The sequence below is a fragment of the Pezoporus flaviventris genome, unplaced genomic scaffold (assembly GCF_033815535.1).
Source record: "Pezoporus flaviventris isolate CSIRO_AGI_PZ_B2104156 unplaced genomic scaffold, CSIRO_AGI_Pfla_v1 ptg000023l, whole genome shotgun sequence".
Taxonomy (NCBI): Eukaryota; Metazoa; Chordata; class Aves; order Psittaciformes; family Psittacidae; genus Pezoporus; species Pezoporus flaviventris.
In genome coordinates this window covers 20192053-20263417 of record NW_026892571.1, presented here as the reverse complement: position 1 = coordinate 20263417, position 71365 = coordinate 20192053, and the positions used below count along the sequence as shown (strand labels likewise).

The following is a 71365-nucleotide window of genomic DNA, read 5'->3' as shown; positions in this document are numbered from 1 at the left end:
TGTCTGATTTCTATCGGTGTCACTTCAAATCCTACCGCTGCAATGGAAGTAAAAGAATTCTCTGGACTCCACCTCCAGAAGACAGACTCTTAAACGCCTGAAGCACACCTCCTCTGACCCCGAGACACATCCCTTCGTTGCGGGTGCCTCAGAGGGTTAGACAACATTTAAACCAGCCCAACAGTGGTGCACGGTTACACGCAGCAGGCCCTGTCTCCTCCATCTGAAACCAAGAAGCTGTGCAGAGGCAGAAGCAGAGGCAGAGGTTTCCCTCAGCCGTGGGGTGTTGGGAGGTTTGCACAGGGACAGGGGAACTGGCTTCAGGTCCCACAGATCTGACACAGCCTCAGAATCCAGACCCAGATCGTCAGGGATGACGCTTACGCTGCCTTGTGCCAGTCGGATTGTTTTAAACACGCTGCCCTTGTAAGAGAAAGCAGTGAAGCACTTGTGAAAACCACAAGTGATGACATTTGTGACGGTTCGTTCCACAGCCTCAGGTCAGCATCCAAGAAAATTCAGTGACCTGAATGTAAACACGTCTACAAAAGATGCACAGAGTTTTTCATCTCAGTTCTGGGGCCCTCAAGGAGGGGGCATACACAGACTGAGAGAGAAAAATGCCCCTCCTTATCTTCATCAGGACTTAGTTATTGCCTTCTGCTTCCCCACTGTGAAGGCTGAACACAGCTTAAAGCTTAAAACAGGATAGAAATGGCCATCAATTGTTCAGAAATAGCCAAAAAAGACTTAAAAAGCGTAACAAGCGGGCAAAAATAAGACAGAAGTGGCCATCAATTGTTTAGAAGCAGCCAAAAAAGACTTGAAATGGGTTATCAATGGGAAAAATGGGTTAAAAACAGCCAAAAGAGTCTTAAAACTGGTAAGAAATGGGAGAAAATAAGATGGGAATGAGCAGCAATTGTTCAGAAATAGCCAAAAAAGACTTGAAATGGGTTAGAAAGGGCCAAAAATGGTTTAAACCAAGTAGGGAAAGGGCAAAAAGGGGTTAGAAACAACAAGCGATTGGTCAGAACAGGACAAAACCACTTTGGAATCGGACAAAAGGGCTTAAAAAGAGTTAGAACTGGGCAGAAAAGTGTTAGAAATAGGCCAAGCCAGTTTAGAAAGAGCTAAGAAAAGCTTAAAACGGGCTAGAAATGGCAAGGAACTGTGCAGAAATACAGCAAAATGGCTTAAAACTAATAAGAAACAGGCAAAAGAAGATAGAAAGGATCATCAATTGTTTAGAAGCAGCCAAAAAAGACTTAAAAAGGGTTAGCAATGGGAAAAATGGGTTAGAAATAGCCAAAACAGTCTTAAAACTGGTAAAAAATGGGAGAAAATAAGATAGGACTGACCAGCAATTGTTCAGAAATAGCAAAAAAAAAAAAAAGACTTAAAATGGGTTAGAAAGGGATAAAAATGGTTTAAATGAAGATGGGAAAGGGCAAAACCAGGTTAGAAATGGCAAGAAGTTGGTAGGAACAGGACAAAAAGGGTTTGAAAATGGCCAAAAGGGCTTAAAAAGACTTAGAACTTGGCAAAAAAGGGTTAGAAATAGGCCAAGCCAGTTTAGAAAGAGCTAAGAAAAGCTTAAAACAGGCTAGAAATGGCAAGGAACTGTTCAGAAGTAGCAAAAAACTGTTCAGAAGTAGCAAAAAAAAAAGTAGCCCATTAGCTAATAAATGGGCAAAAATAAGATAGAGATGACTGTAAACTGTATAGAAATAGCACAAAGGAGTTAAACTGGGTTAGAAATGAATAACAATGTTTCAAAGGTAGTCAAGATAGGGCAAAAATGGGTTGGGTTAGAAGGGGCAAGAACTAGCCAAAATGGTTTGGGAATGGCCAAAATGGCTTAAAAAGAAATAGAACACGCCTAAAAAGGGTTAGAAATAGCTCAAGCCAGTTTAGAAATAGCTAAGAAAAACTTAAAACAGGCTAGAAATGGCCATCAATTGTTCAGAAATAGCCAAAAAAGACCTAAAAAGGGTAAGAAGTGGGCAAAAATAAGATAGAAGTGGCCATCAATTGTTTAGAAGCAGCCAAAAAAGACTTGAAATGGGTTATCAATGGGAAAAATGGGTTCAAAACAGCCAAATAGTCTTAAAACTGGTAAGAAAAAATAAGATAGGAATGAGCAGCAATTGTTCAGAAATAGCCAAAAAAGACTTGAAATGGGTTAGAAAGGGCCCAAAATGGTTTAAACCAAGTTGGGAAAGGGAAAAAAAAGGGGTTAGAAATGGCAAAAAATTGGTAAGAACAGGACAAAACCAGTTTGGAAACGGCCAAAAGGGCTTAAAAAGACTTAGAACTTGGTAAAAAAGGCTTAGAAGTCGGCCAAGCCACTTTAGAAAGAGCTAAGAAAAGCTTAAAACAGGCTAGAAACGGGCCAAAATAAGATAGGAATGACAGGCAATTTTTTTAGAAATAGAACAAAGGAGATAAAAGGGGTTAGAAATGGATAAAAATGTTTCAAAGGTAGTCAGGATAGGGCAAAAATGGGTTAGAAGTGGCAAGAACAGCAGAGAAACGGTTTGGGAATGGCCAAAGTGGCTTAAAAAGACTTAAAACTTGCTAAAAAAGGGTTAGAAATAGGCCAAGCCAGTTTAGAAATAGCTGTCCACAGAGGCAAGGGCAAAAACGGGTTAGAAATGGCAAGAGATTGGTAAGAACAGGACAAAAATGGTTTGGAAACGGCCAAAAGGGCTTAAAAAAAAGTTAGAATTGGGCAGAAAAGGGTTAAAAACAGCTCAAGCCAGTTTAGAAAGAGTTAAGAAAAGCTTAAAACAGGCTAGAAATGGCCATCACTTGTTCAGAAATAGCCAAAAAAGACTTAAAAGCGTAACAAGTGGGCAAAAATAAGACAGAAGTGGCCATTGCTTAGAAATAGCCAAAAATATATAAAATGAGTTATCAATGGGAAAAATGGGTTAGAAACAGCCAAGAGTCTTAAAACTGGTAAGAAATGGGGAAAAAGAAGGTAGGAACGACCAGCAACTGTTCAGAAATAGCCAAAAGACTTCAAATAGATTAGAAAGGGCCAAAAATGGTTTAAAACAAATTGGGAAAGGCCAAAAAGAGGTTAGAAACGGCAAGAGATTGATAGGAACAGGGAAAAAAAAAACGGTTTGAAAATGGCCAAAAGGGCTTAAAAAGACTTAGAATTGGGCAAAAAAGGGTTAGAAACAGGCTACGCCAGTTTGGAAATAGCTAAGAAAATCTTAAAACAGGCTAGAAATGGCAAGGAAATGTTCAGGAAAAGCCAAAAAAGACTTAAAAAGGGTAAGAAGCGGGGGGGGGGGGAGTGGCCATCAATTGTTTAGAAATAGCCAAAAAAAAACCCTTAAAATGGGTTAGAAATTGGCAAAAAAGGGTTAGAAATGGCCAAAAACGGATTAAACCAAGTTAGGAAAAGGCAAAAATGGGTTAGAAATAGCAAGAAATTGCTACAGAGCAAGCAGATTGCTAGTAACACCAGCCTTTTTCACTCTCATCACTACTGCGACCGCATTATGGCCCCTTACACAGACACTGGTAGCCTTGCAGAAAAAGCATAAAGAGAATTGTGCTTCCTTCTGTGAGCAGCATATGCAGAGGAGGAGATTTACCAAGGCAGAAACTGGAGCAAGACAGCGACTGAACCTCCTGAATATCTATTAACAGATACCAAGTTGAAAGGGCACTTACTCACTGCGACCCACGTTTGCCTCGGCTGCAGGTACACTCTGAAGTCTCTCTGGAATCCAGCATCAGAAACAGTGAGGTCAGACCCAAGGTATTCCTTCGAGATGCTCGTAACAACGCCACACGCCTGTTAAGAAACAGTCAAGCTCCAATGAGTGCTTCTGAAGAGTGCAAAGACCATGCTGGGGTTGTTTGAAACCTTGACGAGTGAAGCGTTTTGCCCTCAGCACCTCAGGTAAGCGAAACCCAAACACGCATTACTGCCAGACTAGGCAGCTACAACATCACATCTATAGAAAAGCAAGATCGGTACAAGTGCATGCGGACTAAGCACACCCTGATTGGATAGTTCAGGGTGCTACATGTGGTGCCAAGTTTCAGCACAGCTGGATTCTTACTAAATTTCGCTGCCATTTAAGTCCTTCTCCCTTAACTGGGTCTAAACCCAGGCACTAGTTCTCCCAGCTACAGCATCTAACTCATGTAATCACTTACTTTCCGTGCCCCAAATTAAGCAGTACCTAACTCAGCACGTAACTCATTAAGCACGTAACTCAGGAGCCTTAAGAACTGGTTTGAGACACTCCCCTCTACTGCTGTGGAGTACTTAAGTCCTAAAGGATACTTGCCACAATACCACAACCACATGGAAGCATTCCATCACCTCCTGATACATACAGACCTTGCGAGGACTGTTAACACCAGGCTTGCACAACTGTTTGAAGTAATTCCACTGATTTGCTCTCTATCTGTAGGAAGCCTGAACATCAGTGTAGGTCACAAATCTGCCCGGGCTTTTTGAGACAGAAAGCTGCAAGAAAAGAAGGGTTTGAAATACCCTCACTTCAACAAGCACACTCTGTGCTTAAAGACAATGTCATCTTTGGGTGACAGTGTTGTGGTTTAGACCCAGTCAGACATAAATCAGCCATGCAGACTCTCTCTCACTGCCCCCCTTTTGTTCCCCCTGCTCCCAGAGGGATGGGAAGAAGAATAGAAAGCATGTAACTCTCATGGGTTGAGATAACAACAGTTTATTAACTAAGGTATAACACAAACCACTGCTGCTACCACCTATAACAATGATAAAGGAAATAAGGAAGAGAATACAACACCTCACCACCCACTGACTCACCCCACCCTGCCCGCCCTAGCACCAACCAATACCCAGTCCAACCCCGCAGTGAACTAGCCCTTCCACGTAACTCTCAGCTGCACGCTGGGCATGACGTGCTGTGGTATGGAATACCTCTTTGGTCAGTTTGGGTCAGGTGTCCTGTCTCTGCTTCCTCCCGGCTTCCCCTCCTCCCTGGCAGAGCATGAGGCTCACAAAGTCCTTGGTCAGACCAAACATTTGAGCAGTAACTAAAAACATCGGTGTTATCAGTGCTGTTCCCAAGCTGAAAGTCAGAAAGTCAGCACTGCACCACTACCAAGAAGGAGAAAAATGACTGCTACTGCTGAACCCAGGGCAGACAGACACGCTCTGTGGTTAAAAAGAATGCTACCTTTGTACAACCTATAAAACTAAGCCGCCATAGTTAAACAGTAAGTTGGGGTACCATGTGCCTGCCAGAAAGTTCTGAAATTGAACCCTAAAAGGATGTAAGTAAAGAAGAGGAAGGCTCCTGCTGGACACCTGCACAGACAGCACACAGCCAGGAGCCTGTCCACAGAGCACCAGGACAGTCGAGAAACGGGAGACTTCCCCAGAAACAAGCCCCGAGACATTTTCAGTTCACCCTCAAATAAGCAGTGGCAAGGCGCAGGATGCCGGGCCAGGAGCCTCCGAGGCGCCTGAGATTCACCAAGGGAGATGAAGGCAGAATGAAGCGCACTGGGGGCGGCTGAGCCGGCTCGTCCCCGGCAGACCGCAACCGGACCGCACCGGGCGCTGTGAGGCTTCCCGCGCCGGGCTCCCAGCGGGCAGGAGACGTCCCTCTGCGCCCGCCCAAGGCCTCCCCGCTCGCCCCGGACCCCCGGTGGGCTCGGATCTCACCCGCTGCCGCCGCTGCCGGGACCCGGACCCTGCCCGCCGCCATGCTGCTCCCGGGCGCTGCGCATGCGGCACCGACACGGCGCCGGGGGGACCGAAGCCGGCGCGCGAACACCGGGCTGCGGCCACGAGCACCCCAACGCGCGGCCCCGCCGGCCATTGCTCACCGGAAGCCAGCAGCCACCACGTGACACCGGCCACTTCCGGGGACAGCTGCGGGGACAAAGAGAGCAGCACGGCTCATGCGCGGAGCCCGGGCTGCAGTACCCAGCTCTGGACACAGGATGGCAGCAGCGAGAGCGCCGGCGCCACACCGCCCCCCCACTCCCCCCTTCCCCGCTGCACCGAGTTTCGGGCGTGTCATGGAAAGGTCTTTGTGAGGGATTCAGCCCCAAATCCAGCTGTGACCCCCTTTCTTCAGAGGACCCCCTCAGTCCTCTACTCACCTGCTCCTCTGCGGAATCATCGCAGATAAATAAAAATGCGTAAAGAGAATAAAAAGCGCAAGAGCAGGATGTGATTATAAACTGCTACAAAGCAAACGCAAAGCGAGAAAAGCGAACAAGCCTGGAAGAACCGCCAATAAGAGTTCCCTTTGCAACTTAGCCCAGCCCCAATACTGCAGAGCCTCTTCCTGAATGCGCAAACCCAACAGCGTTTCCCCCGCAGGCACCACCTGCACACACGGAGCTCCTGCCCCAGCTTGGCCGCCTAAAACTCCGTCTGCCCGCGGCCGCTCCGGTGCCCGCTCTCCAGCATCCAGGGCTGGGGACGTGCTCCTGCAGAAAGCACCCTCGGGTCTGCTCTAGGGAAGGGCCCTCTTCTCTCTTGGGCGGGAGGGAGGGGCGGGGGGGGTGGGGGGGTGAGAGGAGGGAGAGGGAGGGAGGGGATGGGGGGGGCTCTGTGCAATGTGATCCTATTTGGACCTGTAAGTTTTTCGTTCTGAACAGCAAAGTGCCTGAGGATGTCTTCTCACAAGGGCACTGAAAAAAGCCAGAAGGGAAAGCGTGGCCGGAATGCTGTGTTGGTGGAACCGCTCACGAGATCCCCAGCTGGAGGTGATGGGCAACAACCACCAGGCATGCTGCTCCCTTCACCGAGCTACTGACATTTAAAACACGACTCCTGCTTCCCCCTCCTCCTCACTGCTCTGCTTTGGGTCTCCCAGCAGTGAAGATTTCAACTGACAACCCAACACAGCACACAAGAGGTAAAAAGCAACCTCAAAACTCTGCTTCCAGGAAAGGAAACGTTCAGAACCCAATGACAAAAATGGCAAACCGGACCAAGAAGGAACCTTAGGGAACCTAAACCATTCCTATAAATATAACACCTCCGAAAAGAAAGCCTTACAGAAACACTTACTGATGCTGGGGAGCGGGCACCAGAGAGGCTGTGCACAGACGGAGTTCTAGGCAGCCAAGCGAGGGCAGGAGCTCTGTGTGTGCAGGTGATGACGGCAAAGCTTTGTCAAGTCGCCTACGTCGCCTAGACAGAAGGCATCGTAAACAAGGACAACACACTGTGAGTTCTGTGGTGGACTCCCATTGGGTTGGAGAGACTGCATGGGTACTAATTCAACAAAGACAACACCAAGAGCCTTAAACTCTGCGGGTAGTACCCAAATGTCAAGAGGAAACCGGGGACCTGCATCGTTACAACATCCAACAGCACGATTAGAAAAATAGTGGGAATTCCCCCTAGAGCTGCTGCAAAACAGCCTGCAAGCAAAGCAATTGCTGTTTAGGAAAAAGCAACGCAATGATCTCAAACCAGGAAAGCAAATCAAGCTGAGATTTCCTGTGACAACGTTTTCGATCCCACGAATGTAATTGACTGGAAGGGAAAAAACTTCTTGAATTAAGCACGTAAACAAGTTGAACAAAACAACCTCTTCCTTGATCAAGCAGAGGATGTGCTTCTGCTCTGATTTACTGGCCCCGGGTATTTCTACAGGAGGATCTAGATCTGTCCAGCTGTTCAAGTGTCACTCCGCATGCATGCCAGCGTAAGAGGAAACAAAGTCCTGCATCCAGATCTTGAGTCCCAACTCAAGAGGGATGTGGATGTGGAGGCAGGCAGAGAGAGGTGGGCTTGTTCAGCCTGGAGAAGAGAAGGCTCCTTAAGGGGAGACCTTAGAGCAGCTCCAGTGCCTAAAGGGGCTCCAAGAAACCTGGAGAGGGGCTCTTTGGACAAGGGCCTGTAGGGACAGGCCAAGGGGGAATGGCTTTAACCTGACAGAGGGGGGACTGAGACGAGCTCTCAGTCGGAAGCTCTTCCCTGCGAGGATGCTGAGGCGCTGGCACAGGGTGCCCAGAGAGGCTGTGGCTGCCCCATCCCTGGCAGTGTTCAAGGCCAGGTGGGACACAGGGGCTTGGAGCAAGCTGCTCTAGTGTGATGTTGTCTCCGCCCGCCCGTGGCAGGGGTTGGACGTGGATGAGCTTTAAGGTCCCTTCCAACATGAACCGTTCCATGATTCTATAAAATGCAGAAATGGGGAGGATAACTACAGGCAAATTACAGACCAATTGGTGAAAGCAGAGGGTGGATAAATCCATCCCTTGCAGACCCAAACTTGCTAAAGGAAAAGAGCGGGGTGGAAGGAGGTAGGCAAGAGGGATGAAAAACAGCAACCAAGACAGGAAAAGGCAAAAATGGGTTAGAAATGGCAAGAAATTGGGAAGAACTGGACAAAAAGGGTTTGGAAATGGCCAAAATGGTTTAAAAATAATTAGAACTGGGCAAAAAAGGGTTAGAAATAGCCCAAACCAATTTAGAAACAGCTAAGAAAAACATGAAACAGGCTAGAAACGGCCATAAATTTTTTTAGCAAGAGGCACACAGGAGTTAAAATGGGTTACCAAAGGGCAAAAAAGGCTTAAAACAGGTAAGAAATGGGCAAAAATAAGACAGAATCGGCCATAAATTGTTTAGAAATAGCCAAAAAAGACTTGCAAAGGGTTAGCAACAGCAGAAAATACGTTATCAATGGGCAAAAATGAGTTAAACCAAGGTAGGAAAGGGCAAAAATGAATTGGAAAGGGCAAAGATGAGTTAGAAATGGCAAGAAATTGGTAAGAACTGGACAAAAGTGGTTCGGAGTCAGACAAAATGGCTTAAAAACTGTTAGAATTGGGCAAAAAAGGGTTAGAAATAGCTCAAACCAGTTTAGAAACAGCTAAGAAAAGCTTTAAACAAGCTAGAAATGGCCACAAATAGTTCAGAAATAGCCAAAAATGGCTTAAAACTTGTAAAAATGGGCAAAAATAAGATAGAAATGGTCATAAATTGTTTAGAAAGAGTAAAAAATGCTTAAAATGGGGTACAAATGGGCAAGAATGGATTAGAAATAGCCAAAAAAGGCTTAAAACTGGTAAGAACTTGGCAAAAATAGAATAGAAAGGGCCATTAATATTTTAGAAATAGCCAAAAAAGACTTAAAATGGGATAGAAATGGGAAAAAATTGGCCTTCCATGGAGGAGGATGGCTACTGCCCAGTTCTCCCCAGTCTATGATGGGGGAAAGCAGGACACACGCCACAGTACTGCTGACCTCATACGTTGAGGCCCAGACTGTTCCTGGTCCTCCAGCAGCGGCAAGATGCTGTTATACAGCCATCTCCATCCTTTTCTCACAGCTGCACGCTGCTGCCTAGCTCCTCTGATGCTGCAGCCACCTTATCTACCCCACTGTAAAGCATTTCCAGCAGCCACAGGATATGCCAGCTTGTCAGACTGCATCTCTTTAAAGATATTTTGTGCTCAGCCATACCCCATCTGTGCTACATGGCCTGCTTTAAAACTCTCTGCTCATTTCCTCCTTCCTCCCACCAGTCTCTGATCTGCCTGGAGCACTTCTGAGCCCCGATGCTGGGAACTGCATTCGGGCCACATCTCCAGCTCTAAGGGTGGTGTCAGCCACAGCCCTTTCATGCAGCACAGCACTCCAGCCCGGTTTGCCTGCCTTGTACTCCAGCACAGAGGCTGCTGCTGGCATTGCAGACCAGAGCTGATGAAAGCAATCTGGGCATCAGCCACGCCAGCAAAGATGTCTGCCTGATGCAGTTAATGAGCATAACAATGCGGCAGCTTCAGCCTTTGATGTAAGCTATTTCCCTACTGCTACTTACTGTAGTGCAGAGAGGTTTTCCTCAGGTGACAGCAAACAGCTTCCTTCCAGGGTGCAGGCAGCGAGCAGCAAGCCTCTGTTGGGAAACCCAGGGCTGAGCACACAAGAACTGGAGAGAGCTCTGTGCACGACCCACGTTAGTGCCTGTGAGTGCCTAAGACATTTACATATCACCCAGCAATTGAGTTATTTGTGTGTTTATCAGTCACTGAAATCTGATTTTGCAGCAAGTGCTCTCACCAACTGACCACAAGGAGGTCTGAGTTGCTTGCAGAGGCAAATAACTGCTTCACCAAGCCTGTTCGGTCATGGTGTTCCTTCCTAAATCTCTGAAAGCTGTAGGGTTTCACCATTTCAGTCTCTTGTAGGAATGGCAAAAAACCATAATTCAAATTCAGAAGTTAAATTCCTTCCAAAGTGCATTTAGGTGCAAGCAGAAATTCAGTGACGTATATACAGAATCACCAGTTCAGAGAACTGCTCCTTCTGCAGGCCACATACACCAACTGTGCACAGGATAGGCTCTGACAAAAGCTGATTTTCATCAGCCCATGAACTCACACTCTTCCCATAACCAGTTTTCTTGCAGAACATCCTGCAGCCAGTGTGACACAGACTCAGTAGCTACTACTTACATCTGACGTACTTGGCAGGGTGGCAGAATGCTTGCCTTGAGCAGGAGCCATCTCATGCAGCCCTTAATGGCAAGTTCCTTGGTTTTGCACTGGTGTTCCCTCTTTCAGGCGTGTCTGTCTGCTTTACATCCACAGAATGGAACTCTCTCCTGGAATGCACAGGCTTACAAACAGGTTAATCCTTGCACCCCCTCATTGCCCTCACAAGGAGTGGACGGCTACATGCCTCACTCACTCAGAGTTTCAAGCATGCCTTTGGGATGCAGGAACTCAGATTGATCTCTCTTCTCCAGCTTTGAGCAGGAGCTCCAGGTTTGCAAGGCAGCCCGAAGGCTCAGAAACCTGCCCAGTTAGAGCCAGAGCACGAGCATGTCCACCAAGTGACATCTGCTATGCCCCTCCAGGCCTTCACACCGCTCCTCTGTCTCCCAAGCCAGCAGATCTGCTACAAGAGCTTTTGCTCATGGGTTGTGCTGGGCTTTAGGTTTGCTGCAATCCCTGCCTAGCTCATAACCAAGCTAAGGGTAACCTTAGCTCATTTGCACAGTCTGGCCTAAGGAATCCCACCGTCACAGGATGCCCTCGCTGTCTATAGGGGCTCTTCTCACTGCTATTCCGCCCCTCCATTCAAGATGCCACTATTTAATACAGACTGTCTGCCATGTCCTATTGGAAGCGTACTTGGAAATATTTACTCCTAAACTGAGTAAATGTACACAAAGCGTGACAAAGGATGCATCCCAGTTAGAGGCTGACTGAGGCGGCCAGCTTTGTAGACTCAAATGCACATTTGTGATGGGCAAAGTAAATAGGTACTTAAATACCTTATTTTCTATGGGATATGCATCTATCAAGAGGCAGGAGGAAAGTCTTACCATGTCTTTTCCTATTTCAGGTCTCAGAACATCACACAATTTCTGCACAACAGGACAATGAATGTGTCCAGCAACTGCAGTATCACAAGTCCAGAACTTTATCACCGCTTCTGTCTCTTTGAACTTGCTCTGTATAAGGTCATTTTCTCTTCTGGAACTCAATTTAATGCCCTTGCCCTCTGGGTGCTCTTCTGCAAGATAAAGAAGTGGACAGAAACAAGGGTGTATGTAATCAACTTAGTCTTTACAGACTGCTTTGTCATCTGCACCTTCCCTTCAGGGCTTATTTGCTCTGGAATAAGTCAGCCCGGGATGTACTTTGCCAGTTTACAGAGACAACGTATTTCATCAACATCTTAGTGAGTACCTACGCAATTACATTTATCTCCACTGACCGATACATTGCCATAAAACACCCCTTGAAAGCCAGGGCCTTTGGGTCTCCATCAAAGGCAGCCCTTCTCTGTGGGCTTCTGTGGGTTTCTGGGATAATCGGTGCCACTGCACAGATTCGGCAGAGCCAGTCCACCCTGTGCTTCCAGAAGGATTCCACCGTGCCTGCTGCTCTGAGCCTGCTTTCCATGCTCTTCATCTTTATTCTTCCATTGGCAACCTTGACTTTTTGCTCCACAGAAGCGATCAGGAGCCTTAAGAGATGCCTGAACACCAATTCACCAGAGGAGAAACCAATCCAGAAAGCTGTTCACATTCTTTATGCAAACCTGACTGTATTTCTAGTATGTGTTCTGCCAGTCTTCTTTGGGTTACTTGCCAGGTTCATAGCAGATAGCGTTGGAGCTACCTGTTTCATGTTCCACGTTATGAAGAACATCTCCCCCGTGACAAGGTGTGTTGCCACATCTAACTGCTGCCTGGAGAATGTATGCTACTACTTTGTGACCAAGGAGTTCCATGAAGCCCTTCTACCGCCCAAAACCAGCAGTGAAAAAAACAGATCAAATCCATCCCTTGCAGACACACACTTGCTAAAGGAAAGTGCAGGGTGGAAGGAGGGAGGCAAGAGGGATGAAAAACAGCAACCCCTGCAAAAAAAACATCTCTGCAACATCAGGATAAGACATCTTCAGTGCTACTGGGCTAACTGTCGCTCTTTCTTTCTGGAGAGACCACAGAGTCAGAGAATAGTCTGTGTTGGAAAGAGCCTACAAAGCTCATCTAGCCCGCCATCCCAGCCACCAGATCAAGTCACGACATAAACAAGGTGTTGCAGTGTAGGTGTTAAGAGCCACCAGCGCTGCTGAAGTTCTGAGGCAGAGGAAATGGGACCTTCTACAGTACTTGCAATGATCGTAGGTGCAGGTGTACCTGCTAAAAAGGGGCAACCCTCTCCAAAGGGTCTGATATTAACTTGAATTTTGTCCTTCTGTCCTCAGTGACTTGACTCCAGCTTTGACTATGGTCTTAGATCATTGTATCGCAGCTTCGAGAGGAAGAGCCATGTGGGATGGAGAATAGATGCTAAGGCCACTGTTTCCACCATGCACTTATTGGTACATAACATGCAATTAAACACAGGAAACTGAGCACCCACACAGCAGTACACAAATCCACTTCTGGTGCTGCTATACAGAGGGTCACTTAAAACAAAGAAAAAAACCCATGCACTACAATGTCAAACCTAATACATCTGTGCTGCTCACACCAAACCATACACTGGTAGCTTCCTGCCAGCCTGCATCATTTCAAAGCTTGCAGCTATTACCAGGACACAGCTATTGTTGTGCATGGAGTAAAGACAGTGGCCTGAAACTATTGCCCCATTCCCGCCCATTAACACTTGTATCAAGTTGTGGCAACACCCTGGCATTTGTCAGACTAAAACCATTGTGGGTATAAATAAAGCCATTACTGCATGGAAAAACAGAGCCCTGCAAAGCACTGTAGACCCCAGAACAGAATTTTTCCTTGTGCCTATCAGACATAAATCTGGGCAGATCTGATCTTCCTAGCTGGATCCCGGACCACGCATCGATGTACACGGCTGGCTTTCCGATTACAAATCTCCTCTATAATACCTGTGCTTGCTGACTATGCACCATGTATCCTCCAACCCCACAGGGAAGTGACAGCAGAGCAGCTCAAAACAGTTAAGCCACAAATGGAAATCTTGGGCACTAGAAGGAAGTGCCCCATGGAGTCAGCATGGGAAACATTAAGAGAGTTGTTGAAATGCATGTGATAGCTGTATCTCCTTTGGCTTCATGGGCCTTGACTCTGAGCCTCTTCTGACTTGTCAACACCTAAAACATTCTTCCAGGGAATGCAAATCCATATTGTGCTCATTTAAACCTACAGACAACTAACTTTCTTGGTGACAGCTTACAAACAGTTCCCCTAAAAGTGTCCTGTCGCCTTCTAGTGTCTGCAGGCCACACGCTGAAGCCACTGTCTAGACACCAGCCAAACAACATAGGAAACAACCACTCCCATCACAGAAAACACTCCTCACCTGAACATTAGATCTGACTGCTTTGTGTCAATACCCTGGTACAGGACCCAGCATGATGGAAGCTCAGCAGAGAAATGGATGAAACCATTCAGGTCACTCGGTTGATCACTTCTGTCCCTGTTTTCTTCGACGGGTTATTTAACGCTCTGACATTAATGGTCTTTCACTTCAAGCAGAGCACAAGTCACCAACTTAATCACAGCACACACTGCTTGGTCCTCATTCTGCCTTTTAAAGTCTCTTTTCAAAGAGAGCGAAAGAAACCGGACACAAATTGGGCCTGAACTTAAAAATCATCCATTGCTTAAGGCGGTGCGTGAGCGTTGTCGCCCTCGTAGCTGTCAGCAAACACACTGCTCTTAACTACCCTTGGAAAGCAAAAGGCTTAGGGTCCCTCTTAGCCGGTTCTCCTTTATGGTGTGCTGTCAATGCTCATGATATGCATCACTTATGTGTCCAGGCAAGAGGTGGTCAGCAAGGAAGACATCTTCTGCTTTCACAAACAGCACAGAGGGCCTTCAAAAATGCTCTTTCCTGTAGGATCCCCTTCTGGGCTTCTGCATCTCATTGGTTACAATGAATGCCTATCCCAAACAGATGACCATGAAAATGTTCATTACTTTGAAGAGAGATGAAGGTTGAGCCATATCAACCTGCTCTCCTACTGTTAACCCAGAAAGGAAACAACTTAACCTGTTCTGCAACTCCTGTCACGTTCCTGGTTTCTGCCTGTTGACGTGGGGCACCTTCTCCAGTTTCCAATGAGCTCCAATGAAGCTGTCTGCTCTGAAATACAAAACGGTAATGTGTTTGTGTCTGTGGCCTCCTGGATAGGCCTCATAGGATGGCACAGAAAAACTGCTGTTGAGATACCATTTGCTACTGGTTTATAACTGGAGACTTTCAGAGCAATTTCTTCTTCCCCAAGCACAGAGTTTTCAAATCCAGGAAGGATCACAGACAAGGCACTCTATCAAATAAACTAAACAGCTTCCATGCTGTCAGCCCAGCCAGCAGCTAAGCACCACACAAGCCGCCCCGTTACTCCCTGTCGATGCCCAAACCAGTACAAACGTGCTAAAGCATTTAGAGTTCGCATTTCTACACATAGCCAAGCTTGCTGCGTATACAGCTGTATGGAGTGAGCGTTTTTATCTTGTAGGAAGCAAACTGAGGCCTCCCACTGTTATTGTTCTACATTAAAAAAATTAGAGTGTTTCTTTTCTCCTTGTAAACTAGAAATTTGTTGACTTCACAGTCCCAGTCATCATGAAGTAATGGTTTTTGTTGTTTGCACTGACTGCTAGGAAAACAAAAAAGGAAGCACTTTTAGCAAGTGATAATAAAGCTATTTCATAGTATTATATCTATAAATAAATATTCATTCATCACCATTATACATCAGAGTCCTCTATTATTAATGCTAAACTTAGATCAGAGATCGCCAAAAGAGGCTTAGCTAACATGATAGAAAAGCTGCCTTACAACTGGGTTACACTGTAAGTAGCCTAAGATGAGCAACCAACTTCTCAATTACCTGAAGATGCAAACACTACCTGGGACAAACATGATTGTCTGCTTTACATGCCAAGTTATAATGATGTTAATGGTGGGTTTCTGACACCTGTCTTCAGTCAGAACAAAACCTCAGCTCTGTGAGCGCTCCCAGTAAATGGAACAGCACCTTTGCCACAACAAACCATGGACCCTGGCCCGCAACAAACTGGCAGGCATCGCACAGCACTGGAATAGCAAACCATGAGGACAGCGACACTGCGATCCACACATCTTTCTGATTTCCTTGCACAAGAGCCTCGTTCACAATAGGAGGGAGCAGAGCTCCAGCAAGCAGGGCTGGACCACTGCATTCTGCTAATGCTTCAGCAAGACAGTATCTCTCTGTCCCTTGGAAGTAAAAGATGCTGGCAATGACCTAAACTTTAGATGAGAAAATTGATGCTGCAGTAAAAACTTAGGCTGTGGGGAGCAGGGGGGACATAAATAAGATGCAAAAACAGCACACAAGGAAAGTAATCCAGATTTTTGCTTCTATGTGAGCAGCCACCAGATTCAGCAGTTTTGGCCCTTCTAAGCAGAAAAGGCAGGGGCTGGCATGAGGCATTATTTCACTGTGTTGATGCTGTGGGAGTATGGAGAGGGCTAGAGTACAGAAAGCCCTGCAAGGCGGACAAGGCCAAGATCTTCCCCCAAAGAAAAAGGAGGCAGGAAGCCCACCAAACCCGTCTATTAGCAAACCATACCAGGAGCACAGGAAAACCTCACAAGAAGGGCTTTCTTTGACTGAGAAACAACCTCAAGCAGGACATCAGGCAGAGCTTACAAGGGAAGGAAAAAGGACTGTACGAAACACAGTTAAATCTTAGAGATCAAGAAGGACAAAGATCAAACAGGTCTCAGCAACTTCTTCCCTTAGACATGAAAAACTACCTATAAATTACAAGCAAAGAAGTGAGATCACCTAGTACTGCTGCTGCTGCTAAAACCAGCAAACTTGTCCAGGTATGGCCTGAAAACCACCCTATTGCTTTGTCACAGCTTTCAGTAAGGATGAAGAACCCAGAAAGTCCAGAATTTTAAAGGAATTGGCACAGGAAATCTCACACCAGCAACAAGGCTTTTAAATAAGGCAGACAAAAGAGGGTCAGGGGGCAAAGACCACCAAACAGAGCCCCTGCTCTTCGGACAGGCACTGGTTCCCAGTAGTGCCCCCAGACCACCCTGATGGAGAGCTGCCAGCAAGGAAGGGAGAAAACAGCACACGTCACCTGCACTGTGCCACACGGTGACAGCGCTCCCAGGGCTGAGACAGGCTGAGAACTGCTGGGGTAGGGGACAACACCAAGTGAACAACACTGCTCCAAGGCAGAGGTGATAAAACCTGCAACTGGATGGAAGAAAGGGGCCAGAAGGAGCTGCAAGAGCCTAGAGGGTAGCTGGTACAGAGCCGAGGTGGAGAAAAGCATGAGGATCCTGACCCAGTGCTGTCCAGGAATCACACAGAGACCCAACAGCCACACCAGGAGACCCGCAAGGCCTCTGCAGCTAACCCTTCATCCTAGCTTGGCCTACTCGTAGCTGGTGTTGAGTTGCTCTGACATATCCTGGTGAACCTGATGATCCCAACCAGCTGGTTTGTGCCTGGTAACATGATTTGTCCCCGCCTTGAAGCCTCACCAGGCTCATGGGAGACACAGCTGCCCGGGTCAGGTGACCACAGCACCAAGCTGCGCATGGGAAGCATCACACCAAAGAGATGTTTTGAGCTCCCTTCAGGCTTCATTTTGCCTGCTCATGGTTAATACTGCTAGTGATTGCCTTGATAGAGACAATAGGAATGTGTGGACAACATCTGAGGATGATGCAAAGTGAAGTGTTTTCTGTACAGTGCTGAAACTATCACAACCCAGGAGCTGGGTGACTTGGAAAACTCAAATACTAACAAGGACCATGACATGAAAATGACAGTGGTTGGGGATCAGCGAGCTGGGCATACTAAGTCAGTAACTGATTTATAAGCTTCCAGCAACAAGCAGCCTAAGAAAGGCAAAATCAGTCCCTGAAAACACAAGAGAAGCATTTAAACCAAGCTCTATGTTGAGTATACTCTAATAACAAGAAATTAATCTCAAAGGCTGGTTTGTAATGCACAGAGAGACAATGCAGAATCACTTCCGAAGCTGCTTTAAGACAACCTGGAAAGTGGGAAGGGGAAATGCACTTGCCCAAGACAGCAGTTCAGGGTACTGCAACCACAGATCAGTCACAACGTCACCAGGTACAGGGGCACAGTGCCATGTATTCTCAGCATTGCTTGTGGAATAGAAGCATGTAACATGAGAGAATTACTATGATTCAGACTGAAAACCTGTTATAACAATCACAAAACTGTCCGGAAACCACAGCACTCTCTGCTCTGTGAATGGGACTGTGGGCCCATTCAGGCGGCAGTCCCCACACCAGCTCCAGCAGCAGCAGTGGTCTAGAAGGCAGAAAGAAGACCTCAGGATGCTTTAAACCCCCCCAGTAGGTCCCATCCAAGAAATGTGCACAGCCTGTTGGCCAAGGAAGATCAGCGGGCTTTGCCCAGTGAGCTATCAGGCACTGGGAAGTAATTCAAACAAAAAACCCAAAACCATTGCCAGAGGAACTGTGCAGGGCTGCACAGCAGATGAGCGTTTCACCTCACTATTGCAGCCTCCTCAGCCATGCCGCTGGGGGCAGAGGAAGCTCAACTCTAGGGAAATGCATTGAGGAGTGGCAGGAGTGCTTCCTTGACCAGCATCACTGCTCTCACAGTCACCAGCAAATGGACATTGCAGGACACCTCACTGGTCATGTACCAGGACCACTGCTTAGAAGGGCTCAGGGTGCCTGCACATCACAGCACAGCTGCTGAGACAAGGCAGGGCACAAAATTACAAAATGAAATATATAAACCTTTAGAATCAGTTTTAAGTAATGTTAAGTTTGATGGCTTTGTAACAGTAGCAATAGAAAATTACTGAGGTGCATGATACACAGAAAAAAAAAAAGCAGAGTAAAGCTAGAGAACATACTGAGAATTCTTGTACAAGATAAACCATTGTAGTTGGCATAGCTTTAGGCCCTATAACTTTAGTACAAAATGAATGTAAGAAAAACAGGCTAGAAGAACAGGATGCAAGGCTAAGGAGTATCTGGGAATGCCAGGTGTCCAGGATGGGCTGCAGTTAAACTAACTGGTAAGTAGAAGGACAGGAGGATTCTTATGCCTGTGGTGCTAACAAACCGATTAAGCTGGTATAAGCATCTACTGCGTGTGCTTCAGAGGCTGCCAGAAGTGATGAAGATTGCTGGAAGAAGTAAACGACCCTCAGAGGCCACCACCACAATTCTGTACGCATGGGGGGAACTTCCTGGAAAATAATGTAATCCATATGTAGCCTCATGTATATGTATGTATGCCCAGAGACTATATAAGGACAGCTTGTGTAGCAATACGGGGACACACGTTAGGAGGAGCTATCCCCCGTGTCTCCCGGCACCGCAATAAACAATACCTGCTTGTCAACTTGAAAACTTTGTTGGCAAGTTTGTTCCTGGAGTTTTCTCCAAATCCAGAGGGATCTGGACACATATGGGGAAGAAAAAGGGACAGATGAAAAGAGACAGAGTGACAGGGCACAGGGCATAGAAAATAAAATCAGGGTGGCAGCAGGATGGAGATGAAGAGAGAAAGGTATTAGGAGCCCTCCTAATGGAGGATGGAGGATGAAAAAAAGGGGGCAGGGAACAGCAGGGAGGGACAGAGAGAATAAGAGATTAACACAAAGGAGGTCAGGGGCAATGAGATACAGAATAAATAAAAAACGGTGACAGGAAGCAAGATAGAGAGAAGGAGCAAGGGAGAGAGGTAGGAAGGCAGGGACACAGAGCAGAATGTACAGGCACAGAGAGGAAAAGAATGCCAGGGAACAGGCCAGAGAAACTGAAACTGGGGGCAGGGGGAGAAGGAAGAGGAAGAAAGATGCAGATAAAGACAAAGAGATGGAAAAAAAAACAGCTATGGGCTCAGGACAAAGAAAGAGGATGGAAAAAAAAAGGCGGGAGGGGGTGGGAAGAGGGAGCAAGACACAAGAATAGACAGGAGAAGTACAGGGGAGGAAAAAAATCATGGCAGCGTGGGAAAGACAGAGTCCCAGGGGATGGGCAGGGAGGGACCAGGACACAGAAGAGAGAGTGGGGCAACAGTACACCAGGGGCCTGCGACTCACCACAGCTCTGTGGCACTTCCGGTAGAAGTTGACAGTTCAGAAGCTTCTTTCTCCTCTTTGCCTCTTCTATAACTCTGGTCACTTGGATGTTCTTCACCTAGGAGAATACACAGATGTCTCAGCTCTTGCAAGATGAGGCTTTCTAGGCACGTAGTCTCACTCACTTATACAGTACATAGCAGTACCACACTGCTGGTGACGCACACATGCACCCTGCCTCCCACAGATACACACCATCTTCTCTCATCACATATGCTCCAGGTTCTGCTACATGCCTACACAGTAGAGGAATTCTATACAGATGTAACCTATAAGCATCCCTCTATAGTCCCCCAAGGCTCTAGGGACAACGAAGTGCCCTGCAAGCATTCTCGAAAAGTGCCAAGCTATTCTGCACCCTGAGAAAGGCAACTCCTTATGTGCCAGCCACTTGCTCAGTATGCAAAGAAACTTCAGGTGCAAAAGTAGAGATCATGCTCATCCTGACCCCTACTATGTCCTGCAACAGAAGATGGTACCTTCCACATTATAGTTCCATAAATTATAATCTACATTTAACAAAACTGCAGCTGCAGACTTAGGAGCCACCTCCCCATCCCAGAACACCCCATTTAGAATCCCAGACTGGTCTGGGTTGGAAGAGACCTTAAAGCTCATCCAGTTCCAACCCCTGCCACGGGCAGGGACACCTTCCACTACAGCAGGTTGCTCCAAGCTCATCCAACCTGACCTCGAATACTGCCAGGGATGGGGCAGCCATCACCTTGTGCCAGCACCTCACCACCTTCCCAGGGAAGAACTTCTGCCTAAGAGCTCATCTCAATCTCCCCTCTGGCAGGTTAAAGCCATTCCCCCTTGTCCTGTCACTGCAGGCCATTTCATTTCTTTTATAGGAGTTGTGTTAGAGTATTTTAAACTATAGTGTCTGTAGGATAGATTACAGAAGGGATTAAGCCATCAAAATGAATAACAAGTCATCAGCCCATGCTGTTATTCCCTTCCACATTGATGGTATCCCTTCAAATGCTCAACTTAAGGATTAAATAGCAAGTGTAATAGCTGTGCTGCTCTCCCTTGGTACCAGGGGACTGGATGATACCATACCTAAAATTTTTTTAAAAGGTTTCAGCTAGCTTCAGGCTTATAAATCCTGTGTCCATTCCAGGCATGCCAGTAGAAGCATACTAGTAGAATCTAGCTAGAAGAATTAGCAGGTACAAGAGTGAGTACTAAATTTAGATAAAACATCAGCAGAGTTTTTGTAAAGGAAATTCATGCCTGACAAATCCTTCAGAATTATTTGGAATAATCAATGAGCACATGGACATGAGAAACTCATCTTACGTATGTATTCTGTTTTGATTTCCAGAAACCACCCAGTATAGGGCCTCGCAAAAGGCATGGGAGAACAGGAACAGTTCTCCCCAGAGAAGCAATTTATTAAAAGGCTGAAGGAACTGGAATAAATGGTCAGTTCATAGGCAAAAACTGACAGAAGACTCATGCATTGATTCCTGCTTAGCCCTAGAAACCACACCTATGGAGGATTTGAAAAAGCCAGGTGAACAGTTAGGTGGCAGAGATTTCTAACAATGATGTCCTTCGGTGTAATTAAAAATATGCCCCGACAGAGTTGTTGCAGCCAAAAATATTGTGGGAACAGACTGTAAGGCCGCAGATGATTTTCAGTGTGGATAATGCAGAAAAACCCCAAACAGGCACATGGGATGTGGATTATCGTTCCAAACATCCTTGGCAGTGTTCAGGGCCAGGCTGGACAGAGCCTTGAGCGACATGGTCTAGTGTGAGGTGTCCCTGCCCACGGCAGGGAGGTTGGAACTGGATGATTTGAAGGTCCTTTCCAACCCTAACTATTCTGTGATTCTGTATAATGGTCTCTGAGAAAACTGTTATGACCCAAAGAAGGTCCTGATAATTATTAGATTAATCATAGTTCAAAAATCATAGTTCAAAAGCCAGGTAGATGGTTTGGAAATACAGCTTAAAAAACAAACAAAAAAATACAAACAAACATGGTGGGAGGGGGCGAAATTACAATTAATCCACATCATTCCTCCATCTTGAATATGGTGTACAGTGCAGGCCTCTACCTCTGAGAAATGAGAGAGCAGTAAGACAAAAGATATATAAAAAGGATACAAGATACAGATCACCTGCTGTACAAAACAGACTCAGCTACTTCAACCAGAAAGAGGGCAAACTGGGAAAAACTGGGAAAGGAGTGAAAGAGTTTTGTGATATCACCCAGAAGTGGTATTATTCACCATCTTCTGTAATAGAAGTCTTAAGAGGTATCAAACAAAGTAACGAGTTTAAGCACACACACACCCCCTTCATGCACCACCTAGATATGCTAAAATTCATTTTTTCATCATATTGTGAATGCTAGAACTTTGTATAGCTTAAAAAAAAAAATCACCTGGACAAAGTACGATGAAATGTGCAAAGACACGGGCTTTAGGTCATGAAATTTGTCAGCCACAGGTTACAATCACCAGAGCAATACTCCACTTTTATCCTGGACAATGGATGAGAAACTGATCTTCATTCAATTCAGTATGCCAGTTTCTTTAACAAATGTCATCAATGTTTCCTTTATTAACCACTGTATTTTAAGGTAGATGTATTTAAAAAAAAAAAAAAAAGGAAAGAAAAGGATACTAAAAAAAATAGTAACATGATGCATTCACTTTATGACCCCAGAGATCTCTGGCGTAGTACAACCACACTTGACACCTCTGATGGTGCTGGCCTGGTTTTGTTCACAAAAGACCCTACTCCTTAAGGAAAAACCTGAGATGCGGGGACAGCTTCTGCCACAGCTAGTGCTTCATAGCTGTTGTCTTTTGAATGCATTGGGTTTCTCACAATTCTCAAGCTTATTTACACAAAGAGAAGTTAAGAATCATGTCCAAGACCTTTGATCACAAGTATCTTCAGGTCAAAATACTGCTGTTGTACATTTCCTTCAACTTTTGTGTCAGATTTACAACTATATGTAAAAGTATTTCTACAGCCAGTTCACCAGTTAATTAGGAAGAAACCTTTTAAACAGTTTTCTAAGAATCACTGTTGACATTTTGTGCTAGGAAATTTGTAATAGGATTTGGTTATTGAATCTATCCCTTCATTTCCTTACACTTGAGTATTCTTTCAGGTATTCCAAAGATAAACTTCAATAAAACTATTACAAGTGGTAAAATTAAACTCATTCACTCCAGAGCATTCACTTTCCGGGACTTCCTCACAGTTCTGTACTGATGTTTTAAGCCCTACCAAGGTACGTTTACAGTACTTTGAGGGTTCCTCAAGGCTCCTGTGACTAGAATTGCTGCATATGCAGACACACCTGGAAGCACTGTTCCACTTCATACTCACAGCCCACAGCATTCCCCACACTGGAATGCACCAGGCAGCTCAGTGACTTCTTACACAGCTAGTCACATTCATGCAGACAACCTGAGGACTACCCCACCTGCGCAAAGGAATGCAGTAGTTGGCATAAACACATTTTAGATATTCATTATGTAACATGCTTTCAAGAGCTTCCAAAGCCATCCCCAACTAAAGTTGTCAGACTGAAGAGTAGCCACTGCTACACTACAAGAACAAGTAATGTTCTGTTTGCTTAAGTTTAAACTGCATCTTTGCAAAAGGCTGAAGGTGTTCACCACCTTTTAAAGATCTAATCAAACTTTTTATCCCTGTGCCTCCAATTCTGATTTTAGCAAATTTATTTGCAATCAATAGTTTTATTGTTACAGGGGAAGCCCATTATCACAGTAGTCAGGGTAACAGAATTCAGGCTATATTACTTAGGTCAACTTTGCAGAGGACACTGGATAGCAGAACTTTTAGCTATTGACATTTTTTCTGGTAGTGTCATTGTGCATCATTTGCATTTGGAGATACAAAATAGTAGTATGAAAAGCTTACAAAACAAAAATGCAAGTCTATATGCTTATTAAAAAATAATAATAAAGTCCAAGAAGCATACTTTAATAATGCTTTTTGTAGTTAAGAAAGTGAAATATCATGTTGAAAATACTTCTGTGTAACCATCCATCATTTTCATTATGGTAGTGCCAAAGAATGATCAGAAATTGAAGCCTGCAAAGTGCTAGACACCTTGTATAAGCATCAGCCTCTGTTATTTAAGAGGAGAGAGTTTCATTAATCAAGTCAAGACCATAAATCATTAAAGTCTATCAGTCAAGGTTGGATCTTTTAAAACAAAATCGCTTTGATTAAAGCAGAACAACTTAACTATTTTAAAGTTCTTGTTCTTTGGCTATAGCTCATATTTCATCCTAGAGTCTTAATATACTTTAAAACATTTAAGCTTCCTTCTAGATCTAACTGCTACTACTTATTTGGACTACATTCAGATAATGCACACAGGTAAAAATCTGGAATGCTTAGCTCAAGAGTCACATAGTCAAACCCTCTTCATACATATATTATCTCCATGCATAAATCCCAAGAATCCTGTGGGCCACAAATAAAGAAAATTTGAAAGGCACAGATATTTGCACAAAAAAGTCAGCAAATTCTCTAGCCTTAGTTAAGAGTCTGCTTTAGGAGACATTTTTCAAGAGTCAGCCTTCAACCACTCAGTTAAACTCAACAATGTGGAGGATGTGCTTGGAGCCAGTTCTTCTAAGGACATATACTGCAGCTCCGATCACTTTCACTTCCCAGCTGCCATTTCAGAGTCTACAAAGTTATTTTTTCTTGGGATTACTTGAGGTCTTGCTCAAATGCACAAAATCAGTCCCTGTGGTCCAGACGTATACCAGTAAAAGCCCCAGAGGAAAGAAAAGCCCATGATCACTTAGCTCTTTGCTTCAAAACCTGTCTATAGCCCTCTGTTCTTCTTGTTAAGTCTCATGTCTTCAGTCAGTCAGGGCCCACGACTTACTTGAAATTCACAGTCGCAAGAGAAATAGGTTTAACAGCTGCATTTCGCTAGTTTTATATGGATTCTCTAATGGCATTTCCAAAACACAACAGGACACAGTGCAACACAGCATACGACAGCGACACAGATCCCCTGAAGTATGCCTAATTTTTATCTTATTTCTGAAGTGAAAGAAAAATTAGGATTTTTTTTTTTTCCTAGTGTAATTGAAGCACAAACCAGACACCTCGGCAAGGACTGCCAGTGCTTCCCTACGCAAGCAGCAGCTTATGGAAAGGCTCCACAGAGGAAAAGTCTGGGCGGACAAAGTCATTGGTTTCCTTAGCACTCCCGCGGTTAAGCTCCGTCCTACCTATTTCGTAGGCGTGTAGACACAGCGGCTCAATCTCTACTAAAGAAACCGCAGCCAGCAGCGAGAAAGCGCTGGAGGCCGGCCGGGCTGCCCTCCGCGGTCCTCGGGCGCTCCGGCTCTCACACGGCAGAGCCCGAGCCCGAGCCCGAGCCCGAGCCCGAGCCCGAGCCCGAGCCCGAGCCCGAGCCCGAGCCCGAGCCCGGCCCCGGCTGCCCGGCCCCGCGCACAGGCCTCCGGGAACCGCCGAGGGACCCAAGGGAGGGGAGACGGCGGTCTCCGTGGCGCAACCTCGGCACCGCATCAGCAGGAAACGCCTTTTTTGGGCCTCGGAAGTGCTATAAAAGGCGCGGAGGAAACACCAAATATGGTCGGCACAATTCCGGCCGCCGCGGGAGCGGCGTTTCCGCTCGGCCTTGTCCGTCTCGCGGCCGCGCCACGGAGCCCCTCCCGCTAGCGCGCTCCCGACGCTGACGCGGTGACGAGAGGGCTCGCGAGAGCAGCGGGGCTGCCGCGAGCGGGCGGGGGCGATTCCGGGCGGGAAATGGTTCCCGGCGCAAGCCCGGCCCGGCCCGGCTCGGCCTGGGCAGGTGGATTTGGTGCTTGCGGCTGGAGCAGCTGGGGGCCTGCGCTTCCTCCTCCCCAGCGCCCTTTCTGCGGGGCTTCGGGCCCGTACTTGCGCAAGGCGAGGGGTTTCCTCGGCCCGTGGCAACACCTGCTGTTTCCCTGGAAGCAGCCTCCTTGAGACCAGCTTTCCCTCCCAGTTAGACTAGGACCAAACATTTTAGAAATAAGGGATCCTTTCTTTTTCAGACTAACAGCAAGAGAAAAGGTCTTGCAGAAAATATACAGTGTTTTCTGAACCATGAAATGTTTCATTTTATGGGATGAAGGTCATGAAAAAAAAGTGGGAGCGAAAACCCCCATGCATTTTCTTTAGTTTATGTTAGGGACATCAAATGCAAAGCATAACTCATTGCAACCAAATGCCAACGCTTAAATTATGAGTGCTTTCTAGAAAGTTACACCGAAGTGTATCTGTCTTAAAGTGGCCCTGGTAGGCATATCAACAGTTTTAACAATGGTATCCACCCCACCCCCACCCCCCCATGGATGGATTTTTAGCAAAGAATGGCCACATTCCCAAGTCAGGAAGTGCCTATGTGGAGCTCGACGTGAACCGAGGATGAAGGAGGATGCGGGTAAAGAAGCAAAAGTAGCAGTAGCAAAAGTAGCAGTGCAAGCAAGATAAGAAGAAACTGGACTGTGCTAAGATACAAAATAGTGGACTGTTAACAAATTTTAACGGTTAAGTTCTCATACGCTTATTGTTACTAGTTGCTGTGTGCTGCAGGAATATGTACCAAAGCATAGTATACTGAGCTATTGTATATGTATTCAATCATCATACAACAAGCTATTGAACATGTATCTAATTATACTACAGCGAGCTATTGATGATGTATCCAAATATTATACAGCGAGCTATTGTAAATGTAACTGCAGTTGTGGTGTATTACAAGAAAATATATCCAATTGTAATACAGCAAGCTATTGTAAGCTGAGGCAGAGAAACAGTATAAAAAGGATTGATACTCTATAATAAATGGCTTTGGTCTGATCATATTGATCTCTAACTGAGTCCATAATTTTTCTGCAGCACCCCCGCCCCCCCCCCCCCCCCCCCCCAAACTAGAGGTACCAGGGTATGGGGAGCTTCCTGCAGTGAGATGCAATTCAGATTCCCCAGCTGATGGGAAGTGTCATTTGGCAGCTTGCAGGCCATCACAGACAGGCTACAGTGCACAAGCGCTGAGCCCTTCCCTCAGAGCACTGCTGGTTTGCACTACTCAGCTGTATAGCTTTTTGAGTCACAGTTAACATGGGGCCAACAATAACCCTACATTTCTGGAGGCCTCCACAATTTGAGAGGATTTACCATCACATAGTGGAGAAAGCATGGAGCAAGTAGGACCAGCATTTCTTTGAGTCAGAGAAGCTTCACAGATCATGTCACCTCCTTTGCACTGCTGCCTTGATATCCACAGGCCAGTCTTGAGGGCAGAGATGCCTAGCCAGACGTCAGAGACATGCCCTGCTGCTAGAAAGGGTGCTCTGGCCTTCATTCCTTACAGCCCTTCAACACTGCCTGACTTGGTCCGCTTTGTACACATGCATCAGAGAACACCTATCTTCTATCTTCTTTGCAGCTTCTCTAAGTGTGGTAGTTACCATCACTGCTAATTTCTGTACAAAGTGCTCTGGAGAACCTGAGTCACCTTCAGGCATTGCTTGAGAGGCCACTTGGTCAGTTTTTAGCACAACCACAATTCCAGAAGGCTAGACCAGGAGTCAGCAGAGACTAGCTTGAAAAGAAGCAACATCTACAGCTTCCTGAGGAGGAGAAATGGAGAGGAGGGGGGGGTGATCTCTTCTCCCTGGTATCCAGTGACAGGACACATGGGAATGGTTCAGAGCTGCATCAGTGGATGCTCAGGCTTGAAATTAAGAAATGTTCTTTACTGACAGGGTGGTCAAACGCAATAGGCTTCCTAGAGAGTTGGTCAACACCACATGCCTGTCAGTGTTTGAGATATCTGTACAATGTCCTTAATAGTATGCTTTAACTTTTGATCAGTCCTGAAGTTGTCAGGCAGTTGGATTAGATGAGCATTGTAGGCCCTAGGTCCCATCCAACTGAACTATTCTAGTCTGGTCTAGTCTAGTCTGTATGTTCTGTTCTATTATAAACATCCAAACAGAGCAGTGCCCACAGATCAGAATGGGCTTGGGCTGTCTAAAATTGCTTATTTTGCTGTTGACTTTGCGAACCAGAGGTAAGGGGGGAAAAAAAAAAAAAAGTTAGCTTTACATAATGTTATTTGCTTCTTTCTTTGAAGCATCACACTTGAAGGACCTTCTTCAGTGTCTTGTCTCCCATAAGTGGATTTCTGTGGCTTATGACGTGGCTCAGACAGTGTGAAGCCACGTATTTGGCTTGCCCAGTCAGTCTGCCTTGGCCAGAGGCTGAAGCCCTTGGGATGAAAAGATCTAGTGCTTTCCTCTGAAACAGCCCAGCAGGGCCAGGGCCAAGTCACTGCGAGTAGCTTGTGGAGTACTCAGCACTGCAGGCACAAACCAGCACAGAGACAAAGCAGCACAAGCTTTTCCCCACAGCTTGTTGCAACCCACTGAGGACAGTCCTACCTGAGAGACAGCAGACTGGGATTTACCAACAGTTTCACTCTTGGGTATCTTCCAGAATCGCTGCCATTTGCCAGGGTTGGGCTGCATCCCCAAGAAGAGGGTCTAGCCCACAGACTTTTGCAGGTTGCCCTTCCTAGTGAGTGGGGTTGATTTTGGCAAGCAATAGGGGATACTGTGTCTGACAGAGACTGCTTGCTAGTTTCACTGTGCCAGGTGCTCACAAGTATGTATCTGCATCTCAGCTCCTCACAACTCTAAACATTAGTGATTTGTAGAGAGCCCACCTGAAAGGACTGACACCAGAACCCTCCTCTGTACCTGCACTACCAGTTCTCGTGGATGCAAACTCCTCTGAATTCGATCTGCAGAGGGGTCACATGCCTCCTGAAGTGTATTTCAAGCCACTACATAAGGAACGGCAGTCCTCTAAATGCTGAAACATCTGTATTCAAGGCAATCAGGCCCACACACTTATATACCCTATGTTGTCTCAAGGAGGAAGTTACGATAGTCCTCAGCTGAGTAGGGCTACTTTCTATCAACCAGCCACTTGGACTGAGCTTATTGTATTTCCAGCCTAGAAACTGCTCTATTATCTTGCCATCCAGTAAGATTTCTGACTACCTATGAACACACAGTTGAGATTCTAATTTTCAAACCTCATTTTCAGCACTGGGAGAATTGTTTTTCTTCCTAAGATTAGCTCACATGCTTCTTGAGAAGCCAGAAAACAGGAATCGTGCCCACTTCAAAAGAGCAGGCAGTGCACCTAATGCAAGGACATCTGTGCTCCATCCATGTCTTTGTAAGCAACAGGACGTAGAGTGATTGGTCTCCCCTCCTTTCTTTATGTAGGTATTTCCCCATGAGACAAGCAGCACTTGTTACTTCTCAGCTACTCAAGGAGTCAGGGCTGCTGCATCACAGTCCTCCTATGTAGCAACTTAAAAGAAAATGTGTAAGTCCACACAATTTTATATTTTATTTTATTTTTATTTTTTCTGAAGGGTATTGTACACCAAATATCCCATTGGCAAGAAAGCGCATTCAATGTGTTTAGAAGCCAAACAATCACTTTCATTTTAACAAACACAATTACAAAGTAAAAATAAACCACAAAATAATGAACTGCATGTTCATAACATACAAAAAATGCTGCCTACTCAGTAGGTAACTACAACATTCCAACTCCTGAATATATATATATATATAAATTTACATTTTTTGTAGCAAAAATAGACTTTGAGAGGTGTGGGGTGGTTTTTTTGCTTACATTCTGACCCCAGGGCTTTCTGGTGCTCCCCTCCCCACCCATTCCCTGCTCTTACATTCTTTGAGTAACATACCTTTCACTTTAAGGCAAGATGCAAAGCATCCATTCACACAAATGCATGATGTCAGCAAGGCTTCACAAAAAGGCACCAAGACATGTAATTTTAAAACCAAAACTACTGCAACATGTGAGTGTCTCATTGGGAGATATTTACATAGCATCACTCTAACATGCTCAAATACAGTAAGTGCTGTTCCCAAAGAAGTTTGAAACTTGTTACAGCATTGCCACTGAAATAGAATTAACATTTACAAAATATGGCCCTGTGAACTCCAAATAATATATTATGGATAAGCAGATTTTTCACATCAATAGTACCTAAAGGAAAGCAAACCAGGGCACATGTACAATTTACAACAGCTACATACTTAATTGAGTCCTTTCTTCCTAATAAAAGACTATTGTTTACAGGGAAAATGATACTGAACTTATATCCACAGTCCATGCAAATTAAGTCATTCAACAGAGGTGGAAAACTTAAAACGGCAGTTGTTTCAGGCAGCTGAAATTTAAAAAAAAAAAAAAATTAAATAGCCTTGCAATGTGTGGTGTTGAGGGAGTAGTTGGAGACTTCATGTCTGATAATACCAGTGGAAAAGGTGAATTCTCCTGTTCCAGAACGTAATCTCAGCAAATCTCAATTGTCCTTGGAGAAAAGGCTGACGTCATGTCTGAAAGTGCTGAGGTCACCTGTGAGCTGAAATTGTTGGTGACCCCTGGAGATGAGAAGGAGGTGGCCACTTGGGTCTGAAAAGCAGCAGTGCCAGAGGGGTAAGTGGTTGCTATAGAAGGTGATGGGAATGTGGTGTGTGCAGGGGATGGATAAGAAGAGGGAGCAGGGGAGGAATACACTGTGCGCACTGGCGATGGGTAAGTGGTGGCGATGGAGGAGGGGTAGGATGTAGTCACAGAAGATGAGTAGGCAGAAACTGGGGAAGCAGTTGAGACTGGAGCTGCCTTTTCTACTTTCTTGTCCTTTTGCCTAAGGTGAATTTTAGTGTGTCTCTTCCTCTCATCACTTCTGGCAAACTTTCTGCCACAAATGTCACAAGCAAATGGCTTCTCTCCTGTGTGTGTGCGGATGTGTGTAGTCAAGTGGTCGCTCCTGCTGAAGTTCCGCATGCAAATGCGGCACTGGAAAGGTTTCTGTCCAGTGTGGATGCGGATGTGCCGCGTTAACTCATCAGACCGTGAGAATCTCCGGTCACAGGATTCCACTGGGCAGGCATAGGGTCGCTCATGAGGAGGGGTCTTGCTGGGACGGTTTGGGTATTTCCTCATCCTGCTGGGTTTGATCAGCTGGGACTGATAGTTAGTGTTGAGGGTCTTCAACTCTTGGGAGCCAGTCTGAGTAGCAAATGCCTTAATAGTGGACAGCGGTGTGAGGGAGGGCTGCTGTGCTCTGGTCTCAAGGGCTGGGAAGGGCTTCTGGTCAGTCGGAACAAGACTAAGCTCACCCTGTTGCTGAGGGAACAGGTAATCCGGGATCATTGGCACCTGAAAGTTGGTTTTAGCAGTCGGATAAGCTGGAGGTGGATACTGGATGGGGGCTCCAGAGGGGTTGGGAAAGGACTGGGTTGATGGTTCAGGGAAAATGTCAGCGCTGGAATTGGGAAAAGTTGGTGCAGCCGAATAAATTGGACTAGTCTCGCTAGCTTGGACAGAACAGCTCAGAGGGGGACTCTGTGAGGAAGATGGTGATGATGAAGAAGGCGTAGAGGTGGGAGGTGCATTAGCCATGCCCACCAGCCCACTGACAAGGCTGAAGAGGGGTTCTGGCCATAAGGTGTTGCTACTGTTGGGGGCTGGCTCTAGGGAGAAGCGCCCCGTGTAGGTTATCGGTGGCAGTCTCGTCGTTTGGTTGGGATAGCTGGTTTCTGGCAGGGTTTTCTCGTTCAGGGAGATCTCGGGAAAAGTGTCTGAAAAGAGAGGCACAGCGATTACTTCCAGCAGCTACTGCCGCTGCTGCCAGTGCTTCGCGAGCCATCCCTACACAGCGCAGCCCCAGATCTTTGCTCCTGGCTCCTTAAAAACTGAGCACAACGTATTGCAGCGCGGCGGCCAGGTCTCCAGCAGCAGGCAGCCACTGACGCACCCCGGAGGATCCCCCCGCGCAGCCGCCAGGAAGGGGGCGCCGATGCAACGCGGAGCCCCCGCGAGCGCCCTGCCCCCGCAGCGGACCGGGACTTCCCGCCCGCCCGCCCGGGCGATGCCAGCGCGCTTACCTGCCGCGAGGTGCTCGAAGTGCTGCTCCCCGGGCTCGCCGGCGGCGCCGAAACCCGCGCTCTCGGGCGCCCCGGGGGGAGCAAGGAACTGCGGACCCCCGCCGCTGAGCAGCATCATCTCCTCCAGCTTGGGATAGTGAGTGTCCATGGAGGGGGGCGAGTGCGGGAAGGCGCCGAAGGGGTCGGAGATCTGCAGTGGGGGCAGGAGCTGCATCTCTGCCTTGGCCGTGGCCATGAGGGCGCCGGGTTCGGACTCTGACGTGTGGTGGCGCTGCCGCCGAGGGCCCGGTGGACGGGCAGGCTGTGGCGAGGCGGCCGTCGCCTGCTGCGTGCCCTGCGCCACGGTAGCCCCGGCGCTGTCAGCTGCAAGTGCTCTGCTCCCCGCCCGCCCGCCCGCCCGGGGGTCTCCCCAGCTCTGCCCGCTAGAAGCGCTCGGCTCCCGCCCGCCCCGGAGCCGCTTCTATATATTGGGTGCCACCGGCTGCAGCCCGCCTCGGCTTTGACGTACATGGCCATATATGGAAGGCAGGAAACCCTAATATGGATGCGGTCTGGAAGACCCCCCCCCCCCCCCCCCCCGGTGTCGGCGCCTGGTACCGGGGAAAGCCGGACCGTGGGGTCCCGCCCGGCCCGACCCTGGAGCCCTGCGCCCGTTGCGGGCCTATTTTCCGCCGTGGGCAGCACCGTCGCAGAGCTGCCGGCCCCAGGGCGCCGGGGTCCCCGGTCCCCATCAGTCCCGGCCAGCCCGCCGGAAGCCTCTGCCGCACTTTCCATATTAGGAAACAACCTTATAAGTCCCGGTTCCGGCGGAGGCTTCCCGCTCCTAATATGGCTATTCCGGTCCCGGTTGAGGGGGTGCGGCACGGGGAGCCCAGGAGCGGGAGCCAGGTTGCGCCGGAACGCGCGCCCACCCCCGGGCCCCGAGAGCGCGCGGACGCCCCGGCCGAAGTGCGAGCGAGGTTAGTTAGTTAGTTACTGCCTGGGCAAGCGGCACGGGAAGCGCCGGGCAGACCCCAGCGCCGCCACCGCGGTCTCGTGGGCAAGGCTCCTGCTTTCCCCCCCCCCCCTCCAACTGCCGTGGCTCGCACTATCGCCTCCCCTGTCTCCAGGAGGCCGCGCGCTCGGCAGCCTCGATGAGGACGAGTTTTCTGGGCGCTGGCAGCGCGCCCAGGCCTGCTTCCGGGAAAGGGGAATCTCTAGGACTCCGGAGGCCTGCCGGGAGCGCCCTGCTCCGCCCGCTCCCGCTGCAAGCGGAGGAACTCTGCCGCAACGCCGGGCCGAAGCAGACCCAGGCTCTGTGCACCTGCCTGACGTGGCGGAGTACGGGGCATCGCTAAAAACAGAACCCGGGCACCGCACGGCCGCAGCCGCCATTGATTTCAGAAGGTGACCGCGCTCTGGGCTCTGCTCTCTAGCCCTTGGGGTTGTCCCTTTACGCAGCTGCAGCTTCTGCCTGTCCTCCCCGCAGACACGGGCTTTTCACGGCACCGGTGGCTGTGCCCGCAGTGGCCGGGAGCCCCAGCTCTCCGCCCGAGGCCACACGCACCGTCCCGAGCCACGGAAAAGCGCTCCCGCAGCCAGGCGGGATCCCCCCCGCTATAAATACGCGCTGAACACGGCCACCGCCCCGCCCCGCCCGGGCGGCCCGGCTGCCGGCACGCCGCGGCGCGGGGCTTCCCTGGCGCCGGGCCAGGCGGCACCGGCGACGCAGTGCTGCCGCAGTGCGCATGCGCGGCCGTCGCGGCGAGGGGTTCCCCGCACTGCGCGGGGATCCGTGGGCGGTGCCCTCAGCAGGAGCTGCGGCGTCGCCGCGGGTAGCGCTGTGCGGGCTGCGCTGGGGGCTGCGAGCCGGTTGGCCCGGGCCCGAAGCCCCTGTGTCGCACGGCCCCGGCCGCGGAGCTTGCCGGTGGGCCGGCTCGGTGCTCTGCCGCGGACGTCGCTGCAGCGGTGAACGACGGGCAGTTTTCCTCCGCGTACGGCGCGATCTCCCGGCCAGCCCAGCTCCCAGGCGGCCGCACACGGGAGCAGAGGCACGCAGCGCTGCCCACAGCCCCCAGGCCACGCGGTCGGGTACGCATCTCGGGTGACAGGCAGGCCCCGTTCGCAGCGGGAATCTGGTTATACGAATCGCAGTACCTTTGTGATTTATGTAACTTGAGAGCAGTGGCTGGGCCCCCTCTGCCCACTTTTAGAGCAGATTCAAACCTCTGTCCTACTGTTTTAACCGAGTTGCTGTATTTAGGGTCGTGCCATGTCAGTAACACTGTACAGTGCCTCCCACACGGATGCACTTCCACCCTAAAATCGAGTATAGGTCGTAGCCATACAACACCTGCAGGAAAAACATAGAAAGCTCCCACTTACCTGAAACCTGTATATTAGCTGCCATTAAGTAATACATCTGTTCTTTGGTATTTATGAAGGGAAATCATACTGGTTTACAAATGTAAACTAGGCCAAGGCTCTGTTTTGAAAATCTGATTTGGTGCTTTCCCTTTTTTTTTGGTAAATTCAAATATCTTCTTCAGGGTTTGAGAAGTTCCATACATGATGATTGCATTTTGATTTCCACTAGCCTGTCACAGTTTGGAGCCCTGTTAGAAAGGGCAGAGTAGCAGAAGTTGTCTTTTTCTACAAAAGCCAGTTTGCTTTGGCTCTTCAGCATCTTACTGACATTGCAGAAGCCATTGTATCCTCCTTTCTTTTTTTCCCTCCTATTTTTTCCCGTCAAGATCTGAAAGAACTTTATTTCAGTTAATGCCTGATTCCCAGAAATGTCACTCACGCACCCCGCATAGGTTAGGCCTGATATTCTAGACTTGCTTGCAACATGTCCCCTCCACTGTTAAGCCAGGACATGTTCCTGGATTCAGTGAAGTACCGGAGGGCCAGTGGATGACTTACAACCCATACACTGAGCTAGAAAGTTGCTGTTGTCATTCATGCAGTGAGAGACCTCTATCTACTAGTTTCCCAAACTCAGGTTCTGTGGCGTTTTTGTTTGTTTTTAGGTTGTGTTGTTGGTTGGTTATTTCTGAATACAACATTAAGTCTGTAGGAACTACATGAAAAAGTTAGAGTTTTACAACTGAAAATCAAGATGTGTTTAGTTCAGCCAGCCAGCCTTTTGTTTGCTTTAGGGATGGTGTGGTCAGACTGGAAGTTGTGAAAGAAAGCTTTTGTAGTTAGTGAAGCCTCTAGCTATTAGAGTAATATCTGTGTTTTGTTTTCTAGGAAGCATATTTGAATGTCCAAAGAATCTGCTGAAATAGATTGGTATTAAAAAAATAAAAATCTTTCCAAAATGGCAGAATTTAAATACATTTTTAACACTTCACTTAGTGCTTCTAGTGAAAGTATGGGAATGTAAGAATTTACCACTGGCCCAGTCACAATTTTATTTGCGTTTAGTAAGTTTGGTTGTGATTACCTAACAGATAAACACTTGTGAAAGTCCATCACCATCAAATGTACTTGTTGGCTCCCAACACATTTTAGTGAGAGGAATGCTATTCCAAGGTCACAAATAATGCTGTGGGGTGAGGGAAAGATAGGAGAGAATGGGATATTAAGCTCCATGAATAAACCATCCATCTCGAGCCACTGGAAAAACGCCAGTCTCAGCTTCAAGTCTGCAGAGCAGTGAAAAAAATAAATCTACAATACTGGTTTTTTTTTTTTATTTGCTATTGCAATAGTAGTGTTATTTTCTGTTTTCTGGTTCATAGATAATCTTTTTCAGCAGCATTTCTTTTCTGCGCTTAAGACATTTTTAATAATATAGCTACATGAATATGGCTGTGGCAGTGACATCAGCCAATTTGACAGATTAAAATTCCCCAGTTAATAACATTTATTGAAAGACTCATTGTTTTCCTATGTGTTCACTTTTTCTCTATTTTGCTCTAGAATGCATCATAACAGCAAATATGTTAGCCAGCTGTTTTAAGATTCTTGCATGCAAGTTATCTGTGACAGTTTGCTTAAAAATACCTAGTCATAATAGATGTTTTCTATCATCTTTCCTACCTTCTAATAGTCCAGAAAGCACTACATCATTCTTTGAGGAACAACTTCAACCTGCTTCTTTGCAAATTCACAGCAAACATATTTGTTTGGCTTTTATGCCTTTTCTGCATTGTCTCAGTAATGTACAAGCTTCAGCTAATGAGGGAGCCATACCATGATTAGGATGTCTTCTGCACTGGTGTATTTAAATGTATCTTCCTAAGTCACTTTCCAGCCACAGAGTTCATTCAGCTCACTGAAACTTTTTTCCTCTAACAGAAATGCGTTGGTAGGCTTTTATTTATTATACTACTTTTCTCTATGTCCTGGGTTGAGCAGTAGCAGTCATTTTTCTCCTTCTTACTAGCTGGTGCAGTGCTGTGGTTTTGACTTTCAGCCTGGGAACAGTGCTGATAACACCGATGTTTTCAGTTGCTGCTCAGTGATGTTTACTCTGACCAAGGACTTTGTGAGCCTCATGCTCTGCCAGGGAGGAGGGGAAGCTGGGAGAAAGCAGAGACAGGACACCTGACCCAAACTGACCAAAGAGGTATTCCATACCACAGCACATCATGCCCGGTATATAAAGCAAACCACTACCTGTACACATCAGACTTCCTATCTTCCCACATTACCCACAAAGTATATCTGGGTCCCTGAGCAAAAGCAATCCTATGAGTGGGTGCCTTTACCTGAAGCAGAAATAACCCAGACTGTCTTCCCCAGCAAATTCTTTATGTGCACCACAGGAACTTTATCCCCTTCTACAGTATGGTTTATATGCTGGCCATGACGTGCTGTGGTATGGAATACCACATTCCTCTAATGTCCATTTGCTTCCTTTCCTTTAAAAATAGAGGGTGGGGGAGAGGGAAGACCCCTCCTTAGGAAGCAAGCTGTAGTGAAACTAAGCTTGCATTTCCTGTATCAGTGCTGCTTCTGATTCAGTATCCATGGAAACTTGATTTTCCATCCTGCTGCAGGAATTGACTGAAGATTCCAACCCACTTGGCACAGGGAATCACTATGATATTAATTCATGTCAGGCTATAAGGCTCCCTTTATTATCTCAGATACTCTTTGCATTAATCAGAACAAAAGGTTGAATTAGCTTTCATCAACTTAACAAAGAAAAGGCCATCTAAATCTTTACCTCCTCAAAACTGTACAGCACATAGAGGCTACATCTTGGAAAACACTGATTTCAAATGGATCTTGGCCAAAATGTCAACAGGAGATGGTGCACAGCTGGGAGCGCTGTATGCAAATCTCCTTTTCCATGTCTTACACTCAGCTTTTTCACCTATGCTGCCAGCTGGATTATCCTGGGACAAAAATTCAGTTCATCCTTCAGTATCAGAACATACCTTTCTCTTCCACAGTTCATTCTGTCCTAGTATATAATGTGCAAAGCTCAAAGAGAATAAGCCAAAAGGGACTTTTGCTAGGGAATATTGTTTTGAGATTTCTCTTTGAAAGCTTTTCATTAATTATAAACATAAGCATGTCAAGTTCCCAGGGGGTCTGCTCTTGGATCACCCACCTCTGGATATCTACTTTTTTAATTGCTTTCCTCTTGCTTTTATTTCCTGCTTAATTCCCTAGTTGCTGACCCCATTCCTTTTATTTCTCTCTGATCTCCAAATCATCTCAAATACACTGTGTCTTTCCTGCTTGGACATGTAATTTTATTTTTTTTATCTTTTTATCTTTCTGATAGTTTGTATTTAGCAGCTGGTCCTTTTGTAACCATGACAACTACCTGATGATGTCAGCAAAGGATCTCACTACTGTCTGAGGAGCTGGATCTTATTAAATGCTAGGGATGCTGCTTGAGCTGATGTTCTGTGTTCTGTACCCAGGGGAATTTTGTCTGGAGTCTTCTATATTTTTCTGTATGCCAGGAAGGGCCAATTCCTTACGTTAGCTGGTATCCTTCAGATGATTTCCCTTCTCCACCTCTAGTTTGCATTACTGAGATACAATCCCTCCCACAGATGTGGGCTGTTGAGGGAGCAGTATAGCAGGAAAGATGGCAGGGATATTATGATAGAATAATCATACAGTCCTTGGGTTTGAGCCAAGAAATGATGCTGTGTTGCTCTGTTACATCTCAAACATGGACAGTTTATGAGAAGAAACTGACTGGTTGCAAACTGTAATCTCAGGTGCTGCAAAAGCTGCTTATACTCAATGCAACAGTTTTGGATTCCTGGGCAAAGCTAAGTAGCACTGCTTTCTCTGACTGGTAAATGCAGGTAGGGGAAAAGTGAAAGTAATGTTTTGAACTGACTTCGTGGCAACTCAAGACACGTTAGACAAATAGTTAGGAGGGTGAAGAAATGCCACAGACTAGTGAAAGACTGTACTGGTGTACAAGGACACCAGTATTCTTGGGGGAAATAATTCTCCCGTCTAGCTGGATTTACAAGTTATGTGTTGTGTTTTATTGCTAACTCACCACCATGTCTGAGAACCCCATCTGTGATTAAGCACTCCTCAGTCTCAGGCCCAACATCAGGCTCCTTAGGCATCTAGAGATCCAAATGCTGTCAGAGATAAGAGTCAGCCAAATGTAGACTTCCAGGAAGAAGAGAAAGTAGGCAAGCACCTACTTCCCACCCATAGCAGAGCTAGACCTTCTCTCTGTGTTCCTCTTCTTCCACTGTAAAAACACCAACCCACACATTCCTTCCCCTTTCTCCTCACATCAATAAAAATCATCAGGTGCTGTGAATCTAAAATCCTGGAATAACACCTCCATGAAAATACCCGCTTTATGTTCAGCTTCAGTAAGAATATTTTTTTTTTTAACTCTAAGAAAGTGCTTAGAGTTAAATAACAATAAAAATAACAAAATAAAAATAACAAAAATAATACATATTCATTATACAACCTCTTCTATCTTTCTTTACTCACTTCAGGCCACTTAGACTTCAAAAGGAGCCTTAAAAAAAGGGTGAGGCTAGCAAAGATAATTTGATGTGAGTTTAGAATGAAAGGATGTGCACAATGAAGCAATGAGGCAGCAAGTCTAGAACAAATAAGCAAAAGTACTTTTCGGTAGTAATGCACAATGGAGCTTAATGCTGGATGATGCTGTAGAGGCCATAAAGATGAACAATTACAAAATGGACTAACTAATGAAGGATCTATTGGTGGCTACTAAATATAATGTGAAAAAGCGGCCTCTGGCTTAGGAATTACTTGATAATATATTGGACAGTGCGGACAAGAGAAAAAAAAAAAAAAATCACTCTGTGCTTGCTTTGTTGTGTATTATCAGCATCCACTATTGGAAGCCCTCAGCCAAGAATTAGATGGGTTAAGGAGACCTGATCTGTCATTTTTTCCAAAGGCAAAGCTCAATAAAGTACAAAAAAGTTCTCAAAAAGTTCAAGTCTTGTTTCTAGAAAAAGAACAATTAAATGCAACACAACTATATATATGTATTAAAAAGGGGGTAAATATATAATATCTCAGAATGTATGAGTAAGAACACCTTAAAACAAAAGGGAGTATTTCTGCACAGTACCTAACACATGTAACTGTCATGAAATACCAGAGACAGACATTCAGCAGATGCAGAAAACATTGAGTACTACATGTGGTTAGCAACATGTTTCAACCTGGATTTATTCTGAAGAGAGATTCTTCCCTCTCCAACCATCACTGTTTCTTCGTAACAATCCAAATAAATCTTGAAAACTAGTGAATAGAAACACCATTAACTAGGTAAAGACAGTTAACACTTTTTGCAGTCATCTACCGCTGACTCCCTCAGTACCATCAGAGAGATAAACCTAGGTTGACTGGACCACGTATCTGAGGTGCTTCAGCAGTTGTGTCCTGAGCTTTTTTGGGAAGGGTTTAAAGTTTGCCACAGGAACAACAGGAAATGGAAACTGTGTATTTCAGACCAAAGGGTAATTTAATCAATCACTTTTATATACGGGCCTTCGGAAGAAACAAAAAAACCATCCTGTTCCATTATGACAGAAATTTCAAGCCAATATCTTAATATCTGACATGCTAACAAGAAACTCTTATTCCAACTACACTACACGTAGCATTCTGTTTGGCTTGCTGTTCACAAGCAGTTCCGGTACTTGTACATAAGTTAGGTATTGCCAAACCCCCTCATTTCTACATTCGTTTTTCTTTGCTTTAAGAAAACAAAATGTAGTGCTTCTCAAAAAAGTATGCACTAGTTCAAATGCTATTCAGGTGCTCTGTTCACCTGTATTTAGTAGGTCAGATAATGTTATCAGTGACATTCCTTCTGGCCTTCACATCTTTTATAAACAATCTTCATGCTTCAACTTGCCTCTTCCTGTTTCATCTCCTTCAAAGCTTTCATTTTTGCTTCTCTACAGACTTTTATCAAAAATCTCTACAAACTTTTATTGCTACCCAGAAACAGTGGTCAATAATTTTCTTCTGCTTAGAAATGTTTTGGTGTAATGGAGCAATTCTACCAAAGCTATTCAAGATTTTCTCTGTATCACTGCAGACAGATTGCCATCCCAACCCCAAAGCATCCCTCCAGCCTGTTTCTCTCTGCATTTGCAGTGTTGTAAGTGAAGGTGGCATTTGCTACACCACAGGGAGCAACATCTGAAAAGGAACAGGACAATCAATGATTCCTCAGCCACTCAGCTAGCAGCTAAAATCTAACTCTCAATGCTATTCTCTTTTTCTTTTTCCCCTCACTTTAACCAATTAGATGTTATTTTGGCAAGTGTTTCTTAGTCTCATGTTCATCCTCCTTTCCTGAAGAATCAAACGTATCTTTTCAGTATTTTGTATGGTTTAAAAAAGAATGTTTGGGACCTACTGTGAAGAAAGAACCTAAGATTCAGAATCTCCCCAAAGCAGCAAGAGTGCTACTAATTTGCTTGTAATGTTTTCCCTACTACACAACTCCACGTGAGAAGAATGTGAGAAAAATGACATTTTTCCAGTCTGTGAAGCACAGTATCTTTGCTTCTGCTTTTGTGGCTTTCCTGAAGGGTAACTCAATCAGTTTAATGCACTGGAGATGGGGAAGGATGGAAGAACTTTTGCATATGGAATTATTTCTCAGGAATAGAAACTTCTGCTATTGCAGGGAATAGTGCAGCCCTTTAAAAAAAAAAAAGTCCAGAACAGGATAGCTCAGGTTTCTTGTAGCAGTTTTGTTAGGGATAATATCAGTAATCCAATTAAGCTTGTCAGATTTGGAGTAGGCCCTCAAATTTCCTTCATAAATAAGGCTAGGATATGATGTATTTCACAATACATGTACTAGTATTTTCCTTCTTTCATTAGATTGAAAAGTTTACCCCAATACAACCCTTCACAGAATGAACTATAATCGTATATAAAATAAATACTACTACTACTAAATCAGCAGGTTCTATGTCAGCTTTCTTGGTGAGAAAAATATTTAAACTACAGGGTTTACAGGATACAGAAGTGCACTGAAACTCAGCAACTAAAACTGTGGAAATGCAGCACATTTCTCCTCCCCTATTACAGGGAAGCAGTCAGGCCCTGCCTCGCCCTTTCAATTCTTTCTATACTGCTGTTATTTTTAGTCTGACAAAGTTTTGCTAGTCAAGATTCGGCTCATCTATATAAAAGAGAAGAATGGAGTACAAGAATAAAATTAACAAAAATAATGCCACAAATTCATGGGCAACAGAAACATTTTCGTGTCCTCCAGGAAGACTGAAAGATACCTTTTGCAATGGTTTCATGTATTTATAGACGTTCATACATTTAATCATATGTGCCATTTAACGAACATTTATTTTCCAGTTTTTCTTGCACATTTTTAAAGCATACCTGTCTTTGTATAGTTGTACTTGGCAGTGTAAACACTTGGACAATTAGCTCTGGTGCACTTCTCACATCCAACAAACCGGGCAACTGCTTTCAAGAACAACTGCTTTAAGTTAGATTTGAACCTGCAGCAGTCTTAAATGCTACCACTCATTTTTCAGATGCAATCAGTACTTGTGATTCCAGTATATCCTAACTCTCCAAATATTTTGCTTTATAAAAAATTAACTTATTAAGTATTCTCAAAAGCTGTTTATTGCTAATCAGATGTGCTTCACTTTACATTCAGTATGGTTGAATGAAATTAATTCAAAAGGGATTAACATACAAGCTTTCAGGTAAGCTTTCTTGTCTCTTCAGATAGCAACACGTTACTCTTGGATAGCACATGACTTAAATTAATCTGTTAACTGCTTTGAGTAACCTTCAGAGAAGAACAGAGGCAACATCTGTCTCCAATACAAAATGATGTGGCTGTAACTGCCTACTGCTAAGTTCTAAAATATATGTTACAGATATTTTAGCTAGCTAATCTCCTGCCCTGCCTCTCAGCAGGTTATTGCTCCTGAATGTGTACTATTTGCCTTTCACTTCTCAAGGCTGATCAGTGTCAAAATTCCAAAATAAAGCACAAGTTCTGCTTCAAATAAAATTTGAAGGGAAAAATGACTTTAGAATAGTAAAAGATAAACCAATGCTTAAATATACAGCAAGTTAAAAATCACCATCCCCTGACAGGAAAAGTCTTACAATTGTTAGAATAGTGGTAGACTTTACAGGTTTTACTAAGTTTAGCTTGTAAAACCTGAGGAAAGAAGTGCAACTGTAATAAAACTAAAACACACTACAAATATGTAGTTTGTTTGTCTCCACCTCATGACTAAAGTAGCTCAAGTGTGGACTGTATGCTTACCTTGGATCTTGGGTTTGCTTAAACTGTTCTATTACTAAATGCTAAGTTTTTATTGCAAGCTGAGCGAGACTTCTAAAATCAACCTGACTGAAAGCTCATTGTCGCTTCCTCATCAATATGCAGAAGGACTATGTGACATTTCTATGGAACGTCTCTGTACTCTTGGGACTGATGATTCAGTGCAGAGCCGCCTGGAAATTCTACGAAACTTTAGCCCTCCTCATTTCCAAATGGCTTCCTTTTATGAGCCTGTCAAACTCAACTAAAAATGTTTGCTTTGTGCACAGTAAGAAAGGGAAGAATAGAAATTTCACAGCACAATGGATTAGGCAGCTCACTAGAAAGAGAAAGCTGCATTTTCACGAGCAGCATGAAATATATCTCCTAGGTTTAATTCCTTTTTTTCTGCAGTTAGGAAAAAAATACTGCCAAATTTTAAGGTGCATAGTGAGCAACACTCAAGCTGAAAGAGCACACACTTAAGATCTCTGTAATGTTAATCTGATGAAATTTTTTTCCTTGCTTGTCACAGTTTCATGAAAGAGATCAAGGAAGGAGCCATGTTTAGAACAGGGCTAGCAACTGGCAAAACAAACGTGATCAAACTGGAAGTGTCAAAACAAGTATAAAACCACAGACTAATTTTGGTTTTCACACCACTGCAGAGTTTAGAGACTAGCCTCACCTCAAATTACACAGTATTTGATGGAAAAGACCCATCTCAAGAAAACTAATACCTCGTCATACCTTTCAAAATCCAGCAACTGTCCCCACAAGCCTACAGACAGGAAGGTACCAATCTGTGTCCTGTAAGTGATTCCGCTACAAACTGTCCTTGGATTCACAGTAAAATACAACAGGAACAAAGACAAATGAAATCATGGGATCCCCTGGTAAGTAGCAGTCAAAGACCTCACAAACATTCTTCCCACATCGGCTATTTCTTTGGAAATATATTTTAAACACATAATGAAACTATCTGGAGTGGGAAAGTCAAAGCTCTCTGGATTCAGTAAGGCCAGTAAGAACAAATTTGCAGAATTTACTGTGTGAGAGGCCAGCAGCACATTCAAAGACGCCAAGGAAGACATAGTATCGCCTTTTTAGTCACAAAGTAAGCACCCACTACATGAAAAAAAAACCTATTTCTGGGAATGCTGGGATTAGGTTCATTGTATGTATATTATATATGACTGGAAATTAGATCCCTTAAGCTTCCTCACAGGCAATTTCAGAAGGAAAGGAAGAGAGCAATTTTATTAAGAACTTTTACCAGACCTTTTACTACATTTAATTATATATCCAGATTTTTAATTTTCCAAGGAAACAATTATTTTGAGAAAGACCTACAAAGATAACAGAAGTAGTGTCGAAAAGGAACTGAGTAGAATACTTTAAAACTTGATACAGAATCATTAGTGAATCATATATTAAATCCACTAATGATGCAGGTTAAGATGCATTGTAAAAGCTATTGAACATAGATATGAAAACCAAAGATACCTACAATATTAACAGTTAAATTCCTTTCGATTTCAGGGGTACAGGCTATCAGAGGGTTAAAAGGAAAGTCACAACAAAAAAGTGAATTAAAAAAAAAAAAGAAAAAAGCGCAACCTCAAAGGACTATGTAAATATCTACCAAGAAATGTCTTTAATCACCTTCAAAGAACTCTAGAAAACAAGATGTACTGAGAAGAAATCATTGGATCAATATTCGATACATATTATGGCAGCAAGAAATAATCACTGCATTTGATTTATATTTGCATAATCTCACATGTGGGGAGTCAGTCATTCTGCTTTCAAGGAGTCTACATTCATTACTGAACACTTCTGCAAAAAAAAAAAAAGGGTTCAGGCAAAATTCACTAAATTCAAACCAGTGTATTTTATAAGAGAACCATTAAAGCTTTATGTATGCAAAATGTTAGTAAAATACCATCTTGTATGCCCACAAATCCATCTGCGACGCATGGGTGAGATGCATGCACAATAGGAATGACAGTGTCAAGTTAGAATTAAATGAATAATCTAAACTAAACAATGTACTCAAATTACTTCTTCCTCCTTCTGTAGTGAGTAGTCTTAAACAGGCCAGATTTTTTCAGGTTTCATAGTTCTAATTAACATCTTCCTTATAGCCACTTCTTCAGGATGGGTGTTTTCTTCTACCACAGATGAGTACATCTGTGTATGGTGACTTCATTCAACCAATGTATGTTCTCCTTGGCCACTTGTTTTGTTGTACCTGCAAGCTTATTGATAAGGTCTTCTTTCCCCGCTTCTTGCTTTTGCTTTCTTGTTGCATGGAAATCTACCATAAATCCTGGCACATGAGTTAGCTCACTCTGGAAAGAATCCAAACGTCTTTGGTGGGACTGTTTCTCCTATTTCACTGCTAGAACATATTATTACTGAATTCTGTAAAAATCAATTAAGGCTATGACTGCTGGGTTTTTTTTTTTTTTTTTCTGCAAGATGAGCATGGTAGCATTTGCAGTGTCTTTTACTATGATGGTGGCAGAAGCTCCATAGCAACAGCATGTTTGCATTCCTACCAGAACCACATTGCTCCTGTACTGTCTATCAGGAAAAGAATTCTAATACATAGAATCACAGTTATTTAATTTGTGTGCCACAGAATTTACACTGCTTAATAAGAGAATGAAGTTTTAACTAAAAAGCTCCATCTACCTGCCCATAATTACCAGAGGTTTTACTGTTCCAGCTTTCTTGGAAGTTTAGAGTGATATTTTTTTGGTGCTAAGGAACTGGAAATTTTGGTTTCCTTCACCAGTAATTTGCTATTATACAAACGCATGTAAGAGCCGTCTGGAGGGTTTAAACATATATTCTTAAATAATCCTTAACGTCTCTTGTAGACTCTCCAATCCTTTTCTTTACATGTACCCACTCAAAATGGTTTTTGCCCACTTAAAACTGGCCAAGAAAACCTTTTCATAAATTACACACAAGCAAACCAAAACAGATTAGATAACAAGCAGCCAAATGGCTGGGCACAGTTATATGAAATGTAACAATACACATTTTTAAGGCTAAAATCAGAACATCATGGATATACCGTCTACTGGCTATAAGCGGTAGTATCAGGGGTACAGCGAAGAAGCTCTAAAATGAAATGTAGTTTTTTACTGATTGCTGCCTGTAGCGTAGCCCATTAGAAGGAACATAAGACCTGGCTTCACATGTCAAATCCAAGGCAGAAGAACAAATGCAGCATATTCAAGACAATTAATTGCTCTGTATCCTTGTTTCCATTTTGATCCTTGTCTTATGTAGCCGAACGACAAATACTATTTAGAAACAATTCTAATGGTTTCCGTATGCTAGAAAGAACACAAATCAGCCCCCCACAAATGGTATAAAAAAGCATGCCAGGTCAGGACAGGTAATTGTACTCTTACTCCATGGGCAGTTAGGCTGATGAAAGTGCACATACCTCCTACTGAATGTGCAGAATGGTTCCAAACCCTCATGGTTATCCACATTATTAAATAATGACAGCTCTAGTAAGTAAACATCATAAACCAGGACAAATGCTCTTGACCAGATAAATCACCTCGGGGATCCAAAAGGATTCTCTCTTGTCACTGTTCTGGCAGACTAAACTGCTTGCCAATCATCTCTGATTACAACTCACAGATTTAGTGGTACTTTACACTTGAGCCTGCTAGCCCAGGAGAAGAGGCTGAAATTCCAGAGTTGTCAGTGTTCTAACAAACAGGCAAACTCAAAGTCCAAACCTGTGCAGCTCATTAACTACTCCTGTAATAATTCTGCATAGGTCAAGTGCTGTTGTACCATATTTGAGTGTACAACAAATATAGGATTATACACTTGTCCTCTGGGAAAAGTGGGGATATGAAATATTAGGCTCAGACAGCAAAATAACCACATAGTATTTTTTGCACGTTCCCAGAAATAGAGTCAAATACCTTCTATTTACTACATAAACATTTCAGCTTCTGACTGCTGGGGTTGGGAATCTCAACCCTGAGCTGCTCATATAGAAGCAGCAGCAAATCTGCCTCCTTCCTGAGGACATCCATGGAGATGGAAGGCTGACGAGTTAAGATATTCATAGCATTGGTGGGACAAACTGACAGCAAGGAGGGAGAGGAAGAGAAAGGCTCCACCTACACAAGAGTCCCAAAGGAAAACTACACTTTGCAAGGGGTGGGTAGTGGTGGGAGGAGGGTGGGGACTAGGCTGAGTTTTAAAGTCAAAAAGGATTTCAATTCAATCAAAACCAAAGACTCAGTCTATCAGCGCTGTTGTTAAAATCTAGAGACCACAGTTCATCAGCTCGAGACCTCAGTACTACCCAAACCACCAAGTTTCTACTTGATGCCAGTAGAACCTTGTGAGATTGTTCTCTTATCCCAGTCACTACAACTGCTAGCCCTGACTACCAACTTTAGCAGGGCCTGTGGAGGATCAACTGTTGATGATAACCACAGACAATTCTTCTCACAGCCCATTTTTTTTCCTCGTAATTTCACACACCCCCTGTCTGCTCCCTGCACCACAAGGCTTTCAGTAAGCAAGCTGAGCTCTTGCTACCTGCCCTGCAAACTGCAATTATTTCCTCACCAGTGCAGTATTTCATGCCTGGGTGTAGTAGCTATGTAGTACTGACTAACCATGCATGCTTCTGCACTTCCACCCAGAAATGGATATTCACCACTCTAACTCTGTACATATAAATTCATCCCACCCTCTGTCCTCCCAAGAAGTTGTCTGCAGTTGAAATTTATGCAGGACTCTGAGATGCATACCAGTAATAGTATTTGATTTTACTGTGATCTGTACCTGCAGGAGCAAAAAATCTACTTAACAAATGCAATATGAATTCAAGTCCTCAGTTAACAGCTTCAGGAGTGGATGCAACTTAACTGAGAGGCACCATCTAAGTGAAGAAACAAAGCCAGGACAAACCAGATTCTCCTAACCTGCCTTGATTTTCACACGGCAGAAACAGCAGGACTCTATTAATTTTCATATCTTTATTCAACAATGGAGGGGTAGAATGGCAGAAGACTAAACACGTAAGACAGACATGGAGTTAAACTGTAACAATTTGAGAAGATAAAAAACCAGCAGCCTTTTAATGAAAAATATTTACAGGCATCAATAATAAGAAACTAGGGCAGGGGGTGGGAGGAAATTATGTAAACTTGATAGCAAAGAACAAAAGCCCATACTCATAAACTTGTATGCTTGTTCTAGTGTCACATGGAGATTTCAATTCAAATTATCCAAGACACTTGCCTGCCAAAATAAACCAGGACTAAAAAGTTAATAATTAACTTCCAGAACCTCTCTCCCCCACCCACATCAATAACTAAGCTTCTAGCAAAGTAACTTCTATCTAGAAGGTGCCACCTCTGCTTGTGTTCAGTTATGCCTAGAGCACCACTTGCAAGATACCCACATAAAATGGCAGCAATATGTAATATTCAAAATATAGCCCTTGCATGATGCTTTGCCTTGTCAGCTGCTACAGTCTTCATCAAGTTGATACAGCTTAAACAGACACAATATAATAAGCTTTTCCAAACACTCTTTAACCCCAACAGAAGGGCTGTATTTACATGTTTATGACCCTTAATGCGTCAAAGGGGAACTTGGCCAGGAAAGATGCTTCCAGCAGAAATGTCAAAATAACTGAGAAAGGAAATGAAGATTAGCTGCCACCCTGTGGAATGAAAGCACATCCGCATCGATAACACCTTTTCTATCATACTCTGGGAAGAAATGGAAGAAAAACAGCAGGTCCTTTGAAGTAGGAGAAACTAAATGAGAGCAAATGAGCAAGATATTGAAGAGATAGTACAAGATTTTTTTTAATGGTCTTCATAAAAGATAATGTAAAAAGATACCTAGAAAGAGTCTGGGTAACAAAGCTCAATACAAGATTGGGATGACTTAGGGTTTTTTACATTTAAGTTGTCATACTGCAGTAAGTGACCAAACTTCTAATGACTACAAAAAATTAGTGGAAGAAGTTGAACAACTCCTTTTTCCCCTCAAAAAAAACAACCCTAGTAACCCAGTCATTTAACATCACCATGCCTCACAGCATGGGCAAAAAAGTGACAGAGTCAGAAAGAGGCTTTTCCAGTGTGTGTAATTCCAGACTGCCCACTGGTCATCAAACAGATTGAGCAGTATCAGACAAGAGACTGGACTAGCTGAACCAGATAAGTTTGGGCTGGCCTCTTCTGGTTTTCCTTTTCTGAGGTAACAGACTCTGAGCATCACAGTGGCTCCACTATCAGTTACTGTAATCCTGCAGCAAATACAGAATGGTCACAACAGCTGGCTTTTACAAAAATTGGCTTTTAAATGCATTTTAGATTCTATTTAATTCAAGATATTCATTGCCCCAAATTAGCAAGTGATAGGAGCAATGCTGTAATTTCCATTCAGTTGCTAGATTCCCCATTAGGGCCTAGGAAAAGAGAAAGCTTGGAAAATACTGTGATTTGGCTTTGGCTATACTTATATCCAGCACATTTCCTTATAAAACTGACATTAAGTATTGATAGTAGACAGCCTTTACATTAAAGCTCTATGCTGGCAGAGACAGCCATTCACTAATTATGAGACTCAGTCATGAGGGCTCATTCCTACTTCCCTCAGTAACATATCTATCTCTTACAACTCTTTAAATCACTATTAAAAATGCATTCCTATAATGGAATACATGCTGCTGGGATCTCAAATATGTCAGGGCAATCCTCAACTTGTAGATGAAATATAGCACCTGCCTGAAAGCACTGCTATTTAACTGATCGTATGATGAAAAAAACAGAACAGAAACATATCAATTCTTGTTGCTGGTGGGTTTTTTGTTTGGTTGGTTTTACGAAGTCTGACAATAAAGAATCCCCAGTTCTAGTCTAAATTCTATTTCTCTTTCCAACCTTCTGGTATGTCCTGAACCTTCCTTCAGTTTGTAAACCTCCATTTAGGATGCTGAAAATAAAAGACCTCCTCTTTCTCAAAAGCAGAACAAATTAGGTTCCTATTAGGATTTCCATCTATTTTGATATGCAAGGTCAGATACTCTACATATCTCTTGCTGCTTCCTGTGCAACCTTCTGGCCTATCAGCCACTCCTCCCAGTCCTGCATTATCAGCAGACTTAGAGAGTACACTCTTGTCCCCTCATCCAGACCACTGTGAAGATGTTAAAGAGGACTGGACGCAGTGCTGAGCCCTGGGGTATGCTGATAGCTGCCGACCTCCAATTAGGCTCCCTGGGACTGATTACCACCCTCCAGGCCTGGCCATTCAGCCAGTTTTTATGCACCTCATTCTGCTCATTTAGCCCATACTCCCATCACCTGTTCTATGAAAATCTGATGTGAGATAATGTCAAAATCCCTTGTCCCTTTATGAACTTGTACGGTCAAGAAATAAGGTAGTCAGAGTTTTCCCTGAAATGCTTGCAACAGTAATTAGATTGTGACTGAAAAAAACCCCGAACAACCAAAGAATGAACCTGTCCTTCAGAATGTCAACTCTCTGTTGCCATGGTCACAAATTATCATAGTAACTGTCAGACACGTATTTTTTAGACTAAAATTGCTTCTATTTTGACAGAATACAGATCCAATTGAAAGAAACTACTCATTCTTACAAGGAAATACTAAACAAAAAATCAGAGTATAAATTATGGCAACACTACTGAATAAACAAACTCAAAGTGGCTAATCGCAAAAAAAAAGGGGGGGGGGGGGGGGGAGATAAGTCACAAACACTACCATATTTCCAGGAGCTAGAAAATAGCTTGAGTGGACAACAAAAAGATTTGAGGACAGGTATTCTGTAACACCATAATCTCAGCAAGCCTCACTGGAAAGTGGCTCAATTAGAAAGCCCAGCAAGTTTAAACAGCCTTAGCCAGGGGTTAACTGCAGTATTACTCTGTATTTCTTCATCAGAGCCCCAGTTTATCAGTGTCATGTTCCCCCCTCTCCCTCCCCCAGGTAAGACTTTCACTCTCATACACAGGAAATACTGACATTCAACCTGTCAGCTGTTACCAGAAAAGTCTCTGCTCTCTTTTCCACGACTGTATGTTATACCCTCTGGTGGACAACATGCAATTCACAATCCTTCCCTTGCCTTACGGCCTTTAGATCAGCACTGTGCTAACACGAACTTTGTCATGAAAATGTCATGAAAATGTTGAATCAAAACCAAGTATTGCTACACAGCCTCTAATTTCTGCACTTCAAGGAAGGTCCTTCAAGTAATCTTTACTGGGCTGTCTCAGCTCCTCCATTTTCTTACTGGGCTTTCATTCAACCCACACTGTCTCATACATAGCTCAGCACGCCTGAATTTAGATATGAATTAACGGACACATGTCAAAGTAAAAGTTTCATTTATCTCTATATGGCATTCAGAACATTTGAGAAATAATTTAACAGAGGAGTCAAAGTGAGGAGTCCATCACCTCAGTGCTTTCCCAAAAAGGTAGCAGCATGAATACAAAGGGTTTGTATTCAATACCAGTTTGACGATCATAATCATTTACCTCCTAATTTTATAAAGTCACCAAAAATGTTCAACTTGCTTGCTTTTTGGTAAGTTACTAAGCAGTACTTATGATAAAAACTTAGTTCCCTTTTATGTAAAAATCTTACATGCTTGCCATGCAGGCTCAGTCTCCTCCCTGAGCTGCTGCAAAGAACATGACTGAATTCCCCACCTTTGATAAGTCAGTATAGCAATGTATTTCTACTGCTGCCACAAATCTTCTAGTCTCAGACAAGCTATGTATTACAGAAGACTTGAACTGTTGCTCCTCTAGAGTTCACTCATTTTTGCAGCTTTTCCACAAATGTTATTTCTAACATTTGGCTAAATACAGACACAACGCTCTTGTCCAAAGGGTCTGCAGTAAACATATTTCAGCCAGAACCCACTGCAAGAAAAGGGAATGACATCAAACTATGCTATCAGCAAGAGATGCTCAGATTCCATCTGGGAATCCAGCCTTAGGCCTTGTTGTACAAGTGACTGCACGATTCTAGGTCACAAGATTAAATAATGGGAAAATGCTAAATTTGAGCTCTACAAGACAGGATTTTTCATGTCTCCACACTCAGCAAAATGCAAGTAGTCCTTTGCTTCATGAAAACATGGGAAACTTAACCGGGTCATGAAAGGACAGGAGCTGAGAAAGAGAGCATGAAAACACTGTTTGCTTGCAAGGGTTTTCAGAAAGGTTTTCAGCAAAGAAGCAGAGACCTAAATTTTTCCTGCAAAACTGCAGAAAAAAAACCCACCAACTTGCCACTGTTTAACTCATTATTTTAAATTCTCATCAGAAATAAAGTGCTGGCAGTTCTGGCTTAATTTTGGGATTCTACAGACAGCTGTGTGTATGACCACAGCAAAGTCCAGCATTTAGTTCATCCAAAACTGTAGGCTTGGGGGGAGGGGTAGTTGCCCAGATGGAAGATATCCTCTGGAGCTCCCTCAACATAGCTACTGCAAAGTCATGCGAGACACCTGATACTCATCTGGTCCTCCCTGTAGATCAGCTGCCTGCAGAGGTTAAATTCAAACTTTATTGCTCCGAAGTGATGAAAGGTTCAAGAATCTCAACGTATGTTGCTCAAGCCCAGCTTAGAAAGGATAAGACAGAAAAGAGAGGTGCTGTAAGAGAGGAATCAGGCTCTGATCTATAGAGCACAAAGTCTAAGTATTGCTCAAGGATCAGAAGAGCAGCAGCATTTCCTGGACAACTCTGTACTGTACAGAAGACAGGTTCTTAGCTGCTATGAAGGCTTACTGTCTACTGTTCAGTTGTTCTCACAAGTTACTCTGAACACTTCTTAAGATCTCTTCTGAAGCCTGCAGGCCTGTTAACAATACCTGTAAATAATGTAAGACCGAGTTATGTTGATTGCATCCAGTAATAGTGCCAAATTCCAGATTAAAAGGGAAGAGGAATCCTTTCTCCAGAATAACACTGATGCACATTCCCATACAGCATACGCATTTCTGCACAATCCACCTCTCAAATATTAAACTCAGTAAGCTCCAGACCACAAATAGCACACAGGAACTCCTGGGCAACTGGTCCTAGAAGCAAGGAGGTTGAACTAGATGATCACCAGAGGTCCCTTCCAACTCGACTGACTATGATTCTACGAGATTCTATGAGTTCATATAGCTTCAGAATACTTTGCTGATTTTCCATGTATCTGACTTCAGAGGCAACTCGGAAAGCAGCAGCACAAGATATTTCAGCCAGGTGGCACACTGCAAATTTTTAGTGGCGAAGGCAAGAAAAGCTATACTACTGACGAGTTAGAGAGAGATGTGATTCAGCAATTCCCCAGCAAGTATCAGAGTAATGTGACAGTACAGTGTCCCCATCAGAAAGAAGGGCAACAATATTCACCCCTCCCCAGATTTGTCTCTTAGGCAATAAGCCACACTTTCCAGCATTATATGCAAGTTTGGAAGACAGACAGGAGAACTCAGCTCAACTCAATATCTGCTCTCAAGCATACAGTGACACTTCACAGGTAACATGCAAACCTCCTTGATACAATGCTATGTGCAGATCAGAGAATCAGTGGAGTATTCCATAGTTATCCAGCTTTCCTCCTAAGGCACGGTATTTCCCGCTGATTAAGATGGCAAAGAATAAACAACAATTTCTGGGAAGTTAAGATTCTCTAGAAATCTTGCTTTTCAAGGCAAAAATGACTTGGCCATATATTGTGAGGGAGTCACACTTTCGAGAGGGATGTATAAAAGAAGAAAGTCCAGACTGCAAAGGAACAATGATTGGAACTCAATTCACTAAAATGGGGGAAGGTGTAGCTTCCCCAGCACAAGCTTTGCAATTTTAAGAACACTAGCATCCCTCTAATACATCCTCTACCTACCAAGGAAACTAGCTTAAAAGAAATCAGAACCCTGGACCCAGAAACATCAGGCTGGAGAATCAGAAACTCAATAAAGAACAGTAAGAAATTAAGATGTTGAGTTTAAGTGTAAGGTTTAAAACCTGACAGTAGTCTCTTCCTATTTCTTACTCACCGTGGAGGATACTGCCAAGCAAGTAAACACTGTTTCCTTTTATGCAAGAAATCATTAGGTTTCTCAGATGGGAAACCACATTTCACTATTGTCTCTTGCAACAGCAGAACCCTGATTCATAGTATTATAAAATGTGGAGGTACAACATTTCTTTCCAAAAGGTGGCCATGGCTTTACTTTGTATCTCATGGTACAGGTATTTCAGGCCAATTTTTAGGCACACAAAATTTGACACATACAACCCCCACCCCTCTTGCAACTTTAGGTATTATTTTCTCTCTTATTTTCAATCTCTGCCCAGGCATATTAGGAAGGGGGTATGAAGACTTACTGAACACAGTGGGTTCTACTGCTGGGTGAAGATGTAACCATTTGCTTAATTGCACAATGAAGGTCACAGATGATACTGAAGAGAAACATTTCCGGCTGAACTATTCCAACATTTCCTGCTGAAAACAATGAGTATCAGCTGACAAAAGCATTTTATCAAACCAGCACATTCAGTGTTCTCATTAACAAGGGAATTTCTACACAAAAATATGCCATCCAATGCAGAACTGTATCTAGCAACTCACTAAGAGGTCACATGGGTGGTGGCAGATGTGCAGAGGTTTTGGTCAAGTGGAGCACAATCCAGCAGTCACATTTCTACTGGAAGAAGAAAATAGTGTCCATGCTAAGATATTTTGCTTGCTCTGGGTAAGTTCTGCTGCTTGACATCATCAGCTCTGTATCACATACTAGATAACAGTCCTTAACTCTACTTCAGACTGTCTCTTGCAACCAGAAGTCATTTAATTCCCTTGTACAACAAAACTCACAAGTAAGACTGACGCATAGCCACAGGCTAATAACATCAAGCAACAATGCTAAGTAAAAAATACTTAGCTCAAGAAGACAAAGGTAAACACAAATGCCAAAACTGAGTCTTCAGAAATTCTTTTTGTGCTTCAAAGAAGGAACAGTTACTACAAATGAAGAGATTCCAGAAAACATTCTGGAAAGCCACTCTATGAAAGCAGAGCCATCTGACATATCACAACACACGCACAAGGAAAGTGCACAAGGATCAGCATAAGGGGAGACTAATGAATCCTTGGCTTCCAAATCAAATCCCTCACAATGATTTACACAAATGATTTGCTATGGAAATTTTTAGTTGGAAAAAAAAGTAATCCAGAAATGTGGTCATACAGATACTTGGTATATAGAGAATAACGGTTCTCTTTTATTCAGTACAGTAAAATCAAGGACAGCAATTCCTCGCAACTGAACCTTCCCCATAATTAGTAAAGATTTTTATCCCTTAGATGGAGAAAGAACTTTCCTCTGGAAACAGAAAGAATTCCTGCTTCAGGACATGCTTTGCATGTACTAGTGAGACATGTATGCACTGTTTGCTAACAAACTAAAAAAACAAAATACTTGCCTTTTTTTCTTTTCTTTGTGAAACTCAAACCTTGAAGCCACACCAAGGGTTTTCTCCTGCCTTCTGGGTAATTTAGGACAAGTATTTCTGGGAAGATGCAAGTTTGTGACATGCTTTGTCAAGACTTAAATTTAAAGCTACAAATAAAACTAACTTAATTGTTTTCTTAAAATAGTAAATTTGTAACAATTTTCTACCAGGACAATAGGAAACAAGAAAAAAATTCAGTCCTCATCTTCAACTTCACAAACTGTTGAAGGGCTATTCTTTAAGATAGAAATACTTGTGTACTATTACTTGCAGAAGAGCTTCTATACATCATCAACAGCAAATTACGGGGCTCTGTAAACAATCTGCTGTAATTTAAGAAATGTGACAGCAAAAGATGTGGGCAAACACAAATGTCTGCGTCTAGAGCCAAGAATGATCTTCAGTAGGGAAGGAGGAGCCAGGTTCCTCTGATAACTAGTTTCACTAAAGATTGAATGAATACTTGACGATCTTAGACAACCATGTCTATAATGGTGCTCTCCCATTACAGATCTCAACAGGAACCCCACTCATCTCAAATGCCCACTGACTCTGTTGGCAGTTGTACAGGGGATCTCCCCTTAACAATGTTCAAAAGCTTAGACTCCAGTATGGCTTGGCATGATACAAATTTTCTCTGCAACACTGCAATTTAACTCCCACAATATATATATACACTACATTCAGTGTAGTTCTGTCCCAAGTGTTACATACTGCTGAAGTCTTAGGACATTGATAAACATGGCACATGTTTATCAAAGAAACATAGAAAACTTGTTGAAGGGCTGCAGTAGGATAAAGCAAGAGGACTCATTAATCACTAATGTTCCTTACTCCCTGCTTTTTACCCCCCATAAAAGGAATCCTGAAATTAGCAACATTCATACATCAGCTATTTATTAGTTCTCATACCCTGATGACTGGATTTCCTAAATCCAGTAGAGGATAAGGGCTCCTGAAATTCTTAACATGCCTGCAGACTACACTGAGATTTTCCCCAGTCATCTGCCAGAATGAAAAAACTGTCTGAAGGAACAAGCATCAGGATGACATGGAGTTCAACCACTAAATGGCAAAGCAACAGTCTCCCTGCCAACTTCTCCCACCACATGAGACTCGCCTCACACTGATGGTATCACAGGAATCAAAATGAACAACAGAACCTGAAATAAAATTCAAGCAGCTTCAAAAAGAGCTGAAATCTTACGAATGCCCAACTTTCTTTTTCAGTAGTTAACTGTTACAGTTATTACGGTAACTACAGTTACAGTATCTACTTCACCACAGGTGCATTTAAGAGCACATTTTCTTCATTACTCAGTTTTTCAATTATCTCCCTTCACCTTCCAGAAAAAAATTAAAACCAATCTCTTCACCTTCCAGTACTAGTAATGTGTATCTAGCATACTCCTCCCATGAGCCAGTCCGTTAGATTCAAAAGCACTCAGCATACATCATTTCAGTCACCTTCTCAAAGGGGATGGATATGATTGGTTTCAGTCCATTCTTAAGGAGGATGATTCATTGTGGGCACTTCTTCACAACACACAGCTGCAGAAGAATACCCAGAGCAAGACAAGACATTTTAGGAAGCCACTCACCCCTGTGGAACTCCAGTGTCTAATATTTTTCCAGCTTCTGTGCAAAGGATGTCTCTAACCCTAGTCAGTTCTCCCAGCAAAGACTCTCCTCAACTAGGTTTATAGAGTGAGAATTCCAAAGCAACAGGCTATGTACAGACATATCAACATTCCCTCCAACAGCGGGATGAAAATGAGAAAATTCCTGAGGATGTGTATCCTCTACTGCATGTTCTGAATCCCAGCCTCCCCCTTGCCTCAGAATGAGCTCTACAAAGCAGTATCTGTTATGTACATGAATCTCAGCTCCCTTCCTTTGGAAAATTTCCCCTCAAAAGTGACAGGTAAATCCCAGGACAGAGAGAGGTGCTGGGGAAGGGAAGGCTGTCTTAGGATGACTCAACAGAAGCAAGAGAGCCTGCAGCCTTCTTCTTGGGACGGGCTTTGACACTTCTTACTGGAAGCTGAGGAGAAAGAAAAAGAGGCATCTTGGGTTAGTTTAACACCTAAATGTCTAACAGAAAGATACAAGAATGCAGAGTGAAAACAGAGGACAAAACAACTATAATATGATGACCCTATTCATAGACTCGCAGACTGGTTTGGGTTGAAGGGATCTTAAAGTTCATCCAGCTCCAACCCCTGCCACAGGCAGGGACACCTTCCACTGGAGCAGCTTGCTCCAAGCCCCTGTGTCCAACCTGGCCTTGAACACTGCCAGGGATGGGGTAGCCATAGCTTCTCTGGGCACCCTGTGCCAGCGCCTCAGCACCCTCACAGGGAAGAGCTTCTGCCTAAGAGCTCATCTCAGTCTCCCCTCTGGCAGGTTAAAGCCATTCCCCTTGGCATGTCCCTATGGGCCCTTGTCCAAAGCCCCTCTCCAGATCTCCTGGAGCCCCTTTAGGCACTGGAGCTGCTCTAAGGTCTCCCCTTCAGGAGCCTTCTCTTGTCCAGGCTGACCCAGCCCAGCTCTCTCAGCCTGGCTCCAGAGCAGAGCTGCTCCAGCCCTCGCAGCAGCTCTGTGGCCTCCTCTGGCCTCACTCCAACAGCTCCACATCCCTCTTGTGCTGCTGCCCCAGAGCTGGATCAGGACTGCAGGGGGGTCCCACCAGAGCACAGTAGAGGGGGAGAATCCCCTCCCTGAGCTGCTGCTCACGCTTGGGGGATGCAGCCCAGCACATGGGGGGGGGGGGGGGGTCTGGGCTTAAGTGCATGATGAAGCTGGGTCACGGGGAGCTTCTCATTGATCAACATGGTAAAGTCTTCCTCAGGACTGCTCCATCCATTCTCCACTAAGCCTGTATTTGTGCTGGGACTGCCCTGACCCAGGTGCAGGACCTTGCACTTGTTGAATTTCATGAGGTTCACACTGTCCCACCTCTCCAGCCTGTTCAGGTCACTCCGGATGGCATCCTGTCCCTCCAGCATGTGAACTGCACCTCACAAGTTGGTGTCATTGGCAAACTTGCTCAGCGTGCCCTCAATCCCACTGCCCATGTTGCTGATAAAGATGTCAAAGATGAAAATTCATGTCATCTGTTTTTTTCAGAAAAGCTATTTAACCATCCATTTTGGTTTTTTTAGTAACCAAATCAGTCTGAGCATATCCGTCAAAGAGCAACCAGAAGAGTAAGACGTTCTAAAGCTGGGCAAGTATGATAATAAAACTGAAGTCAGCTGTCTTGACAAAAGATTAGACATAGTGATATTTCTAACTGGTACCATTCACATAACACTTCACTGTTATAACTTTTGTGCTTCTTGACTGCAATCCCAAAGACAATTATCCGAAAGATGTAGAAATATCTTAAACTGGTTTGCACACTTTAGTCCAGTGTCTTTCATTCTAGATATTGGCAAGAAGAGGGCATTTATGATCTGTAATGAATTCAGACCTTCTGGGCAATTTCAGACATCTCAGTTCAAGGTCTCCTACAATTCCTACATTTGAACTAAAGCTCCAAACAGACCAAGCATAAGACCCAATATGCCTGCAAAAGGGCTTTACTGGAATTTCTGTATTCAGAATAAACAGCACTGAAGAGTCGTTACTCTCTTTCCATGATTTCACTTTAAAAATTTCTCCCTAGGAAAGCTTAGAATCAAATGTTGTTGCTCTGGTTTTCACATACAGTCTAATATGCTAGAGAAGAAAGAAGAGGGGTCAACTCAGAAGTAAGCCCTGGGCATTAAAAAAAGATTCAGTCTGATTTTAAATGCATCTTTATGTGTACATGTCCATCTTTGAAGATATTCAAAAGCCATTTGAACATGGTCCTGGGAAACAGGCTCTAGATAGCCTCACTTGAGCAGTGGGGTAGGACCAGATGATCTGCAAAGGTCCCCTCTGACCTCAGCTATTCTGTGATTCTGTTATAAACGGTACTTAATCATACGCAAAAGTTTCCTGTACATTGTAAGATGAGGTTAACAGTACAACTAAAAATGATGCTCTAAGCAATTACTTTCCACCAAATAATTCAATATTTAGCCTGAAAAGCTCAACAATGTGAGCCTGAGCTGAATCAAGCAAACAAGATCACACTGCACAAAAAGGGACAACCATTTTATCATGTGCAAATCAAACAACAAGAAACATTCAAGTATGAGTCAAAACCTGGAAAGAAGCACCTCAAAAGACTGTTAAGCTAAAATGACTCTTGTACACAGTTGCCTTTATTTTCCTATATGGTTTGTTTAATAATAAGAATACAGGCAACTCATGCCCCATCTGAATGGCTGTAAATATCCTGGATCAAGCCATGGCATACAGAGGAGATGGCAACAGTGACTAGTTACCCGAACTTCTAGACAAAACCCTCAAGGTGGGGAAGGAGCAGGATGGGTGTGGGGAGTGTTGAGGAGGGGGAAATTACATTTTCCCCATATCTAATATGCAGAAGTCCAGGAAGGCCTAACATTAGTTCTAGGCACATTAGTTCTAGGTACAGAACTAATGTATTTTAGATGAGAAGAAAGAGCTGTCCCAGGGATAAATGTCACAGTAGTATTATATATTCAGACTGTAACAGTCAGGAAAGAAGAGACAGTAAACAAAACATGTTAAAAATATCTAATGCTCCCACTCTTCAACACAAACCTGAATGAAAGAGAAGCGAGGACCTAGCTTATGACAGAGGCTTACAGGCATGATAAAAATACAAAAGCTAGAGACTAGTACAGCAAGTAGACAGCAAGTCCTCTGATGTAGGATTCAACTAGCAAAGACTGAGTCCAACAAAGTTAGAATCCTAGAATAGTTCGGGTTGGAAAGGACCTTAAGATCACCAAGTTCCAACCCCCCTGCCATAGTGGGGGATACCTCGCACTCCCTGGGCAACCCATTCCAGTGCCTCACACCCTAACAGGAAAGAATTTCTTCCTTATATCCAATCTAAACTTCCCCTGTTTAAGTTTTAACCCCTTACCCCTTGTCCTGTCACTACAGTCCCTAATGAAGAGTCCCTCCCCAGCATCCCTATAGGCCCCCTTCAGATACTGGAAGGCTGCTATGAGGTCTCCATGCAGCCTTCTCTTCTCCAGGCTGAACAGCCCCAACTTTCTCAGCCTATCTTCATACAGGAGGTGCTCCAGCCCCTGATCATCCTCGTGGCCTCCTCTGGACTTGTTCCAACAGTTCCATGTCCTTTTTGTGTTGAGGACACCAGAACTGCACACAATGCTCCAGGTGAGGTCTCACAAGAGCAGAGTACAGGGGCAGCATCACCTCCTTCGCCCTGCTGGTCACGCTCCTTTTGATGCAGCCCAGGATATGGCTGCTTTCTGGGCTGCGAGCGCACACTGGAGCCGGCTCGTGTTCATTTTCTCATCGACCAACACCCCCAAGTCCTTCTCTTCAGGGCTGCTCTGAATCTCTTTGCCCAACCTGTAGCTGTGCCTGGGATTGCCCCGACCCAGGTGTAGGACCTTGCATGTAAACAGCTTTTAAATGCAGTGAGACTATGAAGCCAGAGCCTTCCAACAAACCTCACAAATCAACGTATGTACTGGGAATAATTTACCCACCAGCTTACCTCAGCTTTCATCATCTTCTTAGGAGTTTTGAGACTCTGGGTACGTTTAGGAAGTTTATCTCCTGCATCTTCATCTGATGGGTCTGTTCTAGTCTCCAGTGGGGTTCCATTAGACCTCTGTGCCATACTGCTCTCCTCTCCTGAGGAGTAACAGGAAGCTAAGCAATAAGAGAGAAAGTTTTAGCAAATACTTTTTAAGTCCAGGCAGTAACTCAGAACTGCCCACCGACTCGCTTACTCCCTGCCCCTTCCTCCCCCCACTCCCAGAGAGGTGGGGAGGAGAATGGAAAGAATGTAACTCCCATAGGTTGAGATAAGAGCAGTCCAATAACTAAGGTATAACACAAAACCACTGCTGCTACCACCAATAATAATAATGATGATGATAAAGGAAATAACAAGGGAAGAAAATACAACTGCTCGCCACCCTCCGACCGATACCCAGCCTGATTCGAGCAGTGATCTGGCCTTCTGGGTAATTCCCCCCGTTTATACAGTAGGCATGACATGCTGTGGTGTGGAATATCCCTTTGGTTAGTTTGGGTCAAGTGTCCTGTCCATGCTTCCTCCCGACTTCCCCTCCTCCCTGGCAGAGCATGAGACTGAGAAAAGTCCTTGGTGAGAGTAAACATCACCTAGCAACAACTAAAAACATTGGTGTTATCAGTGCTGTTCCCAGGCTGAAAGTCAAAACCACAGCACTGCACCAGCTACTAAGAAGGAGAAAAAAATCCTTTTACTCCTGAACCCAGGACAGTGTTCTGTACCTGAATCCTCAATGGTTTCAAGAAGACTCCCACCAGATGGGTGCAGTTGAGGCTCCCGGCTTCGCAGGTGCACAGTATCTTCATCCCGGATAAGAGTGAGATCCTGCATGCTGAAACTTCGCAGCTTCTCAGACAAAACTCCCTGGCCCTAAGATGGCAAAATAGTAAGGGTCAAGGGAACTTCGCCTTCACCAAGATCATCTCACATGGGATCATTCAGAAGAAGAGAAAAGGTGTCCTATTCCCCAGTAGGGTACTCTGGGAAAAGAGAAAAGGGAAAAAGAAAAGTATGCTCCCAAGACCAAAAGAAAAGAGGTTAAAGCAAAATCCATTCCACTCTTCCTCACTTTTCTTAAGGCAAAGGATGGAATTAATCACAAGGCAAACTGGAGGAAAGGAAAAGTAGATTGGTGTCCACAGGTACCAGCATCTCTAACAAACTCATACTACTAATTGCTGGCACACAAAACTAAACTTCTGGGGGATTCCTGAATGTTACAGAAGGTGTTGTATTACCTTTGCAGCTGCAGTAACTGCTGCATTGGCAGCAAGGTTTAACCCTCTCTTGCCAACTCGCATCATGGTTTCATAGCTCTTGTCACGAGCCTGAGTAATGTATTCATCGATTTCCTAGGAAGGTAATGTGGAACATGGCATTTAGCTGCTTGTTACAAACATAATCAAAGTTCCCCCACCATCACCCTTAAAGCCCCAAAGCTCATCTGGACACTTTCTTCCAGACTACCATCAACAGCTGTCATTGATCACGTAACTGAAGCTTCTCTGCTACTTACAGAAAGCTTGCAAATGCAACTTTTCCTCGAAGTATGCTATTTCCAAATTGTAACAACCGAAACAAAGGAGCTGCTTAAACTGACAATGTGAAAAAACAGCGTAACTACAGAACATGCTGCTCATATTGTAATTCGAAGAGCTTAACTACTGACAATAAGGGCTCATGACACTGCGTTAGTCAAACATGCTTTCTAAGCATTAGGCAAACTACTGGCTATGTTACAATTTTCAGTAAGCTGCAGGATGCCACTGCTGTCAGAGAGAGAATCATTCTACATCGATTAATGTCAGCACAAGCACGATTCCTGCATTTCAGTTTTTATTGCAGCATAACTGAATCAAAAGTCGGTCACCTCCCAGACAGGTCAGTATCTTCTAACAAGTGAGTACCTTCTCCTTATTGGAGAGCGTTGGGTGCACAAACTTCCTGTAGAGGACACTGGAGCCCTTGGTGTAAGGGGAGAGCAGCCAAATGACAAATGCGATTTTCAGCTCGAAATAAAAGGGAAACCTGAGAGAAAGGGGTGGGGGGAGGAAGAGCGAGACAGAGAGAAAGATGGAGAACTGGTATCAAGATTAGCACAGGGACAGATGGAGACAACTGGCAGAAAGCAGTACAGGCAGAAAGAACAAAGACAAGATATAACGGCTCAGAAACAAAAGAATCAATATATCAGGTCATAATAGCAGAACCCTCTGGAATCCTAGAACATACCTGCTCCGAGTCTCACTTAGTCTTTCATCCATAGCCATGAAAACTCCATAAACAGGGCATCTCTCAGCCCTGCAAACACACCAAATTACAATCTGATAGCTACTCTCATCATTCTGAAGTTTGTTCAGAGAGTATCCCCTGGCTATTAATACTGCATTACTTTACATCTCATTTTCCAAAGTTTTCAACTATGACCTCCTTTTTTCAAATGGAGAAAAAGAAATCTGAAGTTCCTGCTAAGGCTGATGGCTCAGTTTCTGAAGCTTCCAGTAGGTACTCCACAGATAACACTCTACAGGAGGACCAGTGTAAATAGAAAAGAGCTGGCAGCATGGACATCTCATCTCTAACCCTCACCCAATAAAGTTTCTGGGAAGAAACAGTAGCAAAGACCGAAACCAGTGAACAAAAACTTTCTTTCTCTGTTAGTAGTAAGAGACTTCTGGTTTTAGCAGTCCATTTTAAGCATGTGAACAAGCCAAAGCTCTTGTTCTTTTTAGATCTTTGCCTTTGAAAGTTTATGCAGGAAGAGGCAAAACTGATGAGTGCTTTTGTGAGGCATGTGTGGCCATTTCATGTTTCTTTAAGAGATAGAATTCTTGACTAGTATTCTGTCAGAGATGTACGCAAAGCTCAAACACTAAAGCAAACGAAGAAACTGAAGACTGCCTGTTCGGAAGGTTCAGTTGAAGACACGTAATAGTGATTTGTCATTTTTGGAGGCGTCCATATTGCCAAGCACAAAACACAGCACTGCAAGGATTAAGAACCTGCTTCCCACAACTCCACCCCACTCCCACTAGTAGAAGAGAATTTAATCATGGAAAACACCTCTCGGAGCACAGAGGTGCATTTGATCTGCTCCTCCATACAAGGGCCTGGCAAAGCAAAACAGGCCCCTTCCTTCTACCATCTTTTTTTTGTTTTTAAGTATCTTTTATACCTCTGTTTCTCAAACTTCACCAGTTCCAATTAAGTCTCTCAAAAATGTTTGAAATTATGAAGATCCTCTTACAGACGCTGCACATTTATTCCAACTGTTTGCCAGTACAGAAGAAAGGTAAGACAGCAACTACTACCCACAATATCTGCAAACCTGCAGACTCTTCAGAGGGACTGAAAATGCCTAAAGAGAGTTTATTCTTAGCATCCTAACACTACTCCTCCCTTCTTTAAAAAGCAATCAAACAAGCAACCCCCCCCCCCCCCATCCCATACTGCCAAGGAACTCACCAAGAAAGAACAATGTCTGTAAGTGTTTCTGCAGTGGTAAAAAAGGCAAACACAATCCAGTACATCATCCACTTCACCTGCAAAAGAGCAACCACTCAATACATATCCATCAGAATCCAGAAAAAGGCAAAACGTCTTCTCAGTAAAAATGACTCATCATCTCCACACATTACGATGAATTCCACAACAAGAAGGGCATATATTATCAATAATGGAGGAGGGTCCATACTTAATGGTACATTATAGTTTGGGAAAACATGTAGTATTAATGTGCTCTAAATGCATACAGGTACACTGATGAATGCACACCCTATTGCAGTACCATGAGCAACGGTGCAAAAGCCCCAAATAAGCTATCTAAAAAGAGCAAGCAGTTCACTTCAAGAAGTTATATTCTTTCATGTATCATGATTATTGTAATAAATACATACACACACACAAAAGTTTAAACTGTAGCCCTGTATTTTCCAAACCACAAAACCAAGAGATATAGGACTTTGCTCTTATTAGTAAGCATTATTTGCCTTAATCATTATGCCCAGAAATCACAGAAGCTCTTTTTAAATAAAGGCTCGTTAAGAGAGGTAAGAAAGCAAAAAACATGTCACAAACTCATCTTCCTGTTTAAGGTCTACTTTGTGCTGTTAAGGTACATCTGTATGCCCGTCATCTATCTCCCTACTTTCTCACACCTTTCTTCCAAGCAGTAGATATTTCTTTCAAAGCAAACATAAAATAATCCCCCATTAACACACACACTCTCCCCCATCCTGTTTTAGTAGCAAGTCTCTGAATCAGCTGAATTATAAAAACTGCTACCCAAAAATGCCTAATAGTAAAAGAGTCGATATCTTATGTGGGAAACTGCCAGTTTTCTATGCTGTTAAGACATAAAAATAAATAGCAGGTAAATGGAAAGAAGAGGTCACCTTTGCTAAAATCAACTTAGCACTTTTAGTGTCATCAAGAATAGACATGAAAAGCAAATTGAAGAAATTCCACATATTAAAGCCACACATTAATCCATGTATGAAAATTACATGAACAGTTTAGTGACAGTCTTTGTTACAGCAAATGAAGTTATAAAAGCAGTTATCTCCCCAAACTTGTCTGTGTTGGGGAATTTGGTGATCTGTTCTTGAAAGAGCTTCCAAAACTTCCTTAACAAAACCCCAAAAAAAAACAAACAAAAAACCCTACAAAAATTATACTGCATCCAACTCCTCTAACACGGTGGATGGTTCTGAAGATAGTGATCAGTAGTCCAAATTATTTCCACTTTATTATGTATTTTTTCACCACAGAAAGTAGCAAAACTTGTATTTTATGGTGCTCTCCTGCCTTTAGTTTTGCCCTTGTATCATCCATTTGAACAGGACCAGGCATCATTCACTCAAGTTCTAAAGCAACTCTATTAAACAAATGTTTAACTCTTCAATTCAGCAACATAAATCAGCTCTTGTATGAAAAAGCGTGTGAAGAATAATAAAGCAAAGGTGGCAAATAGGGATCCCAATGGGCGAGAGATTTCAGAGAAGCTACATACCAGTAAATCTTACTTCAATATTAGGCAAAATGAAGGCAGTAATAAAAACAATTAGCACATATTTTGCACTATAGGAGCGCAAGGTCATATACCTGGGTCGGGGCAATCCCAGGCACAGCTACAGGTTGGGCAAAGAAGAAATTCAGAGCAGCCCTGAAGAGAAGGACTTGGGGGTGTTGGTCGATGAGAAAATGAACACGAGCCGGCTCCAGTGTGCGCTCGCAGCCCAGAAAGCAGCCATATCCTGGGCTGCATCAAAAGGAGCGTGACCAGCAGGTCGAAGGAGGTGATCCTGCCCCTCTACTCTGCTCTTGTGAGACCTCACCTGGAGCATTGTGTGCAGTTCTGGTGTCCTCAACACAAAAAGGACATGGAACTGTTGGAACAAGTCCAGAGGAGGCCACGAGGATGATCAGGGGACTGGAGCACCTCCTGTATGAAGACAGGCTGAGGAAGTTGGGGCTGCTCAGCCTGGAGAAGAGAAGGCTGCGTGGATACCTCATAGCAGCTTTCCAGTATCTGAAGGAGGGCTATAGGGATGCTAGGAGGGACTCTTCATTAGGGACTGTAGTGACAGGACAAGGGGTAACGGGTTAAAACTTAAACAGGGGAAGTTTAGATTGGATATAAGGAGGAAATTCTTTCCTGTTAGGGTGGTGAGGCACTGGAATGGGTTGCCCAGGGAGGTTGTGAGTGCTCCATCCCTGGCAGTGTTCAAGGCCAGGTTGGACAGAGCCTTGGGTGGCATGGTTTAGTGTGAGGTATCCCTACCCATGGCAGGGGGGTTGGAACAAGATGATCTTAAGGTCCTTTCCAACCCTAACTATTCTATGATTCTATATAATTAGGAATATGTTTTTTTCAGAAAAAAAAAATTAATTTCCCAAATGTAGCGAAATTCTTTGCAGGTTTCCATGGCTCTTGATACAGTGCTTCCTTCACAGGCAGGGCGCGTTTCTACAAACTTTCTGACAGGCCTGAATAAACACTCAAAGAAGCTAAATTGTCTAGGATAAAAATGAAGGGACTCTTGAGGATTAACAACTGGTTAAAAGAGAGGAAAGAGAGGGTAAAAATAAACTGCCATTCTTCACAACAAGGAAGGTTACCAGTGGGATGACACATGAATCAGTGTTGAGATCTGTGCTGCACATCTTCTTGAAAAGGTTGTGAACAGTAAGATGAAAAAATGTGCAGAAGATACTTTCCTATATAGAGGATTAGGTATGAGTTGATTCAAGAATTCAGAAACGGATACTGATGGATCTCCAGTTGACATTTTGTCACTAAATATCATTAATACCAAGTAATGAACTTAGACTATCTGCTTTTTCTTAAGTGAAAACTATTGTGATAACATAAATTAGCTCATGCCACTCAGAAGTGGTCACTGTAGACAGCCTGATGAAACCGTAAGCTCAGTGCTCATTGTACATTTTCATTCTGCTAACAGAATGCTAGAAGTATCAGAAGAGGAACAGAAAAGAACAAAAAACACTGCTTTGTTACTATTTAAATACTCTGTGTTCACATCTTTGATACTGGGCAAAGGTCTCTGTCTCCTCCTGCCATCCTTAACCCTATGCCCTGCAGTCGAAGACGAAAAATATAGCTCTTAAATAAACCAGAAGGATTCAACTTCTAGCTCTAGAAGTCCCTGATGTGCAGATGACCAGAAACTAGAACATCTTACGATGTTTCTTAAGTAACAGATTACAAACATGTTCAAAAACTGAGGGTCAAACCAGGCCATGTTTTTCTTCAGTCCATTAAAAGGAGTCGCATCTTACTGCTCAAGCTGATGACCACCAATTTCAGCTAACTGCCCAGAGTCTCCCAAGTTGCACAAAGAACAAAAACAAATTCAGTAAATGCATAAGCGTAATTGGAAGGTAGATTTGACCAAAGGTGAAGATGACACGTAAGAAAGATATTACTTTTAAACTACTCTGAGCTACTAGGAGCAATCTGTCACAGGTGCTCAAGGATTTCTCAAATTTGTATCATGGCTGGGGAAAAGAGAAAGTCTGCACTGTACTCTGATGCCACTGATGGACTGCTTGTGGTAGCTTGGTCTGCATCAACTCAACCTTCAATCCTGTAGGATCTGTCTCCCCCACCAACACTGGTTCTTAAGCACTACAAGCAAATAGTATTACATAGACACAGCTGGCTCTGAAAATGCAGAGCACATCATTCAAGTTTTCCATATGAAGAATAGTTTGAACAGAACAGCCCCCTGCCCTGTTTTCCAAATAAGATCAGTTTTCCCCCCATCTTATGTTAAGGAAGAAGCCCTCCAACCATAAATGACTTAGGCAAACACCAGTCCAATGTCTAAATTCTTATTTCTGATACAGTCCTCTCAAAGAGAAATAATTTATAGTATAAAATCAGATTTAGCAGTTTAAATACGTTTCCTTGAGCCAACTCCAGTATTTTCACTGAAACTAAAAACAAGAGAGAATTTTCTGCTGTAGCAAAGCAGAACTATGTACATCAGGAAAACAGTCTCAATTGAATGTTAAACAAAACCCCAAAATGAATGCCATACTTTTCTACATTAGCCCTAGTGGGCTCACAACCAGATGATAAATTGATATTATTGTTAAGATAACTTTATGATACTCAAGTACTGTGTCTTATTTCTTTTTTGCCATAAGATTAGTCTTACAGTAATTTAGATAACATCTACCAAAAGAAAATCAGATTCTGCAAGGAAACACAGCATTTACGTACCTCCACAGCTAACCTATCCACAGAAAAGACGCAAGTTTTTGCTGTAAAGAATAGCCACACGTTCAAAGGCTCCACATTTACCAGGTCTTTGAGCTCCAGAACAAGCAAACTCTGGAGTTTCAAAAAAAAAAAAATTTCTTTTTTTCCCCTCAAGTTCTCAACAGAACAATTTTAAATTCTGAAATCTGAGTCTGTCTTAAAGTCAACACAGATTCCGTGGCTGGAACACAACCATTCCGTGACACTCATGAGCCAGAATAAAATTCTGGGTAAAAAAAAAAAATACGCATTTCATGCAATAAATGAAGGTTACAGGCAACAGGAAGGAGAGAGGAGAGGAAGGCCAAAGAATACAGTATACAATACTATTTCATACATAACTTCAAAGATAACTATGAAGTCACAGGATCATGCAATTATCCAGATAGTTTCTGTTATACTTTCTTTTCAGTTTCTAATTTCATAATTTCAACATTTAGTAAGGCTCTTCATATCTCTGACTGTATCTCTAATACTCACTCAAAACTGTATCAGTTACCTCATGAACATTCATATTTTGACTTCTCTACTGAAACTGGTATAAAAAGCCCTCAAAACTCAAGAGCAAACCCCAAAATACTTCAGCCAGATGTTGTGGTTTGTAAAGCTGTCCACTATGAGCAAGACTCTCACCTCAGCTGGCATCTTCTTCAAAAAACAGTAGGCTGAATTTTAAGCCAGCACATGGGAAAGGTCTAGGCAATTCTAGAGGACAGAAGAACCATGAGACAGAAACGGATCCTGCAATGTTTATAGCCGACGTGTTATTTCTAAAGGAGCAATCAGACTGAGAGGGATGAGAAGTCTCAGACGGCACACCAAGGCAATACTGACAAACTATGTGCTATTCACCATTTCTTCTCCATCAGGTTACTTCTTGCTCTAGATAACAGAAACTCATCCCACCCATAAACCAAACAGCTCTTATCTCCACTGATCAACTTAGAATACCCCTTCTGTACGAAGATGACACATCACATCCCTAAAAAGCATTTGGTGTTTTAAATGCGGTAACTGTAATGACGATGTAAGACAGGGTAAAACCGATTCCAGAACGGAAGGAAGATAAGGCGTTGACTAACAGAGAACACTGATCACAAGCACGGCTGGCAGGGAGACACAAACCAAGCAGGATTACTCAGCTTTTCGGAAGACAACGAAAGTTCTACTGAAAAAGCTGTAAAGGGACACAGAATACAGACGAGACGGGAAAAAAGAATGTGCCTTGCACCTCCACCTGCGTGCACTGCGCAGCGCTCCCGCCCTGCTCCCTCCTCACTCAGCATCCCGCGAGAAAAAAACACATCTCCTCCGTTTCCTCCCGCCTTCGTACGCGCCCTTCCCCGCCAACTTCTCCGAGCGCCGGGGGCTGCTGCCCGCGCAGCCGCGCTGCGGGGCCGAAGCCCCGGGGACAGCCCGGAGCCGCCGCGAGGGGCGGGAGGGCGCTGCGCCGGCGCGGCCAGCCCCAACTCACATATTCCTTCACGTTCTTCGTCTTCACGGCCTTGTAGGAGGAGTACGCTGGGTAGAGGGTGCCGAAGATCAACCTGCGAGAAGAACAGACCGCTCAGCACCCCGACCGCCACCTGCCGCAACCGGGAAAAGGCCCCGGCGACTCCCCCAAGGCGGGGCTCGTTCGCCCCCTCCGCAACACCGCCCTTGGGCCGCGCAGCCCGCGCGGGCTCGCCGCAGCCGCCCGCCCCGCAGTCGATCCCGCAGCGGCACCGCCGTACATGCCCCGGCCGCCCCGCACACCCCCGGCCGCGGCCGCCCGCACTCACACCACGAGGCGGGAGATGATCCAGGAGACCATGGCGGCGGCGGGAAGCGGCTCCTGAAGGGCAGGGTCCTGCAGCAGGCGCAGCCCCGCCCTGGGTGCCTGAAGGGGCGGAGCCGGCGCCGCGGAGGGCGAACGCTTCCCGCATCCCGCCCCGCGCCTCTGCGGAGCCCCCGGCGCTCGGCTGCCCCCCCGTGCAGGCGGGGCCGTGGGGAGCGCGAGCGGCGGTGGCCGAGCCTCGGCAGCAGGCCCGGGGAGGGCAGCGATCGGAGCTCCCGGCACGGTGGCAGCAGCAGTATGCACAGCGTGAGAGAGTTACCGAGGGGAAAGCGCCGAACTAAGACCCGGGGTGGCTCGGAGACAGAGCAATAGAGACCAGGATGGGAGAAGCCATCTTCTGTAAAGGCGCCTCCTCTGGGCAATTCAAGGCATCAGCAATTAAGCTTAAAAGCATTTTAAAGGCCCACGGCTTCCACGCAAAGCCGGACGTAAACCAAAACTAACTCGTTGTCAAAGCGGAGGGATGAAGGCGTCGTAGTCTCCATGATCATCCGGTGCTCTTGTTCTTGGAAAGCTCAGCGGAGACCAGAGATTACTTAACTACACAGACAAGGCTGAACGGGGAAAGGAGCGTGAAACCCCCTTGTTGTGGGGCGCGAATGTGCATGCTTTAGCATACCAAAAGACCAAAAATTGTTACATTTCAACAACTCCGCCAGAATCCCCGTCCTCAGGCAGTGCCACAGCTAATGAATGGGCCGCTTCTGCCTCCCCCCCCTCCCCCCGGTAGCCTGTATGTGCATTACAGCTGATGGAGCAGGCCCTGTACACAGATTCCTGATGATGTTGACCATTATGTAAGCTGGTTTTTAATTAAAAAAAATTATTTGCTGCTATCGTAGCTCTTCTGCTACCAAAAAAAACCCAACCCAACCCTGAAGGAAGGCACTATGGCAAAGTCTCATCACTTGCCAAATAGCCTGTATGAAAAGAGACCAAAGAAAGAGTAAGAGCAAAAGCAATGAGCTGCTTAGAGAAGAATCTTCTAATGAGTGCATGAACTTTAGTATAACGAGCAATGATGAAAAATACAAAGTATTAGCAACTCTCCATTACATCTAAGAGTTGAAAAAACAAATGTCTCTACACACAGTGACAAAGAACATTTTGTCATATCTGCTTCTGGATATGAATGGCCACAAAATGATT

General features: G+C 44.4%; 3 protein-coding genes across 8 annotated transcripts; 1 reads left to right on the top strand and 2 right to left on the bottom strand.

The window, feature by feature from the left end:
- Positions 1 to 11202: 11202 nt before the first annotated feature.
- Positions 11203 to 12315, top strand: LOC133271328 (G-protein coupled receptor 35-like). The gene is given in 3 exon segments (XM_061457252.1): positions 11203 to 11602; positions 11605 to 12245; positions 12247 to 12315. Coding segments are annotated over 3 exon segments (930 nt in total). The 5' UTR covers positions 11203 to 11382.
- A 16725-nt stretch (positions 12316 to 29040) lies between these two features.
- Positions 29041 to 32054, bottom strand: EGR1 (early growth response 1). Its single transcript, XM_061457184.1, has 2 exons — positions 31626 to 32054; positions 29041 to 31319 (listed from the first exon to the last, which is right to left on the bottom strand). Exons 1-2 carry the CDS (start codon positions 31858 to 31860, stop codon positions 30028 to 30030), a joined length of 1527 nt encoding a protein of 508 aa, XP_061313168.1. The 5' UTR covers positions 31861 to 32054; the 3' UTR covers positions 29041 to 30027.
- Positions 32055 to 35083: 3029 nt separating this feature from the next.
- On the bottom strand, positions 35084 to 70339 carry REEP2 (receptor accessory protein 2). 6 transcript variants are annotated; one of them, XR_009744044.1, is made up of 10 exons: positions 70161 to 70303; positions 69854 to 69926; positions 64056 to 64132; positions 62823 to 62891; positions 62498 to 62618; positions 61829 to 61942; positions 61313 to 61460; positions 60546 to 60703; positions 56308 to 56975; positions 53202 to 56274 (listed from the first exon to the last, which is right to left on the bottom strand). XR_009744044.1 is itself a non-coding variant. In XM_061457178.1 (9 exons), the coding sequence occupies exons 1-9, from the start codon at positions 70190 to 70192 to the stop codon at positions 35146 to 35148; spliced, it is 804 nt and encodes a 267-aa protein (XP_061313162.1). In that variant the 5' UTR covers positions 70193 to 70303; the 3' UTR covers positions 35084 to 35145. The 6 variants fall into 6 exon arrangements, 5 of the variants coding, with proteins under 5 accessions (XP_061313162.1, XP_061313161.1, XP_061313163.1 ...); XM_061457178.1 differs by lacking the exons at positions 53202 to 56274; positions 56308 to 56975 and adding an exon at positions 35084 to 35157; XM_061457177.1 differs by having other exon boundaries at positions 53202 to 56975.
- Positions 70340 to 71365: the final 1026 nt, after the last annotated feature.

Excerpts from the sequence above, each read along its gene's own strand:
- EGR1 (XM_061457184.1), bottom strand. The coding sequence starts at position 31,860 with ATGGCCACGGCCAAGGCAGAGATGCAGCTCCTGCCCCCACTGCAGATC. Across the intron at positions 31,320-31,625 it reads CTTCGAGCACCTCGCGGCAG|ACACTTTTCCCGAGATCTCC; the intron begins GTAAGCGCGCTG and ends CTCTCTTTTCAG.
- REEP2 (XM_061457177.1), bottom strand. The coding sequence starts at position 70,192 with ATGGTCTCCTGGATCATCTCCCGCCTCGTGGT. Across the intron at positions 61,461-61,828 it reads CAGTTACTGCAGCTGCAAAG|GGCCAGGGAGTTTTGTCTGA; the intron begins GTAATACAACAC and ends TTGCCATCTTAG. Across the intron at positions 60,704-61,312 it reads TGAAACCATTGAGGATTCAG|CTTCCTGTTACTCCTCAGGA; the intron begins GTACAGAACACT and ends CTTATTGCTTAG.